The 67,240-nt window shown below is 45.7% G+C and overlaps 1 protein-coding gene across 2 annotated transcripts; it reads left to right on the top strand.

Moving 5' to 3' along the window:
* Nucleotides 1-6,780: 6,780 nt before the first annotated feature.
* RRM2B (ribonucleotide reductase regulatory TP53 inducible subunit M2B) lies at nt 6,781-24,860 on the top strand. Of its 2 annotated transcripts, none has more exons than XM_049824059.1 (9): nt 6,781-6,875; nt 11,612-11,767; nt 13,105-13,221; nt 14,170-14,303; nt 14,927-15,021; nt 17,417-17,550; nt 20,723-20,827; nt 21,924-22,037; nt 22,513-24,860. In XM_049824059.1, the coding sequence occupies exons 1-9, from the start codon at nt 6,822-6,824 to the stop codon at nt 22,663-22,665; spliced, it is 1,062 nt and encodes a 353-aa protein (XP_049680016.1). In that variant the 5' UTR covers nt 6,781-6,821; the 3' UTR covers nt 22,666-24,860. The 2 variants fall into 2 exon arrangements, with proteins under 2 accessions (XP_049680016.1, XP_049680007.1); XM_049824050.1 differs by lacking the exon at nt 6,781-6,875 and adding an exon at nt 10,942-11,177.
* Nucleotides 24,861-67,240: the final 42,380 nt, after the last annotated feature.

Raw genomic sequence — 67,240 nt, 5'->3', positions numbered from 1 at the left:
AATTCTCAAGCTGCATTGTAGTGGGTTCTACTGTATGTTCACTTTTGAAGCGGTTGGTTGCCTTTGGGGAGGGCAGTCTTTGACCATAACCTAGGACTTGTTTTCCCTAATGCTTGAGAGTTAGGAAGTGATTAATAAAGGAAGGAGCTACTTTTTCTGTGTCAAAACAGGTTTCTGAAAGCATAGCAGACTGAAGTATTGAAGGTTAAGAGCTTTTTTGTGGTGGTGTTCTCCCTCTTTCTTGCTTCCCCAACCCCATGAGTCCATGTTAGTGATTTTTTTTTTTTTTCCTAGGAAAGACCTAGACTAACGTTCCATCAAAATCTGAGTAGAATTCACCTTTGCCAGAGCTCCACTGGGTTTTCCTTTCTGCCAGCTAGTTGAGGATGACCAGAAGTTACCTACAGTTGTGATTTTTAAAAAGGCCTGTTTTCACCATTTATTTAGTTGCTAGAGGTATGGAGGACAGTTGAGATCAGAAATTCTGATCACCAGTTGCCAAATTGATGCTGAAAATCCTGTTTTCTAAATAAGGCTGGTTGTTTCAGGCTTGTGTAGTTAAACTGCAGGTGAATTAAGTAAACAGATGTAGAATTATTTCTGCATGTACTAATACTTCCTAAATCAATCGTCCTAAAAAATTATAGTTTCGAAGTATGAGGATTGGAGTCTATTCTAGATTTCCTATTGTGACCTCTAGTGTATCTCAAGTTCAAAACTATAAGATTTTACTATGCTAGTATCAATTAAAAATAAAGCAGTACAGCTACACAAGTCTAGATATAGGTGTATTAGGATAGAGAAAATTTGTACTGGTATGGCTGTTCTCATATACTAGGGAGGATAGTTACAAAGGTACAAAGCAACATATACATTATGCCTGGATTTCTAACTGGTGTAATTATTTCCATTACCAAAAATGCCTCTGAAATGTGTAAAGTTAGTAGAAAGCAACAAAAGAAACTGTTTAGAATAGGCATCAAACCTACAGTCTGTAAAATAAAGCTCCCTCCCTCACAAAGCTTTGTGAGACTTGATGTATTAAAAAGTATCCAAGGCCCTTGGATGAAAGGCCATATACAAATGTAAAGTACTGTGTATATATATATATATATATATGTATTGTGTGTATATGTATATAAGTGTATGTGTATGTATAACATATAAATATATGTTATATGTATATATATTTCTGTATATAGCTTAAACTTTTTTTAAGTCCTGTAATGTATAGCTAGACAAAAATTATGCAGATAACTCACAGTAGCTCACCATATATACACACACAAGGCATTCTGATAAGTGGAGAGGGAATCTAGAATGATTTATGCTGTCATCATTAACTTGAAATGTGTATGTAGCTTTATAAATAGCTTTTTTCCTCTGTATGGTATATTTAAACTATATCAAGATTTTAATAAGAAAAATGTTTATTAAAATCATACACCTCATCTCCCTTTGACTTAAGGCCTTCTGTTAGTTCACTTTTAAGATGTTGTAGAGAAACTAGTTAAAGGAAAATTCTATAATGTTAACATTTTTTTAATAGTCTAAATCCTTAGCTGTTTATAACTGCTGAAACAGGAGATAAAGGTAGCTACTGATAAAATGTTACCACCAACTACTAGACTAGTTCCTATCCTGAATCTAGGGAAAACTGACACCTTAGTGCTAATTTCCATGGCTAATTCTCAGTGTTGGTTTCTGTTCCTTAGCTAGCTGTATCTAACATAGAAAGTAAATTGCTCCAGCTTTGTTAGTTTTCCAGAAGTGAAAAATTGTATGGACTTGTCATCAAGCGGCCTTTCCCATCTGACTTTTCATTCCTGCAAGTTAGTCATTTGGTCGTTAAATAACACACAGTGAAAAAGCTGTAATCTGGCAAATTTGTGAATCAAAAGCAATACCCTTGGACAACAGCAGTCGTTCAGGGAGGCAGAGGAAAGGAAATTTTCCTAATCTCTTAACCTATGTTTATCTCTGTATAATTTGCACAATTGTATATAGACGTGCTGTTTTTCAAAAGTTTACTTCCATGTGCGCAACCAAAGAGAAGTGGGTAGAGAGCAGGGTGTGAACCTCTCCTCGGTAGTTGGCGTGCAGGTGGGAGAAGTGCCCCAGTCACCACCAACCGCCCTCCTTGCGGTTCTGCTTCTCCTAGGGAGCCCTCCCTCGTTCACCTCGCCTCTTCTCCATTCTTTATGCCATGTGAAAGATTGTCCAGTAGATTAGTAGTAATCTCCTTGGAGGAAGCTTACTGCTGTTCTCCTTTAACTCCCTTTCTATAGTGTCATTATAGCCTGTGGATCATGTCTCTGTGTGTGAATCTGTAAATGCCATTCTGAGCTTTTTCTGCATCTGTACTCTTCGCTTCATTGACACCTGTTTTTCTCTGGCTTCCTCTCTCTAGGGAGAACTACAGATACCTAGCTTAGTAGCTTTGATTCCCTTTCTCTTTTCAAGCTTTGTATGATTGGACCTTTTTTCTGAACTCTTCATTTTGGCTTTTTAATAGTGGGTCTGCCAGAATAGAATAGAAAATTCTGCAAGTCTGGATTAGCTGGATTTCAGTGTGTGTGTGGCATTTGCTTATCCCAAGGGTTGAACGTCCACACACAGATTGAAATGTGTATGTGAATTGATCGTGCGAAAGCTTCAGCAACTATCTTGAACTTGCAGTGCTAGAAGTTCCTGCATGGTCTGTGTGAGGAGGACACGAACAGGCTTCACAACCGGATCCTGGCCTCCATCGCATCGTAGTCATTGCCCGGCAGGACTTCCTAGCATCAGCAGGAGCACCGATGGGGCCTTTCCTGGTTGGAGATTGCTTTCATGGTTTTCATTTGCAGCTGTTTGACTATCTTACCGTTGAGCAGATTTGCTGAACTGAGAAGTGCAGGGGGCTTTTAATTTTTTATATATCTTTTAAGGATTTTCTGTGGAGTTGTCTTTAAGAGGATAACTTCATGTCTTGCTTGAAACACAAGCCTGTAAATGAGACTTCCCCCCCCCCCCCCCCCGCTTTGTCCATGACTTTCTTAATATAAAGGCATTTTTTTTTTGTCATTAAATATCACCACAAGTTACTATTATAGTAATATACCATTTAGTAGAGCAAGTAGCAGTCAGTTGCTCCCAAGTGTTTCAGGACTTTTTTCCATAACGGTGAAACTTTTCAGTATCCTTTGTCCAGTGATAATGGCAGCCAACATGAATGTGTGTGTTTGAATACTATAGTCATGCAAAACTATTGAAAAATAAGTTGCTGCAACAACTAGTGGTAAGGTTTCTCTGCATGGAGAATCTTTTAAGAAAATAGTTGTTTTGGACATACTGAAAATATTCACAAATTTATTTTCATACAGTGAACAGTTTCAAGCTGAAAAAGCAGATTTCACTTTAATTTCTAAGTGAAAATTCTTCAATTTAACTGAAATGGCATTCTTCATATAAGAAAAATGGTATTTATAAAGCATTTTTTAAAAGCTGCTAAGTATTCCCAAAGTAAGTAATATCTTCTGAGGGAGAGAGGGAAGAGGCATTATAGTTCAAGCTGTGCTGACTGCATTTTGGGTGCTTTAGTAGATAAAACTTCAGGACATACTTCGTACCAGTAACTTTGCCTTGCCATGAAAGAGTACTTTGCCCAAAAAGTTGAAATTGATGCTAGCACAGATTACACTTTTTTTGTTGCTTTTATTGTTTTCACAACTACTAAATACAGCATGAACTTGCTGATTGTTCTCATACATGTCTTCCCAAAGGAGAATGTGGACAGGCCTTTTTTTTTTTTTTTCTTTTCTTTTTAGTGGATGAAAATTACTCTGTTGGACAGAGCAAGCTTTGGGAATGCAAAGCTGTGCTAGTAGGCCCGTAAGGTCTGGGTCTGTGCAACAGTGTACTAAAGGCATGTGCTACTGCTGCACCTCCATTAATTGCAATTAGCAGAGTGAGAGAGCTGTTGTGAAGCCACAGGCCACCCTGTGGGAATGCCCGTTCTGGCGTGCTGCCTTGCTGCTGGTCTTCTCCCCTCCCTGCTGTGGAGTGTCCTGCACCTCCGGGAAGTGCCACCACGCTTTCAGGATGTGACAATGGATGTGATCCTGCAGATCAGAGTCCCTCCCCATGCAGAAACACCTCCACAACTCCTAGTGCGCGTGTGTGCGTTGTGAACGAGCGCAGGTAAGGGGCTGTGGGGACCGGGGCAGGACAGCTGCTGCACCACCCAGCAGTTAGGAGCTAAGGAATGACTACAGCTTCCACCACCTCCCGCTGGGGACCTTTTTCTAAATAGGACATTGCAGGTACAGCTGAGTTATCTGAAATCTTGCAAAATCATGCATAATGCTATATTTCATATGTATGTTTATTCTGTCTGTAAACTATTCTATAGTTCCATACGTGCTTTTTCCTATTTCAGTATCATGTACATGATGTAATTAATTTATATAAAACAAAGCTAACAAGTTGGTGGGTTTTTGTGGAGGTGCAAGAACAGCCAACTACTGTTTTGTTAATCCTTGTTGTACATTTTCTTTGCAGTATTTTTCCTTTTATGTATTAATGTTTAGGCACCATGTAAGTAGACATTTGCTGTGCATCTGTAAAAGGGCAGGTGTGACTTTTAAGAAGTTATCCCAAATACTTGGAACTCCTTTCTATTGCTAATTATATTAATTTGTGGTAGTTCTTAAGCTTTGTCAAATGCTCAGCAGGACAATCCCTTATTTGGGGAATTCTGAAACAGCAGCCAGGATAATCAGGTTAGGGGGCTAGGACAACTGATAGGCAGGTCAGTGTTACTTAATGTGGTCAGTATGCTTGAGTTTTGCAGCTTGTTGTTTCTGGCCCAGAAACTCATGTGTCTCCCTCTTAAACCATCAGCACACTCTGCAGTACATACAGCAATATAATTTGTCAGAGTTAATGTGTCCGTTGGGTTTGCTCTACATCAATCAGTGTTCCTCTAACGGTTTACTTCAGACAAAAACCTGGAATCCCTGGTACTCAGTATGCCAATGAATGGAGCTGTTATTGGATGTGAGTATTAAGCAACTTGTATGGGTATCTGGGTAATAAAATTTAAAGGCTGTAGTAGTCAGGTAACAGCAGATGTTGTTAGTGTAAAACTACCTTTTCTCATTTACTGTTTGTGTTTCTGGTGACTGTTTAGTAACTTGCTTCTTAGGCATGTGTTTCTGCTCCTCTGAAAACTCAATGAAAGAAAACCAGAGCAGTTCCAGTGCTTAGGAGCAGCATGGTCACCCATGCGGCACAGATCTCACCACTGAACTTTCCTTGCCCTCTGCCCCGGTGAGGCTTGAGCTCTTCTCACAAAGTGTAAAAAAAGCCACAGAGGCAGGTATAGTCTGGAGGAGCCCAGCTGGCCCGGCTTCCACTTCCTGTGCTTGGGAAACAGGTAGAGGGGAGGTCTCGGTCACTCTGTGGTGGCCAAGTCCCTTAAAAAAAAAAAAAAAAAAAAAAAATCTGAGATTCTTCATGACAGAGAACTTACAAGATTGAAGGTTACATTTGTGGAAAAGCATACCAGAATCTGTTGAAGCCCCTACCTGTGCACTATGTACCTTCCCTGGCTGTGGGGTGGTTGGGGACGTTTGGCCAGTGCTTGGACTGGGGAGCACCGGGCAGCGGTCACAGGGACGGTTCACAGTGTTGATGGACTCGTCTCCTCTGAGGAACACCGGGTCTCTGGATCCAGATCCTCCTCCTCCTCCTGAAGGGACCATCCTGGGCTCAGGGCATTTCTCTTTTGGCCTGCTTGTGTGCTGCCTGACTGTCTTGCTGCTTGTGAACTTTTAATTCTTGCTCGCTGGTGTTTGCTTTTAGGCGTGGCTTTGATTTTAGGTCTTTATGACAAACCAGGCGCTACCCATTGGGTGGGACTTTTCTTCTCTTTTTTCCTATGGACTGTTTGATTGTTTTGGTAAATGACCCATGTGTCTACAGGAAAGGGGCCCGAGGGCCTGGCCAGTTTTGGGATGAGGAAGGAAGAGGAAACCACTGAACTCCGACAGTTCCCAGCTCTGGCTGAAATCTCTCTGCTTGCAGGAAGTGACAGGAACAAATGTCAATAGTACTTTCACTCACGGTGTTTGCACTCACAGGCCTCCGCCAGCACCTCCCAGCACTACCACTCTGTCTGCCTGTTACACAACTGCTGGAGGGTGTTCCGAGGTCTGTATTAGCCGAGGATGGATTTAAAAATGACGACTTTCCTTACATCGGTTGCTCTTTCTTGTACATTTTGGGAGTGCCCCCCTGAACCCAGTAACAGGCACTTCAGGTTATGTCTCGGTGACAGCTACCACTACCCTCTTCAACTCTGAAGAATGCATCCAGTATTTGCAACAAAGCCGGTAACTCCCTCCACTAGTTATCACCTCCCGTTATCATCTTTCAGAGGCTTGCCTAGGCTCTTCTCCTACTTTGGGGGGGTGGGTGGTTGGTTGGTGTTGTTGCTGCCCTCGGTGCTCTGCCTCCCTCGCTGCTCGCTCTCCCTCCGGCCCGGCAGCCGCGGAGGCCTGCAGACCAGGGCAAGCCGGCACAAACCTGCGGGCGCTGGTTGCCCCCTCGGGCCAGAGACCGGTTCGAAGCGCCTGCTCCTTTCCCAGCTCTCGCTGGAGACCACCTGCCCCAGAGCCCTTCGCCGCCGTCGGCCCAGCGGGGCGGGGCGGCCCCTGCCCGGGGCCCGGGGCCGCCGTCCGCCCGCCCGCCCCGCCCCGGGGAGGAGGAGCGGCCGCGGCCGTGGCCGTTCCCCCTTCAACCGCTGCCGCCCGCTCGCGGCCCAGTCGCCGCCGGCCATGGGGGAGCGCCGGGGGCGAGCGGCCCCGCAGGAGGGGGCCGGGCCGGAGCGGGTAAGGCCGGGGCGGCGGGGCCCCGCGGCGGGTGTCCCGGGCGCGCAGCCGCTGCCGCCGGGCGGGAGGGGGGGTGGGACCCGCCCGGCCGCCGGGACGAGGTGCCGGGGGGGGCGTGCGGGCGTCTCCGGGGGGCGGCCGCGCAGCCCTGCTCCGCTCCGCCGCTGTCGCACCTCCGGCCTTGCAGGCGTCTGCCCGGCCGGGGCCCTGCCCGAGCCGCCGGCTCCAGCCGGGCGCCGCGGCCTCCTGTACCGCCGGGCTGCCGGCGGGCGGCTGCTGCTGCCGCCGGGCCGGGCCGGGCCGCCCCCGGGGAGTGCGGGGCTGGCACGGAGTGGCCGCGGTGGCTTCGCCCCCGCCCGCCCCGGGGGTCTGCTGACACGGCTCCGTGGCGGCGCGCTGGGTAGCCCTGAGAGGGCACGGGGCTGCCCTCGCGTCCTTGTCCCGCTCGGGCCCTCCGGGCGCCGAGACTGCGGGGAGCACCGAAAACGTGCGTGTGGCGAACAAATACGGTCAGCCGGGATTCGGGCCCCGGTCCCGGGCAGGCCCCGGAGGCCCTGGGTGGCCTGGCGCAGGACCCGGGCAGCGCAGGGCCCTGCGGGGGTCTGGGCTCGCAGAGCTGTGCCTGCCTGGGGCCGGGAAGGCAGAGCTTGTCCCCCCGGCCCCGAGCCGCCACGGGGAGGCGGGCCTGGGCGTCGTCGGGTGGTCCTGGCTTCCCAGCCCCTGTGGACTAGGGGAGCCTGTCCCCGGGAGGCGTCCGAGCTCCGTTCTGGGTTCTCCCCAGTACGACCCTGCCAAGCCAGGCTGAGGTGTGCGAGGGTGAAGGGTCTTTGTGGCAGAGGAACCCGCGTGGTCCTCCCAAACCTTCGCGTCTCGGTAGTAATCGAGTTTCCAAAAACTGGGGTGTGCGGTGTTAAATATAAACCTAAAAAAACCCTTAACGTCTCCCTCTGTGAACAGCGGCGTGCTGTACCCGCAATGAAGAGGAGCCCGCTCTGGCCTGCCAGGGGCAAGCTGTAGTCCTGCGCATCCCATCGGGCGTGCAGAACCAGCAGGCGTCGTGCTCCTCGGCTGCTGTGCGGTGGAAGCCATCTCTCCTGGCAGTGCCGGTGATCTTCCCAGCCTCATGGGAAGGGCTCGTGGTCACATCCCATGTGCCACATCACACCGCTGGCTCTGCCAGCACCTTCAACTTTTTCCTTGGCTACAACTGATATAGGGCAAGTAACTGAGATACTTGTGCATGCAGCCCGACAGCTATTGCTGTGGGGTGGTGGTTGCACGTGTGTGTATATACGTTGTTTCCTAGTTTGCTGAATTTGAAATTAATGGAAAGAGCTTCAGTAGCACTAGGTGGTTTTTGTTGTCCATTGGGTTTACTGTCATCACCAGAAGAGATTCTGTCTAGTAGTTGCAGAGTAACGGGGATATGAGGTATCAGAGTGTGTCCAGCAAAGGGCTGATGATTTAAGAGACTGGAGCATCTGTCATATGAAGAGAGGCCGCGAGTGCTGGGGGCTGTTCAGCCTGGAGAAGAGAAGGCTCTGGGAGATCTCATCAGTGTGTGTGAATACCTGATGGAGGGAATGAAGGAGACGGAGCCAGGCTCTTCTCAGTGGTGCCCCGTGATGGGACCAGAGGCAAGGGGCATACGCTGAAACACAGGAGGTTCTATTTGCATGTAAAAAACCTCTCATTTATTGTGAAGTTGGTCAAATGCTGGCACAGGTTGCTCATAGAGGTTGTGTAGTCTCCATCCTTGGAGATACTGAAACCTCAGCTGGACACGGTCCTGGGTAGTCTGCTCTGGCTGACCTTGCTAGAGCAGGGGTTGGGCTGTGCCTGCCAGCTTTGGCTCTTTTACGTGTTTGGGTCAAGTTGTCTGAACAGAAAGTAGCGCATTCACATTATGAACTGGATGCTCTTCATTATTATGGTGAGTGTTGTCTGTTTTACGCACCATCATAGAATTAAGGAAAAGATCCAGGGTGCGGATGGAAAGCAGGAGGTGTATCAGCCTAGCGACTGTTACCTTTTCCAGCTCCACGTACCTCTGCCAGTGCCCCCCAGGGCCAGGAAGGCAGGGCTGGAAACGCATTGTGCTCCTTCGGCACAAGGTGGTGGCTGCTCTGAAGCCCCAGCAGTAATCAGAACATGCTGTGCATCCAAAATTGAATTAGAGAAGGATCTTCTGTGAATCTTCAGCTGAGTTATACCAAGACACATACTCCGTTAACAGACAGCCTAGGTAATGAGTGTTACTCTGATAAAACATTGGCTAAGAGGAATGAAAACCAAAATGAAGAGAGACAGGACTGTCTTGTACCCAAGAGCTTCCTGCCTGCCAGCTTGGAAATGGAGCCTGCCTGTGAAACTCCTGTCCATCCCAGAAGAGGTTAGGGGAGGTGGGTTGAGGGTGAGGTTCCAGTATGGTGTAGTCTCTGTGGGCTGACCCTTCCTTTTTTAAAACTAAAAAAACCCCAAAACTAAAACCCTAAAAAACGCACCAAAACTAAAACCAACAACAAAAAAAACTAAAAAAAAAAAAAGCCACTTATTTTTTAAAAAACTTGTACCATTTTCCAGTTCTGTGTGGTGGTCTTTCTCAAGGTCATGCCATCACTCTGAGTCTTTGGCTCCTGGAAGCCATCCTTCTGCTTTCCTGCCATCAGGGGTCTCCACAGCGTACATGCTATTTCATGGGCTTTTTCTTCTTCTCTCACCTGTCTTGCTGTGCACTAACAGTGTTTCTGGTGAGTTGACTCCTCTCTCTGTGGCTTGCAGCATGGCAGCCGTTAAAGGCCACTGGAAAAATGACAAGTGCACCTTGTCTCAGTGTTGGTGTCCGGTTTTCTAGCCATACTGGAACTTTGCTCCGCTTCACCTCTGTACACCAGACGTATTTTTCAAGTAACCTCCCTGGATTATGGGCCTTGCTTGCTGGCTTTTGAATGGCTCGGGAACATCGAGACTCAGGTTAGTAACTGCTAGTCCACCTTGTTAGGCTAAAATAAATACTTGGGGATAGTCCCCAGGCTGTATAGAAGGGTTTTGCTCAGGAAAATGCTGGGCTAACAAGGAGGACTTTTGCAGTGTTTCTGTTATCAAGGACGATGGCTGGTGCAGAAGCAGATGGAGATGCTAGCTGCGTGGCAGGCCCTGAGAAGGTGTGTGCTAAGGCAGGGTGCCGTCCCCACTGGGCCCAAGTTCTCCCCTGTGGCACTGCTAGTGGGTTACTGCAACCATCTCTGCGTCCTGGGAAATACAAAAGGTCTTGCACTCTCGTGGCCTTCAGCAGTGACTCTGCAAGATAATGCTGGGAAGTTTTTCTCATGTAATTGAGTAATATTTAAAAGTATAATAAAGTGGTAAAATTGTAACCCAGAACGTGTTTCCTGATGTGTTTTCTTTGGGAATCTGCAGTACGTATGCCAGCTGTGCAGTGTGCGCGTGTGTTTGGGTTTTGTTTGTTTTTTAAATGTGGGTAGAATTATTTGTTTGAGGTATTTTCCAAACTGAAGTAAAGGATTACTTCTTATTATGTGAGTGGTTACAAGCAGACTGGGTAGAGAAAGGACTTTGGCACTTCCTAGGAAGGTAGAAGCAACGGTATTAAAAACCTTTTGCTCCCCTTCTCTGCTGTATTATACATAATGCCTCGTATGCTGCCTGTGGTTAGTTATCCTCTACAGCAGTGTCACTGGGATCTCAGAACCGACCCAGAAAGGCATTTTGCTGGCTAAACTTCTGATCGGTGTGAGTCGCCAGCCCTTCTGGAGAGGTCGCAGCGTGCTGTCCTGACAGCTCTTCGCAGTGGTTGTCTTCAGTAGGTGCTTGGTGACGTGCCTGGCAGGGATGCTGCCTGGCGTTGATCCCAGGAGCAGCTGTGCCCAGCTGGAGGTGAGGTGAAGGCCCTGCTCCTGGAGTGCCCTGTCCGTGCTGCTCTTCACCGGCCCGTCTCCTGAACATCAGCCGTCCCCACCTCGGCTGGGCCGGTCGCTCTCTGAGGAAGAGCTGTGCACGGGCGTTCTCCGGGAGCCTGCGCAGGGGGAGCGAGGGGTGGGGATGGGTGACTCCAGGCAGGGATTTTCCTGCTGCCTGCTGTTGGAAAGAGGCACATAGCGGCCTGCCGCCTGTGCACTGCAGGATTGCGTACGCAGACCTCCGCGCAGAGACTCGCTGTGGCGCAGGGCTCTTCCTCTACCAAATGGGATTAGTTGCTGTGAACTCATGGTATTTTTAAGCAAGTCCGTCCAGGCCCGAGTAGCTCGATGTAAAGCGAACGATTTGGAGGAAACCTGGGCGGTGAGCCTTGCGGAGCAGTGCTCGATGGGGCTGGCGGCAGCGCGCGGTGACCTTGCACGTATTCCCCCCTGTGCGCGGCACCGCGGCGGCTGATGTCGTCTCGCGGGGCAGATTTCCTCCGCGCGCCGCAGAAAGGCTTTCTCTTTGGCACGCAGGCGTTGGGTGCTTCCCGGCACCGGCGCACCTGGGAGGGGTCGGTTGGCGTGAGCGGTGCCGGCGAGTGCCGGGCAGACAGGCAGCACTGCCGCCCCGGCAGCCCGAGCACGGATGGAGGGCGAGGGTGCAGGTACCCCGGGGATGGGTATTGCGTCCACCCGAGGGGGGCAGGTGAGTGTCTGCGTGACACGGGCGGCTTTTGAACCGCACCTGCGGGCTACGGGGAAGGGGAGGAACAAGTAACGGCAACCTTAACCAGAACTGTGCTTTATCTTCAGAGCTCCTCTCTGAGTGCTGCTGAAAATGGCTTGGATCCTGACGAGGAGCCTCTTCTCAGAAAAAATCCCCGCCGGTTCGTCATCTTCCCTGTCCAGTACCCAGACATATGGAAAATGTATAAACAGGCACAGGCCTCCTTTTGGACAGCAGAAGAGGTGAGCTCTGGGGCCAGTGGGTTGGTGCAAGGTGCTCAGACCAGGGTGCTGGCGCTTCCTCCCTAGCTCTGCTGCTGGCTTCTGCGTCGTAAGGGTTGGAGTTAATTGCATCGAAGGTGAGGTGCCTGCACCAGAGCAGGTGGAAAGCAAGCTGCTTCCGCAGGGTGATTCAGCGGAGCTGTTTTAGGTGTTTGGTTTGGGACGAGGTGGAATTGTATCCTGGGGTGCTTCTCTGGTTATATGAGGGGAGCCTAAGTCATATAGCTCTGATTTGTGGTCGCATAGCTCCTACCCTGCTGTGGTCTCTGTACCTACAACTAACTCCTTGCCTGTGTAAGATGTTCAGGGCAATTTCATGGGAATTCTGTTCTTTAATGTTAGGCACCTATTTTCCAGAATGGGTGATAATCAGGGACACTTGATCTTTTAGAAGCTAAAAATGCTTCTAATTGACTCCTGATTGTCCTGGTCAGATGCTTGCCAAATGTTATAATGTAAGCTGTTAAGTTTTTCCCCTGAGGTTGCTGGTTAGCCAGACCTGAGCAGTACTCAGCTTTGCTATGCTTGCAGCAGTGGAGGCTTCCGAACACTGCACTGATCTGGAGAGATTACCTGCCAGCTGAGCTGGTTGTTCCAACTCAAAGCTTCTGCAGCCTTTGCTAATTTGTGAGCAGCAATCTCTAATTGCAGAGGAGTGAGCTGAAAGCACTGGTAGGCTCTAAATAGGCCAGGAAACATCTTGAGATGGTGAGGAGCAGCTGTCCATAGAAGCACTATTCTACTGCCTGTCTGGGAGGCTTGCTGCCCTGTTGCAGTAGAGGTTGATTTAAGCCGTTAAAGAAAAAGCATTTAAACTCCTGCCTGATCAGCACTGCCCTTTTACCATATTACTGATTCCTTCTTACGCTGTCCTACCACCTGTCAGTGCATTTCAAAATGAACTGGGAAGTTAACTGTAAAATTGGTTTGCGTGTTTATATACACACAGACGCATATACACATATATAAGTTTTTAGGCCTTTTGTATTTTTCACATCTGGCCCTAGTTAACTGCTCCTGTGGTTCAGAAATCCCTCCCTCCAAACAAACAAACAAAAAAGGCCTGTGCGAAGGAAGTTGTGGTTTTCTACCGTGGCTAGAGTTCAGTCTGGTAGATGAGAGCAGTTGTACAGCATTCACCCCGTGCCATTCTTTGGCAGGATGGAGGCTGAACACCTGCTAAAGGCAAAAGAGCAAACACCAAAACTCTGCCTCAGTCATTTGACTAGGCTGCTTCTGTTCTTACAAAATGCCAAACTCAAAAAGGCAATAATGTTTTTCTTTTTTCTTTTCATTAGGTTGATTTGTCAAAGGACCTTCCTCACTGGAACAAGCTGAAAGCAGATGAAAAACACTTTGTCTCTCATGTTCTGGCATTTTTTGCAGCTAGTGATGGAATTGTAAATGAAAACCTGGTGAGAAAGCTTTACAGAGGGCTTGAATACTTATTTTATCGGCTTATTGGCTTTTCATTTAGGTTTTCTCACCTTAATGCATAAGTTTATTAAATGTGTACTTTTTTTTCCTTACCATCCTCTCACCTTTGCCAAGGGGAATAAGCAGCTTTTCTGCTGGGGCCAGTGTCTGTGTTAAATTGGGTCAGCTGTGGTCAGCAAGACTCCAAATCACATCACTCTTGGACACAGGTTTTAAGCTCAGCCTTCTGCCTGGCTGTGTTGATCTGCATTTCTCAATGAATTAATATAAATCCATGCTTCTCCCTATATTTCTGTTAGATGAGAAGTAGGGAGGGATTGTGCTGTGCCATGGTCTGTATTCTTCATTTTGGTAAAATCCATTTTGCTCTCACTGAACATGCATGCTAGAATCTTTTAGGGCTGCAGGCGGGTGCTGCTAAAAAGGTGGGGGAATCTCTCTGCTGAAATCAGTTCTGGGCTGCACAATGTCTTGCCACAGTGGTACCTGACTGCAAATGCCCAGTTTAGATCTCCAATTTCTGTAAAGCGTAGAAGATGTCATAGTATATGTGCATATATTGCAGGAACCTGTCTTATGTCATACTGCTGATTTTTTTCAATGATGAACAAGAAGTCTGAGGCTTTGTTCAATACAAAGTGTTTACTATTGCAGCATTTTGCTGTTCTCCTGTGCACGCGTGCCCTCATGCTTCACTGCAGTTCTCTATCCAATATGCACAGCAGATGTATTTACTTTTAGCTAGCCTGCTTTATTTTCTTCGGCACTACACCTATCCTATTGACATATCTGTGAATAAAGTAGGGCTGAACTGCTCCCATCCTTTCTCTGTGGTAGAGATCTATTGTCTCTCCCATTAAGTTTAGAGTACTGTCATGCGGGACTGGTTTTACTGTATTCATTGCTGTGCTTTCTGGTTTTGGTAGGTGGCACGTTTTAGTCAGGAGGTGCAGATCCCAGAAGCTCGTTGTTTCTATGGCTTTCAGATTCTTATTGAGAACGTTCACTCGGAGATGTACAGCTTGCTCATAGACACCTACATCAAAGATCCTGAGAAAAGGTAAACCTCTGGATGTGTTTAAACAGCGACATGGCTTCTTTGGAGAGCCCCATTACCTTCGTTGTCTGGAGAACTTCCTAGTCCAAATGGTAATACATTTGAAAAGCACTTTCCCTCAGAGACTCCACCATGGTGATGGTCAGGCAGAGCTTGGTTTCCCACAGCGGCATCCTGTGTGGTGACTATGGGAGGACTGCAAGGTTTCCTTTCAGGTGTTTAGCCTGGGAACAGAGCCCGTGCTCGTGGGAATTGTCCAGTTCCTTTTGTGGAGTTGGGCAAGAGGAGGTTTAGCTCGGTGGGTAGGAAGTGGCTGCCATCTGGCTTGAAGTCTGAGAGGCAGTGTGGTCTGGTGGGTGGGCACTCCTGGGATGGGACGTTTGAGTTCACTTCCCATCTCTGCAGCTCACCTCCTCTGAGACCTGGGTTTGTTGATTTCTGCACATCTGCCACCCTGTGCTCTTTTTATCAGAGAGCATCCCCCCCTAGGTGGGAACGGTCTCTTGCTTGGGTTAGTTCAGAGCCTAGCGTAATGGGTTCTGGTGGAGCCAGTAGTGACAATCAGGGCAGACTTACATAAATCACTTCTTACTATTTTGATGTTTTCTCTTTGTTTTCTTCTATAGGGATTTCTTGTTTAATGCTATTGAAACAATGCCTTGTGTCAAGAAGAAAGCAGACTGGGCTCTGAAGTGGATTGAAGACAGAGAATCCACTTTTGGTGTGTAGCTTCTTAAAAACTTGTTTCTGTTGCACATGTCACAAACTAATCCTCTGGGAGCAAGCTGCATCCCTGGAACGTGAAATGAAATTCTCCACAAATGATGTATTGGCTTGTTGGTGTCTGGCTTAACTAAAGAACTAGAAGTAACTTCTGCTGAGCATATATGTCTTTATCTTCAGCTAAAGCAATATAGTAATGGCAGTGCCCACTAGAATCATGTTGTGAAAAATGCTTGTGGGTTTCTCTGCCTTTTTTTGTCTTTATACCGAACAACCCTAGTTTTTTCAGTTTTCACTTGTAGACCTTGTTTTCTAGGAGTTCTGATTATTTCTTCCATTTGGCTCCTATTTTTTACTCCAGTGTTCAGAACTGGACAGCTGAAGTCTTGCACGTCCAGGCTTTTTCTCTGTTCATGTTCATACAGAGAAATTTGTGTGTGATGTTAGCCTTTTTTTTTTTTGTAACAGCATGACTGAGCCTGAGCAAAAAAGATTCAAGAATCATCTGTCTCTGGTGTTTCTGGTTTGCTGTTGAGACCAGGTTTCTAGTTTTTTAATCTCATTTGGGAGCTGGGACACTGGCTCAGTTTCCATCAGCATGGTGCAGGGCATCCTTTCCAGTGTTCTGCATTCAGCTTACAGTGTTGACTGTGAAGGATGTGTTGTAGCTGAAATGAATAATGGTCAGACTCTGGAGAATTTTCTAAACCAAACATTGTCTATACTTAGAGAAGGTGTAGGAGATGGAGAGGTTCAGCCAGATGAACAAAATAAATCTGAATATCACTCTTTTGCAGCATCTGTTGTTCACAGCTCTTGTTTGAGTGGGGTTCTTTTTGTGGCTGTAGATTGTCCCATCCTGGAGCGTCCTGCTGCCTCCCCAGTCTGGCTTTGCTTGCTGTGTGTGGAGTCCCTTCTTTATCTCCCTCATTCGGTTCCCAGCAGCTTGGGGTGTGCCAGGAATCAGAAGGTTTCTGAACTCAAAAAGCAATGTTCCCCCCACCCCCTGCTCCTAAACTTCATGCTTCCTATCCAAAGTTTTGTAAAGTACATTTCTAGTCTTCTGTTTTCTCATTTTATTGAGAAAACTTCCCAAGTTTAAAACATTTGGGGGCCCCGGATCTTGCAGTTATGCATTATGAGATACGGTATATGAAAGTGGCTGGCTGGCTGGCTTGCTTGGTGTTTCCTTCCAGTTTGGGGACCTGGCCTGCAACTGGGTCTCTGCAGCTTTGGTCGATTTCTTATGCTGAGGGTTCACTTGCTGTATCTGTTCTGTGGACTCTAAGCCTCCCAGCGTGCGCTCACGTTACGTGGTGCTACTGATGGGCAATTTTTGTTTCAGCATAACTCACTTGTATGATAGCTAGTCAGGTGGAATGTAGTAAAAACCATATCAACAGTGAGTCTTGTGCTTCATTAAACCTATATTGTGTGAGCAGCCTTCCTCCACTCCTCGCTAGAAGTAACCTAGGAGATTTTTAGTGTTGCTGGATAAATTCTTTCTGTAGTAACTTCTGTGATACTTTTAAGTTCATGTTGCTCTTCACGTTTTCCTAACTTGAATTTCTTCAGATCAGCCAGCAGATGGCATTTGCATCTCATAGAGGAAGTGGGACATCTGGCTATTTTGAGTTTATTTTATTTTTCAAACAAAAGTCTATGCAGTTCTCACTGGGAAAAGGCATCAGCACTTAATGCAGAAGCTCTTCATGTTAGAATATACCCAAGGATCTTGTGAAGTTTTTTAAAACAGAGTACATGGAATGATGTGTCATCACCAAGTAGTCATATGGTCTTGTAGTCTGAAGAGACATTCCAATAGAGAACAGGGAAAACTGAGATCAACAATGCTGTGCTTTCCTTGGATGAAAGGTGGCTTAACAGGTGGGATAACATAAATTGTTATTTGCGTCTTGATGAATTACATTCTGTGTTCTTCCACTCTTCTAAGAATATGGTGTTATGTGGATTCTCAACAAGCAGAAATTGAGGTGTAGGATTTTTTGTTTAGTTTACAGGAGATTGGCTCTTCTCTCAGTTTTGTCTATTAGTTAAACAGCCATTTTCCTGCCTTTTAGGAGAGAGGTAAAGGAGTACTAATGCTTGGCCACTTTGGGCAATTAATTATGTTCTTTCCCTTCTGACCTGTGGCAGTTTCAGTGGGTGCCCTGGTTCTTCTGTTCTGCTGGGGTTGCCTGTGGTTAAGTGCTGTTGTGGGTGTAGACCCTGTATGCCTCAGGATGTGCTGAAAGATGTGGTCAGATACAGCACCTGGTGCTGCAAAGGGGATTGCTCCACTCCAGCGTTGGTCTGTCTGATGCAAACAGTGCATCTTGCTGACGAGCAATACGCTGTTTTGTGTCTAACTGAAAATGTGTTATGTTAAACAGGTGAGAGAGTGGTTGCTTTTGCTGCAGTTGAAGGCATCTTCTTTTCGGGTTCCTTTGCTGCTATATTTTGGCTGAAGAAGAGGGGCCTGATGCCTGGACTGACTTTCTCCAATGAACTTATTAGCAGAGATGAGGTAATGTGTCATGTCCTACATACTGTCTGGGAAGGAGAGCGAGTTTCCAGGGGAAGGGCAGAATTATATTCATAAAGGTCCCATAGTCTCGCCAGAGCAGCCCACCTCTGGTGGCAGGGAGGGTTGGAGGGAAGGTTAAGAGAGCAGAAAGCAGTGTTTGGGTAGGAACCAGTGAAGAAGAGAATCCAGCAGTGAGCAGGGGATACATTTCTGGGTACGACGGAGCCTTTTTAATGTTGCCAGTGCTGGAGGCCAAGGAGATGGTAGAAGTCTGAGTAGGTTCTCTGCTAGCCAGTGTTAGTAGCAGGGTTTTCCAGGGAAGGTTTGCTGTCCTGGTAGGTAACTGCAGGTTATGCCAGATAACTGCAGGCCATGCTCCCTAGAGCTTCTCCCACAGTAAGCCTTCTGTGTCTGCTTTAACATCAACTCCTAGGCAGCACAGAGGAGAGACTTCTTTCCCCCAGAGAAGTGCCCGACCCTGTTTCTGCAGCCTGATGGAGGAGCTGTGACTGCTGACTTGTAGGGAGATTGGAGTCCTGCAAAGGAGCAGGCTATTCCCAGAATATTTGTAAAAAGGGGAAAGAAACAGACTTTTAGCTGTAAGTCACTAATGAACTTAAAGCCTAGGTGCTGCTATGTCCCTTGGCAGAAATACCTGGTTTTAAAGGGAGTAAACATAAATATTAGCAATACCCCAATGCATAGTATGATCAAAAAGGTGGACCTTTTGGATTAAAGGGAATGTTCGTTTTCCTGTGCCATGAAGCGAAGCAAAGGTGTGGCTGCTCAAGGGCTGTGTGGAATTGCATGGTCCCCCACTGCAGTGGGGGCTGGCCTGGGCAAGGACCTCTAGTTAGGATGTGACTTTGAGCCTTGCTCTGCCTTAACTGCTTCAGTCAGGTTCAGGTGGCCTCCTTGTACCGCTCCCCATCTGCCCCTAGTTGTGGGTCCCAGAGCTTGCAGACGGCCTTCTGCATCCGTTGCATGGCCAGCTGTGGCAGGTTGGTGCAGAAACAGCAGATATTGTTCCTCTCCGTGTTCTTGTGCTCCTGCACACCAATAGAATCTCCTGGGAGGGCGCAGCTACAGGTCTGCATTAGAAGGGAGCGCTTCTTGGCTTAAGAAGTGATGTGTCTGAGGGTCTGCATGTCAGCACACCAAATGCAGCAGGCCACGTGCTGACAAGTGCCCTTTCTTTTCGCTGCTTCCTGCACCGTTGCCTGCCAGTTGGCAGCAGTTGCTTATGGTTGGGGCCTGTCTTTAAGGCACTGCACAACTTATGGTGCTGTCAGCACTGAAAAAGCAGAAAGACCAGTTTTGTATGCAGTGTAAACGTGCTAGTGGTTTGAACTTACCAGAGCTGGTCTAAGAGAATATAGAGCGTTATCATAATGGAAGTAGTTTCCATGGATTAGATAAACTGATTTGAAAAGAGACATCTTACAAGACGCCTTTAATTTAAAAGACACTTTTGAAGAAAGTGATATGATCAGTAAGCAAAACCAAATACTTCAGCTTTGACCTTCCTTGTGTCTTCTGCTTCTGTAAGTCATCATGAACTGATCCATTTGAGTGAGGAAGTATTTGTTAGAAGGATCACTTGCAGATGCATGAGATATAAGTTCCTCTATACAGCAGTGTAACTGTACTTCTCTGCAGAGTTGAGCACCAAAAGACTGAATTTTTCTTGAGCTCTGCTGGCATAATTCCAACTGCAGAGCTGTTACGAAAGGGTAAGGCTTGGTGCGCACAGCACCTGCATCGAAAACCAGGAAATACTGTTACAAAAGCAGTGGCAGTAAAAAGAATCCACAGTGGAAAACTACTTGAACTGTTCTCTGATGTACCTGAAGAGATAAATGGTTAGTGCTCAATATGTTTTTTGAGCTCCAGGCTCTGTTCCCAGGCTGTTCTTTGAGCTGGTGCATCTCTGATTCTTAAAGGTGCAAAGCTGCTGGGAGCACCAGTCAGCGGAGCACACCAGTTCAGGTGAGAAGCCAAGCATGTCCTGCATCCTGCTGGTGATGTTGCCCTGGGCAAGACCACGGGAAGCCCTGCAGCAGGCAGCTAATGCTGTCCCTAGAGGGGGAATATTTCCCAGGTTACGTTGTTTCAGGGCTGTTTCATCACATGAAGCATGAGGGTTTTGTAGCCTTTCTGAAAAAGATTTTGCTTCTTGGTTTCGTCTTGACCCTTGTTAACAATAGCACTGTATTGTCTCATAGCCCATAGTCTGCCAAATTCTTTTGACTGGTTTTCACTCTGGATGTGCCCTCACGGTGTTCATAGGCTGTAATTACCACCTTGCTGTCGAGAGGAGAGATGGTAGCACGGTGCTCCTTTAGTCTAGCGGATGTGGGTATGGCTGAAGCCAGAGGCTCGAGCTGTAGCCAGGCAAGTTCAAATAGAAACTGAGGCACCTGTTGGAGCAGCTGTCTGGTACCTGCCTCAGACTGTGAGCGATTGCTCGTCTCCTGATGTCATCTTACACTGGCTGGAGGCTTTTCTGGAAATCTTGGGAATTAACACAATTTACTGGGCTCTGTGGAGGACAGCTGGGTGAAATGTGAAGGTGGGTTGAGTTGGGCACAGTAGCTTTAAGTATTACCAACCTATGAATGTTGTGGTAGCAAATTTCTCGCAGTAACTGTACGTTGTGTAGAGAGATGACTTGTTAGTCTTGGATTTGATGACTCTAATCTGAATCTTCCTTTCTGAAAATGCTGTGAGGAGAAGCAAGGGAGGAAATGCTACTAACAGAACTTAAAACAAGTATTTCTTTACAGGTATCTCGAAGTGGAGAGCAGGTAAACAGTCTATGTTAACTGGCAGGTAGTTTTGCAGGTCTTGATGTAGGAGTCTTTCTGCAAAAGCATCTCTGACCAGCAACAGGGACCCAGCAGGGCTGTGTGTAGGATCCCTCACAGTAGAGCAGCTCTCAAAAATATTTCCCTGAGAAACTTGTGTGCTGACTGTTATTTTGGCATAGGTGGCACGTGTTGGATTTCAGATCCAGGGTTGTAAAGTGCCTGCTACACATGGTAACATTAAGACTGTCAAAGAAGCAGGAGGCTAGGAAGCTTCAACCTGAATGAGGCTGCCTCAAAGTAAGAGAAAACTATGTGGAGGAGGGAAAAATGACTTTTTTTTTCATTGTTCTCTGTTATTTCAGGGTCTACACTGTGATTTTGCTTGTCTAATGTTCCATTATTTAGTGAACAGACCATCAGAGGAGCGGGTCCGTGAGATCATCGTTAATGCTGTTGAAATTGAGCAGGTGAGCCTGGCCATGACAGCATCATGGGCGGCGCAGGACCAGTCTTATGTGCAAAAGTAAACAAATGAACTTCTAACTTTTGGGATTCCATATTTGATACTTGGTTCAGGCCTGGATCCCTGATGCATTATACCATCCTTTCTCTCTTCCTTAATGGTGACAATGAGAGTCAGAGACTTTCTGATTCAGTTGTCAAGGAGCTGGGAGAAGCTGAAGCTGGCAGCTGGTTTCCTTTTTAACAACAGAAAGGAAGAAAGGCTGTCTTAGTATAGAAGAGAATAGTTCCAGTTGGAAAGGACCTGGTGATCATCTGGTCCAACTGCAACTCCTTTCTTAGAGGAGAGTTTGTTTACCACTGTCCTTTCAGGATCTTTGTCTCTCCCTACTGTATACACATCCCTGCTTGTCCTCAGAAGACAGGGTCTGTTCTGGCCATGGGTACCATGCTGGGCTCTGACTTTTTCTGAGGTTGCTTTCAGGTTCTTTCACATGAAGTGCTACCCATCTGTAACTACAAGTTTCTGCACTGCTGAGTGTTTGGCAGGATTGTAGTTTACTCTTTCTTTTCTGTTGTCATCTAACTACTGTGATGATGATGAATGCCCCAGCTTTGCCTCGCAACACTGACAGGTATTGCATCGGTGCCTAAACATATACGTGGCTGGGTTCAGCACTCATATATATCACTGTCCTGTCTGATCTGTCACTCTATAATGGCTGGAAGCCAAAGAAAACTGGAGATTTCTGGATCTATTCCTGCTCCCACTAGTATGGTCTGTAGGTTTTACTGAACGTGGAGCTCAAGCTTACGCTGAAGCTCGGGATCTTATGGGGGAGTGCAGAAAGGCAGATGAGAGGGGCAGTAATAAAAATTCTTGTGCCTTTTCCAGAAAAATATGCTAGAAATAAAGGAAGATACAAACAACTACTGAAAACAGAAGATACTTGTTGAGTTTAGTGACACAAGTTATTTATTCAGACGACTGGCTGTGGAGCCTGGAATATCACAAATTGTGTTACTGTGAAACACAGGTGTCTTTCCTTTTCTCTTCTTAAATTTCATTTCTCTAAATGTTGTCTGTATTTTAACTTACAGGAGTTTCTAACAGAGGCGTTACCTGTAGGTCTGATTGGAATGAATTGCACTTTGATGAAACAGTATATAGAATTTGTCGCAGACCGGTTACTAATGGAGCTTGGGTTCTCAAAGGTAAGAGATGCAATTGCCCAGAATGCCAGCCTGCCAGGACAGCCCAGGAAAGCTGTCAGCACAAAACACTCTCTTAATGTGCCTGGGAGCAGGTCATATTTAGCGCTTGCACTTTCTGTGAGTGACAGCCGAAACCACAGCATTAATATATGTGCTTCACTATTTAAAGAGCAAGAACAATTTAGGCCATTGTTTCCCTTCAGCTGCTCTGCAGGTTTGTAATGGGAAATTTATGCTATACTCAAGTGCTGCAGTCCTTGAAGGATAATAAGCACCTTGCGCGACTGAACTTCACCATGAACTGAACTCCTGGAGAGTGACAGTACTGAACTTGCTTAGACAGGTGTCCATAGACTCTACAGCATATTACAGCAAGGCTTGATCTAGTTTGAAAGGGTTTGACTGTTTTGTTTGTTGGGTTTTTTTAAAGCATTGTTACCCTATCAGAATCACCAGTGTAGTATCCCTTCCCCAGGTCTTTCATGCAGAAAATCCTTTTGATTTCATGGAGAATATTTCTCTGGAAGGGAAAACAAATTTCTTTGAGAAGCGAGTTTCAGAATATCAACGTTTTGCTGTTATGGCAGAAACAATGGACAACGTCTTCACTCTGGATGCAGATTTTTGATAACTTGGCAAATGAATGGTGACTGTTTCCCTCTGCCCATCTCACTTTCTGCTGTGAAGTTATCTTCACTTCCTCTCTTGGAATTGGAGTCTACTGGGATTTTTTTCCTGGGTTTTCATGTTGTTTGTCTGAGGAGTAAATGTATTTCTGTCTGTGTCATTTAAAAAAACCAAAAGGGGGGGTCCTTTTTAAAAAATTTATATGACTTTTTAAAAGGATGGCCTTTTTAAGATTCCCTTGACTCATCTGCTGTGATTGCTGTCTTTAAAAATGACCTGGATACTACTGCTTTTTAAGACTTTGGTAGTGTTTTAAGAAAGCAAACTGTGTATTTACCTCATGTTATGGTATTTTAATCTGAAAACCAGATGAGGTATCACTCTATGTATATATGTTGCTAAAAATTATTTTCATGGTTTCTATTTTCATGTTTATAGATTTGGTCTAGAGTAAAAGCTCTTCCCTTTTGTCCTGCTGCAGATAGAGTAACAAGTGAATGTGGGAAGACATTAATAAGGTATGAACTATAAAATCTTATTAAACCCAGGGATACAGTTTGATCTCCCCATTAACCTGGGTTCTGTCTGAAAACGTTTCTACTCTGGTTGCAAACCTGATGGCTGCTGGTAGGAGTTTAAATGAAATACATACGATTTTTGTCTTACAGCTGTTACTGAGCAGGTCAGTGGATTTTGAAAGGTCCGTGAAAAGGCAAGCCTGTTCACAGTGGAGGAAAAAATACATCCTGTAGTTCTTTGGCTTGTGCTGCCTGTTTTTCCCTGCTTCTCTGAACAAGTGCCTTATTAAGTAGTCTGTAGTTGTGCCGAGTTGCAATCAGCATCTGACACTGGAACAGCCAGCTCTGGGTGTTGTCTGTCTTCCCTCTGTTGTGCTGGGTATTTTGATATTCTCCCCTTCTTGGTTTCACTCTTGAGTTGATGGGGTGAGAAGGCATATCATTCCAAGGGATTATCCCTTGAAGTGCTACAAACATACTACTTGGGCTGTAAGGAAGCCCATTACCAATAATGTACGAAGGTACTTCAAGTTGCATGTTTAATGTAAACCATTGAAACCATTGTCGCAGAAGAGCTTCTGGAGGAAGGTATTAAACCTTTCAAAAACAAATCTTGAAGTAGTATGGATTAGCAGCATCTTACAAAGGACTGCTGTTTGGTTTTTGGTGTGTTCCAGTATGTGCCTGAAAACTTTTTTTAATTTCTTGATGTCACATGCAGAGAACAGAGCAATTGAAGAATGGCTAACATACTGCAGTGGTACTTGGGATGGAAGGGATACTTACTATTCAGTTGTAGGTGGATTATTTACAAATAGATATGGTCATTTTTTTTCAAAGGTGAAGTGACTGTACATGAGCTAGACAAAGGGTTCTACTTTATTAAACGCAAACATTTTTTCATAATGTTCAGCAATTTGTTTAAGAGCTTTTATAAGCCTGTCTTACTTTTACAAACATCTTTTGCTGCTTTTGATTCGCCTGGCATGAGATGAGCTGACAGCCCAGGGTTATCAGTGATGGGGTGATGTAAGTAAGTGTTATTTCCCTGCCAGCCCAGATCATCCATAGCCCTCGGTACCTGGGTTCCATGAAATAGGTCCATTGCCTTAGCATAGTTCCTAGTGAACAATTGTCCCTGGTGTAAAAATAAGCAGCAAAACTATTTTTGTTTGGTCTCAGTAAAAGATCATGAGTATGTAATGAACTTGGAAACAGGACAGCTTCTTTTCCTAGAGAAGAGCCTGCATCATTTGACATAAGGTACTTGAGGAAGGCAGAGGGGGACCTGGAGAATACAGAGAAAAGCTGGAACAGGTGTCCTTCACTAACATCCTGCAATTGCAAGAGAACTATGGACTCAAAGAGAAAATCCAGCGCCTTTTGGAAATACTGTGTTGATGGGGGAGAAAGATAAAGTGTTGTAAGTGGGTCTGTTGTTGGAAGAATGGAACCTATTTTTGTGTCACTAAAAGCACTTAAAAGTATTTGTTTTGAGTGTTGTGAATTAAGATGAGTATACAGAATGTGAGAGTATACAGAATATTCAAATATGAAACTGCTATGTGCTCAGGTTCTGTAAATGCCTACGAGATACCAAAGTCTGGTACAACAGCTCCCACTCCATTTGTGTGTAAAATATGTGCATAGTTTCAATAAAACTTGAACGTGGAGACAAGCATGTCTTTCTTTGCTACTTACATGCTTTCTTGTGAAATCCAAAATGATAAAATTGGGCCATGCCAGAGTAAGTCGGTGTTCACAGCTTTTGGGTTGTGGGAGAAAATTAAAAGTGCTTCATATGCTGTCTTGTGCTTTGTGAGCTCTCAACTTGCTGTTTCTGCTTCCTGGGAATGGGGTTTGCAGTCTAGGGAGCAAACAATTTTTATCTTTTTTTTTTTTCCTGGAATTTTCTGGCTCAAGGAGAAATCTCTTGGGAGTCCCTTAGATTCAAAGAAGAAGCACTCCAGAAATGTAATTTGGGTGGGTGGTAGCTGATATCTGATATATCAAGGGCATCGTGCCCTTGGGTCGGGCACCGTGACTGTGCCGGGGCACAGCAGCTTGGGGTTCAGCCCCCTGAGCTGGGTCCAGCCAGGCCAGCCTGCAGCCAAGCACCGGGCAGCTGGGTCTGAGCCGGCAGAGGTTCGCACCTGATGGCATCTGCGCCCTCAGGGGTGTTGAGTCAAAAGTCTGCTGCCCCTTGATGCCTCCTTGAGACAGGCACGAAGGGCACAAGGTGCCTCCTTCTCCCACCAGCGCTGGGTCTTGGGCAGAAACCACGTGCCTCGTCCAGCTCTGGTGGGCAAGCTGGGTCTGGCTCTGCGCGTCTCGCACTGTGGCCATCACACTGATGGGGGTGGGGGGGTGGGAGAGAAGTTGTGATGCATCCCTTCAATATTATAGTCCGTGTGCTCTGGGTTGGAGTCCAAGGCTGGTGCATGACTCCCGTTACAGCCAGTGGGACAGAGAAGGTGCTTCTGGAGGGGTTCGTCTCATGGTGAAGGACATGTCTGCAATGGTCAGGTGAACAGAAACCTGTCCTGGGGGGCTGCAAGGAGAGCTGAGGCTCACGTGTAGAATCCCACCTTTTAACATCCAAACCGGCCTCTGTAGCTCCCGCTGTTCTCGTTCAAGCAGACACGAGGGTCCTAGCAAAACCCATGACTTGATCAGCAATGGCCACAAGCGGACAGCGTGCTCCCGCTGGTCATGAAACCACTGCGGAGTGCAGTAGGTCAGTGACTATTCCCAGCTGTTGCTGGGGAAGAAAAGAATGTGGGTGAAGACAGGGCAATTAGCAAACTCTTTCTTAGTGTTTTTTGTCAGCCCGGAGGCCGTGTTGCTGGACTGCTAAGATTTTTGCAGGGGACGAGGGTGCCGCATGCGTGGCCGCACACCCGGAGCTGCGGCCAGCCCCTGGCCGACTGACACTGCGCTAGTCCAGTTCTGCCAATTCTGTTTCTCGTCCTTGCCTTTGAATGTTGTTAAACCGCAAGTCTGGCCCCCCTGCCAGTCACTCCCCAGCCTGCCAGAGGAGTGCCTTCCTTCTAGCCCTTCCGAGGGGCTGATGCGGGCTGGTTTTCCTCCTGGTGGAGCCCTTGAGTCAGCAAATATTAATGTTTCTGTTGCTATATTCTCTAGAGTTCCTTCTGGGAGTGAAACAGTCACCGGACATGCTGATGTGTTAATACTGCGTGTAGCCGCTTATGTGTTTGCCGGGAAGATGCTTCTGTGACTGGGGACCGCTCCCCGCACTGCGCTCTGCAGGAATACACACGTGCATGTATAAACTTTATATCTGTGCATAGTGATGTACACGTCTGGTACGCATAGACATACGCACTACACGTGCAAAAGCAGAGCTGAGGGGAGAAGCCTTTGAACATCAGGCTTTAGCAAACCCTCTCCCTGGAGCAGAAGGGTAAGATGGACACTGATATTGCTGTTAAGAGATGCTATTCCTGGTTTGCCGGCAGCTGCCTGCCTGATGGGCACAGATGGGCCGGCAGCAGCACAGCCGGAGGCTTCTCCCATCCCATCGTATGTACTCTGGCTCTAAGAACCAAGGCTGCCAAAGCCATGAGGCTGTGCTCTGCTAACCAAAATCTTAAACTAAGTTTTTTTCCAGCTTAAAATACAGGTAAATCTCAGGAATGGCTGTGTTTGGCCAGCGTGGAGCAGACGTGCCTGCTTTGAAGAATAGTAACTTTGGTCTTTGGCTGGTTGAGTGTAGTCACATGGACAGGCTCAGGAATTCCCTGTTGCATTTTGACCCTTCTAATGAAATAAAAGGGGATTTGTGAGTGACAGACATGAGATTTCTATGACAGGCAGCAGTGCTGCCAATATCGCAGCTTCCCGCAGAGTTTGCTGACCGGTGAGTCCTGCACTGCAGGTCCTTCTTCCCAAATCTGCTGGAAGGGCTTGCCTGGGAAACATCCTTCTGCTGGGACTGCTGTCGCTTTGCCTGCACCATTCAACTCTGCATTGGCTCTAGTGTGGCTGCTGGCGGGTTCGCGGGGACATACCCGTACCATCAGTCCCTTTCTTTTACTGTAGTACATAGTTTGGTTAATGTTAGCCTGGGAATGGCCCCAGGTAACTGCTGCAGCATCTCTAGTAAGCTTGTTGTCCTGGTTTTGGCTGGGATAGAGTTAATTTTCTTCCTAGTGGCTGGTACAGTGCTGTGCTTTGGATTTAGTGTGAGAATAATGTTGATAACACACTGATGTTTTAGTTGTTGCTACGTAGCATGTATCCCAGGTTAAGGATTTTTAGTTTCTCGTGCTCTGCCAACAAGCAGATGTACAAGGAGCTGGGAGGGAGCATGGCCAGGACAGCTGACTCAAGCTAGCCAAAGGGGTATTCCATACCATAGAACATCATACTCAGTATATAAACTGGGGGGAGTTGGCCGGGAGGAATGGATCACTGCTCATGCATCAGTCAGCGGGCGGTGAGCAACTGCATTGTGCATCACTTGTCTTTTCTTGGGATTTATTTCTCTCTCTTTTTGTTATATTCCTTTTCATTACAATTATCATTATTATTGTATTTTATTAGTATTATTTTTATTATTATATTTAATTTTAGTTATTAAACTGTTCTTATCTGAACCCACGAGCTTTACCTTTTTTTTCTGATTCTCCTCCCCATCCCACTGGGAGTGAGGAGGAGTGAGCGAGCGGCTGTGTGGTGCCTCGTTGCTGGCTGGGGTTGAACCACGACACTCGTAGTACAAGGAGGACAGCTGCCACAGCGAGCTGCGTGGACCAGCCTGGCATCAAGGGTGAGCTGTTGACTCCTGCCATAGGGACAGGCCACCTTTGGGCCTTGGAGGTTCCTGTTCCTTTAGTGAGTGCGTGTTGCTGCAGAGGCAGGAGGAAGTCATCACCAAGAGATGATGAAAAGGGATCAAGGGACTGATGAAAAGAAGGTATTTTGGATTCTTCCATGACTTCACCAGCGGGGACTGACTTTGGCTCCTGTCCCTCTGGTGCCCAGTGAATGTCAGAAAAAATCTGTGCCGGGCACAGTGACTGCTGGATGGCTTGCTGTGAGATCTGATCAAAGCCTGTCCCTGCAAGCCCCTCCTAAACATCATGCTACGACTCCTACTCGGTGGCTACACAGAGAAATGAAGCTGCTGGGAGAAGCACGGTTGTCATCCATGGTTGCTTCTCTGCCCGCTCTGTATGATGGCTGGCATGGTGATGCCGTGACCTTTCAGCTGTGGCTCAGGCTGAAGTCCTGCCTGGCTTGGACTCGGCTCTCGCCAAGCCCTGCCGGGAGCCCTGCACACAGTGCCAGCGCCAGCCGAAGGGTCTGCGGAGAAGCACGGGGCTGGCAAACCGGGGGCAGATGCTGACAAGAACCGTGTTTGCTCACTCCAACCTGGGCTCAGAGCAGGCTGTGCGCTCATGTGGCCGGTGTGCTTTTGGGGGGCTTTTTTTCAAGGCCCCCAAACACGATCCTGTCTCAGGTCGTCCATAAGTTACTCCTTTTAGTGAGGAAGCTCCCAAAATCACACTGCAGGCAATGGGTGAATGACAGAGTAGCTGGTGGGATTTTTATTTTTTTTCTTGTCAGCTGGCAGATCCAGGGGAAGTGTTAAGAACAAGTCCCAATGTGCAAATAGTTTTTACTCATCTGATGAAAGCCTCTGACACCACAAGCTAACTTGAACTTGAGAACTGTAGGAAAAGTTTGGCTGCCCATCACTCTTTCTTAGCCCACAGTCGTGGTTCAGAAAAGATTGCACTCAGGTTGTTTTACAAGGAAATGCAAGAGTCCTTCCCACAGCCGGTGACCTTACAACGAGGAGGTTGTTCGGGCTCTCCACCCGTGCCGTGTCTGCAGGCCTGTTACCAAAGGGCCTGTCCGGGGCCCATCGCCTGCTGATGGTGGTCACCTTCGCTGGCCCCTGCCGTGGGGGATCTCCGGAGCGGGATGGGCTGTTTTGCTGCTTGCGCAGGCAGTTTTGAACAATTAATTGAAGGCAGACTGAGGTGCCGTGTCTGCCACCTCCTAGGAGACTGGGACCGCCCAGGGACGGGCTGGGGGCTCCTGAAGGCAGTGACATGCCTTGGGTAGGAGAAGTGTGACAGGCAAAAGATGTGCGGGTGACAGCCGGTTCACTCCTCGTTGCATTAGATGCCAGCAGTTGTGCGACAATAGTGATCATCATACACAGACTCGTGCGGTCCCTCGTGTCCTGCACTCGCTTTCCTGGTGGCTCCATTACCCCAACTCTGGAGAACTGAACCTGATGGTACACAGCAGAAATAGCACAAATATTGACTAATAAATATTCAATAATAGTACCGAATAATAATACTGGTGCTACCACCTGCTCTATTGGAAGTCATGGCAGAAGCAGCTCTGGGGGCCTGGAAAATCAGGAGTACTGGGAAAATTTACTGCCAGTGTTAAACCCGAGGACCCCAGAGCAGACCTTGGGGACGCCTGAGCCCCGAGAGTTTCAGCCCCACTGTGGCTGTTGCCACTCTGAATTTGGCAGTGTCAATAGCGAAGGACCGAGATCCCTCTGCTCTGAGCCACAGGCCCCCTCGGTGGAGAGACCCTCGTTCCTCCAAGCAGGGCCAGTGCACGCAGGCAAGCCCAGGCAGACGCAGGACACAAAAGGCTTTCAGATCCTGTCGCTGAGATCATTTACAGATTTAGAAAAAAATACGATAGTCTACCAAACTGAGTGTTTCATTACTAGGTCTCTAGAATTTAAAAGCATTTCAGTGGGACTTTACTGGTTTGTTTGCTGCTGGGTTAACTTTTTCTGAGCATAGGCTTGCTTTGAAGCGACCTGCTCCTCATGGCACGGAGAGGGACTTGGGGTCTCCCTTGGGAGAGTGGCAGCTGTGGGGCAGCTCCTCCACACCAGAGGTGGGTCCAAGGACACCTCAGTCACCTTTCAATGCATGGGAACTCCCCAACACCTGCCTTTCTCTTGGACATCTCTGCTCTGCAGGTAGGAGGAAATTTGGGTTGCCGGGGCTGTAGGGCAGAATGGGCTTTAAATGAGGCTCCAGGAGAGCAGGGGGGGTTCTTTGAAATGTATCTCAGCTGGCGAGTTCCTTCTGTCTAGCAAGCTATGGAGAAGAGTTTCCATTGATGAATTTAATCCAAGTTAGGTCAGGTCTTGGTTGCGGGGTCCCAGGGCAGCACAACGTGATAAAACCCGTGGTGCAAGGGAGTACTGGTTTGGAGCTATAACAGCGAGCCTTTCTGTCACATGAGAGGCCTGCCTATCTGTTATTGATTTCTTTTTTCTTTCAATTTGAAGGGAAATAGAGTTAAATTACAGCCTATTAGGCTGACTGGAGAACTGAATGTGTTTATTGAATGACTTCATTCACAGCGTGTGTAATTGCCTGCTTCAGAGATGAGTGTTAGGATAAGCCCTGGCAGAGCTGCCTCGCTCCTTGCGGTGCCTTCCATCTCCTGTTTACTCTTCCTTCCACAGACTAATAGGACCATGTGTGGAGGGGTGCTGCAGCTACTCCATCCTACAGCCGCTACTGTATGTGCCACATTTTTGGATGAACACCTTGGAAAAAGCATTTCTATGTTCTTTTCTCCAAGACTCCCGTTGTTAAAAGCACATTCCATGCCATTGGACCAGCCTGCTTAACTCCTCTTGTTAGCTGAACAGGGCGTAGGGGACCAAAATGTTTCCCCAGCTTCTCCCATGCCGAGCAGGGTTTGAGGGCGAAGCAAGGATGCCTCCTGCCTTTGGAGCCACCTTTGAAAGGACGGCTGCCGGCCAACGCTGCAAGCCCTGTGGCTGGGCGGAGGTGTGAGCTGCTGAGCATTCTTCCTTGTCCCCCCGGCCCTCCTGAGCTACAAGGCAGCAGTCACATCCATGGGATGCACATCCTGCATCCAGCGCACGTGGGATGTTTTATGGCTCCCAATAGGCTGCTGAGGCCAGACAAAACTCATGGGGAAACACTGCGTGCAGCTGCCGAGATAAATGCAGATGTTTTCACGCTAGGACATGGCCTATTGCAATGTCTGTTGGCAACAGAAAATCACTGGATAGGAATTCCTCTGTATAATTAAAAAATAATTGTATTTTTAACTCTGTCTAGATTTTTGCCATTTTTTTTTCTGCTGTCTGGTTTTATTCACCTTGGGCCCATTAGATGTACATGCTTTAAAAACAAGAGGATCTTGACGGGTGTGTTAAAATTCTTCTGTCACTTATAATACTAATCTACATGTATTGTTGGTGCTGCTGTACTTTGTGGTATGATACCTGTATAAGCGAATCTCTTTCTCACCCACATCCATTAGATATAAGTGGCAGCATTAGCACATGCTGATTGTATTTTAAGCTCAAATGGTCTTAGCAAAGCCTGTAAAACAGAGAGCAATTGCTGCCATTTCTGTTTCCTTTGTGTTGTGGCTGCTAATTTATTTCCCTGTTACTGCTGAGCATAGGTCCGAAGTAATAGGGCCGCGTTATTCTCACATCAACCACACAAAAAGGCCAATTTTTGCCCAGAAGTAGGAGGGGGAATTTTTTTCCAGACATTTGTTCTTGCTCGTGGGGCTGAAAAACTGAAGTTTACCACAATTGCACGTGCATTAGTGATGTTCAGCATGAATGCTGCACGTGCAGAAGGGTGGCTGTGGTTGGGGTGAGAAGCACTTTCTGTAAACCTCACAGATGGGAGGGCAGATCCTCACCCAGGACACTAGTGATTATCTTGCAGAGCCACTGGAAACATTTAAGCCAGTCAGCGCCTGGTGGATGTGCAGCTGGAAATGTGGCTTTGGTGTGATAAGAAGCTATGAAGTCCCATTCTTTGCCCTTCTGCACAAAGTAATACTTACACACAGGTAAGGTGGAGAATAAGTTAGGATGAAGGTGGGGTTTGTACCATGCTGGGCAGGTATTTACCTTTCCTGAGGGCCACCAGTGTTTCAGACTACACCAGAAAAAACCACCCATTTAAAAAAAAAACAAACCAAACCAGAAACCCATGAAGTTGCATGGGCAGCGCTGTGCTGTGCTGTGCTGTGCTGTGCTGTGCTGGTGGGGATCCAGCCCTGCGAGCAGAGCCCAGCGGCACCCCTTCCTCGACAGCCTGGTGCCTGCTAGCAGGGTGAGAGTGGCAGAGATTGCCAGGGGAGCTTTACAGTGCTGGCTTAAACAGCATTAATTTATTTCCCACCCTGAAGACCTTATCTGAAGCTAATTAATTGTCAGCAGCAGCTGTCCGAATTTTTTCACAACTGCCTAGTTCTTGCAATGAAAGGCAAGAACATAAGACCATGAGAGAGTGAGAGATTTTGGTTCAGGGGCAGCAAATGCCTCCAGGGACATGTCCATCTCTGTGGGGCAGGCCAGCTGCCAGCTCCTCTGGCCCACGGCAGGCTTGGGCTGGAGGCAGCTGGTGATGTTTGTCGGAAGGAGCTCAGCTTCCCTGTGCTCGCAGCTACCCTTCCCTACAGCCCCCTCGGAGCAGCCTGCTCCATAGCCCAGTGCTCCTTCAGTTCAAAGGCTTGTGGTAAATCTCACGCACGTTATTCTCGGCTCCTGGGGCCGTTTCACGGCAGGGAGCATTTACAGGCTCATAAACTGTATTTGAGAGTTCTTGTAGATTAGCCAATAAACTTTCCAGGGGTGGAACGTGATTCCACCTGAGGAGGGTTTTTGCATCGAGAGGTTTTCCTCCGTGGCCGAACACGTGTGGTCTGGGACTGTGTGTTCAATTAACAGGGCGCTGCTGAGTGAGCGTGGCTGCCTGCACAGACCTGTAAGCAGAGGCAAGCAGCACAGGCTGGAAAGTGCCTGTGGGACTAGCCATTACTCGCACTTACCCTGGTGTGTTTTTAGAGGGGTGTAAGGAAAAGGAAGATGTCTCTGGGAAGCGCAGGCGCGTCTGTGAGACAGCTACAGCAGGCACTGAGATTTGCAGCAGCTCCGTACTGTGGCTTAGTCTGCTGGGACCTCTGTGAGCCATTTACTGTCTTTCTACTTACATGTGCTGTGAGAGGAAGAAAGAGAGGATTATGCGGAAGGCAAATTTATTTTACAAAATTAAAAATAAACCCCAGCCCCCTGCTCAGCTGTTCTCTGGCATCCACTCCTACATAGTAGGAGCATCTCCTGTGACTCTCCGTTAGTGATTGACGGGTTATTTTTCCCGGGGACGCTGGCCTGCACAAAGCGGCACCCTCCTGCACGGAGGTGGCCGCCAGCTGCTCCTGGGTGCTGGCGGCTCCTCCTGCTCAGGGGCTGGCGCAGCCAGCGATGAGTTGTGCCCACAGGAGGGAAATGCCACCGAGAAACCTGGCGTCTCCTTCCCCTGCTTCACCCCTCCATCAGGGCTCCCTGCTCCTGCCCTGGATGGAAACCAGCGCCTCATCCTGATGGCCTCTGGGGCGGGTGTTGTCCATCCCCTTCTTTCTTTGGGGTCACCAAATTATTTCCTTGAAAAAAAGCGCTTACTTTCTGCCCAGTGACAGTCCTCTGAGGAAGCAGATGGGTGCTGGTGCCATTGCACTGGGTGTTTTTTATGCACCACTTTTCACTTTGCTGGGACACTGGGCTATAGGGTAGTATGGACCATCTCTGATGGGCAGAGTCATACGGTAATGAACTCAAACTACATTTGTATTTCTACTGACTTCTTAACATGAATCTTGTATTAGGAGCCTAATTAGTGTAAGTTATGGGCTGGGGTGCTTGAGGCAGAAGCTGCAGTGGAAGCCAACTCTGGAAGCACCGGAAGAGGTAAATTAGAATAATCTTGATGTGACCTACTTTAATTTACACCTTCCTCACATCCATACAGGTTTCTTCCAAACACACAGAGTGTCACCCACATGAATTTAGGCTCTTGCTGTAAATTACATCCGCTGATGAATAAAATTCATGGAACTTGTAATGTGAAGAAATCAGGGGAAGGTTGCACTTACGTTCCCTTGGGATACACAATATCCTTCTCCTGGACTTCTGGGTAACATCCAGACTGCAGCCCCAGATGATATGCAGCGTACAGAACTCTAGCCCCAAGCTAAGGAGTCCTCCAAAAATGTGATGGAGATTGGGACATTGGTGGATGCACAGCCGGTTTGACCCTATAAAACTCTTGGGTTTGCTGAAAGACCCGTGTTGTTGAGCACTGAAGCCAGAAGAAAGAAGAAGCTGTTGCATTTTTGGGTCTTTCAGAGTCCTTGGGGTCCCCTGGGTGAACTTCTGCCATTCCTGAAAGTGGTATGAAGGAGCAGTTCAGTCATTCACTTTTTGTGTTAAAAGCTCCAGAAGTGAATCACGGAAGGTTTCCCAAGCACACTGTCGAGTAGGAGCCGTAGATATGAAGTACAGCAGATAACTACAGTCATGGTTGCTCTGTAGCCACTGCATTGCCATCATTTGTTTAGCATGTTCATTCTCCTTCTATTCTTCTGTGGGCATGAGACAACATGGCTTGTGCCCATATGGCTACAGTCTTCTCTCATCCACCCCCACAAACTGTGGTGGTAGGGTTTGTCTGTCTCTGCTGGGAGCAGGCTCTGGTCCATGCTGGTCCCTGGGATGTACCAGAGCACTAGCTGGGAAGGGGCTGGTGTGGCTAGCAGGGGCTGTATCAATGTCGGGGAGCATGCCGGTGGTTGAACACTGCAGGTGGCTGCAGGACAGTGCCTGAAGTTATTTCATCCCCTATATACATAGGGATACACATCCCATATGTCTGGCATTGGTTTAGCACCAAATCTTGTCTTTAAGCCTGTGAGAGTGGCTTCCTGAGGAACAACTCAGGTTTAACCACAAGATAATGGACTTGACTTGAGACCTCCTGGGTGCAGTTTTGGTCCTAAGTCATACTGGAAATCAGAGCAAATGATGAACATCTGGCATCAAAATGTATCACTTCATGATGAAGAACCTCCAGAAACAGAAATGGTTCATGATGACGATTCCAAGGCTGTCACAGTTGAGCAACCACTTGATAGATCCCCAGCTGCAGGTCACTTCTGAGGAGCACCAGGTCTTGAATGCAGTCTCATGTCTCTCAGGGAGTTGTACCTGGAGGAAATCTCTTTCTACTATCTGTATCTCATGGCTTTGCTTAGGAGGTAGATAATTGTTCAGGAGATGGCTTTGTCCTCTCTGCCACACAAAGCAAAGGACACTTTCCAAGAAAGAAAAAAAGAAAAAGTGGCATGAAATCTCTTTTTGCAGTACAACCCTAACTTGGGTCATTCAAGGCTATGTGTCTCTCCCCAGTTACTTGCTGCACATTTCAATTCATTAGCTCTGTCATATCTGCCTTTTCTGGTCTGTTAGACCCTCTGCTTGGGAAAGATTTGCCTCTGCACAGCAAAAAGTGCTCAGGGAACTTATCTTTAGGTTTCACGGACTTCAGCACCAGGAAGCCCACTATGTACCTGATCTTTTCACATGCCTATTGTGTATCACACTGTGGTGTTAGGAACAGCTCTTCTTGATCTTCTTTCCTACATTTTAGCACAGTGGCTTCAGTGCTCCTGCGTTCTGGTTTCCTCCTTTGGGGCTGGGAGGGAGCTGGCACATCCTTTGCCTGCAGTGGGTTAGCTATCCCTATTTCAAAGTCATGCCCATCCAAGGAAAAAAAGCTCCACATACTCCCACCCCCTTGGAAAGCGGAGATGTTAGTATGCTATAGAAGGAGAAAAAAATGCATATGAGTGACATCAGCTAGGATCTGACTACCTTTTGCTGCACCAGTTTAAGCTGGGGGAGAAGGCCATGGATGCTGGGACTGTTACTCAAGGGCTTTATTTCTTCCATGCGGAGCTTCTATTCAATTATCAAATTTCAATCCAAGGCTTTTTTAAAAGATCACATGCATTACTACAGGGTCATATTATAAAACTATAATGTTGTAGGTATGTATTTGAATTCTCAGAGGATTGGTATTACAGTCTCTGCATGCTTTGTTTTCCTCTAAAATATCCTTTTTCCAAACAGTGTCCTTCCTATTGCTGCATGTCCCTTTTCCTTCCCAGTCTCACGCGCTCCTCCTAAAATTGCTACCTAGTAAAGCAAGCACTAGGAAGACACCATGGGCATGCACAGAGGTTCTGACCTTGTTGGGACGCTTACAGGAGTGTATTTACTTTGGTATATTGAAAAGGGTCTTAGGTAAGTGGAAATTGTTGACCAACAGAGGAAACTCTAACGGTGAGGAATTGGCTGCCTCAGCTGGTCATTTCCTCACTGCCTTTAGGCTGGGGACAAGACAGTTTAGTTCTGCTTTTAAGGTCATCCTCATTACCATTTACATAGACCAAGCCATGTGAAAATATATTATGGTAAAAGAAAATAAAAAGTGCATCAAAGGGCTATAGTTCTTTTCATGGAAGGCTTTAAGGTAGCAAAGCCACTGTAACTTAAAGCAAATCTCAATTTAGCTGTTAATAAATAACATCTATTTTTAAAAATTCAATACCTGTGTTTGATTAAGTTTCGAAGAACTGTTTGTACTGTATAACAAGATAGAATTGCATTAACATCCATAATTTAATTTTTCATCAGACTTCAAATAAATTTTCTACTCATGTGAAACAAATTTCAAAGTTGTTATGGTTCATCTTCCAAGAGCTCCTTCCTTTTGAGGTTAGCATGAAAATATATTGCACAAACCATGGGACAAGCAAAGTATGAAGTAATTCCCTTCAGCATCTTTCTCAAAAAGCAAAATTTTTACTTATTTGTAAAAGAACATATGCCAAAATGAAAATCTTTTAGTTAACCTGAGCAAAAATGTTTATTTATATTATTCCTTTCCACTAAGTTGTTTCTGAAATATCTTACCAACAGACTAAAAAAAGGTATTTTTAAGTAAACTGTGTTAGTTGGAATGTAACCTCTTGGGTGAAATATGGCAAAGATATCCAGGTTCTTTAGAAGTGTCCAGAAAAGCAATTCAAGAGTTTAGCGTTGGTCTGAACGCGAGCCCCCTGAGGGAAATTTACAGAGGTTCAGTAAGGAAGGTCTTAGACACAATTTCATAGGATTAAATCTGAACTTCCCTGTTTTTGTCAAGTTTCCACTGGGTCTGTAACAACCTTACTGGATAAGAACATGTCATTGTTAATGCTGTCTTGCCCCAAACTAATAATTCTGTGGTTGTATTAAAGCTATTCTCTGTCAATTACTATCTGGCAAAAAAAATGGGGTTTGTTTTCAGCAGTCTTCTGAGGTGCAAAGAGATGAAAGGAAAGATAAACAGTCTTGGACCAGAATAATATACTGTGAAAGAGGAGAGAAAATTACACCTTGTATTTTGAAGGAAATAACATGGTAGGAAAGAAATACATAAAAGGAAATAATTTTGAACACAGTTGTAGGGTTATCACTGCAATTTGCTAATAAAATATTCAATAGCTTAGTCTGAAGGCAATGTCCAAACCCATAAAGTCTGTAATTGGAATTTGTGGGTTGATTGAGACCTATTTTGGTCTGTAAGTGTGAACTGCTCTTGTTGTATAGACAAGATAAGATTATTCGAGAACTCCTAACGAGGACTCATTAAGATAATTCTAACTGGCTCTAAATAACTGAGAGGACTCATTAAGATAATTCTAGCTGGCTTTAAATAACCAAGGTTGTACCTGTTACTTTGCTAATAAATGTCAGCACCATAAAGATGTCTATAAACTTCAATGGAATTGTGAGTCACAGAACATTAAATTTGCATTAAGAGCAGGTTTGTACCTTGTCATGCTTTAACCCCAGCCAGCAACTAAGCACCACACAGCTGCTCACTCACTTCCACCCCCACCCAGCAGGATGGGGGAAAGACTCGGAAGGAAAAAGGTAAAAGTCATGGCTTGAGGTAAGAACAGTTGAATAGGACAGAAAGGAAGAAACTAATAATGAATATAATAACAATAGTAAAATGACAATAATAATAAAAGAATTGGAATATACAAAACAAGTGATGCACAATGCAATTGCTCACCACCTGCCGACTGACTCCCAGTTAGTTCCTGAGCAGCGATCCCCACCCCGGGCCAACTCTATAGTTTATATACTGGGCATGACATCACATGGTATGTTGGCCAGTTTGGGTCGGCTGCCCTGTGTGGGAGCATAATAATGGACTCAACGACAGATTAACATGATCATAGTTGAAGACCCTTTACTAGAGCATCAGACATCTTTTTTATACATTGGTTACATCCGCACATGCGTCCAGCTATTTTACTATTGGTTACACACATTATTCACACGCTGTCCATGCGCCTAGTTACACCTAGTGATTGGTTATATCAACTCTGTACACATGCATAAACATAGGACATAATTGGTTATACCAACTAAAACATGCGAAACTTGTCTCAGTCTAATTGGTCAAGATAAACTGCTGAACTGAGGTTCTTTGTGCCAAGTTCCCTTTATCGTGGAATGCGCACCTGGCATCTTTGGTTTTTTGTCTTCTTGTTTATTCTGTTCAAGGTCTTCTAAAGGCGTCTGGAATGCTCTTGCAACCGTTAGCTAAATATGTGTCCACAATTCCCCCTTTTTTGTTTTTCATCAATTAATACCTGCTGTATTGCCCTTTGTAAAGATCTATGAACACAGTTAATTAAACACAGTAAAAGGAACATTATACATGATAAAATACATAAGAATAAAAGAAATCCGGATTTTTAACAAAGATACAAACCAACTCCTAAGTCCCCATCCCGCAGCTAAATGCTCTAAGCCGAAATGACAGCTTTCTTAATTGCATTAAATCTCTTGCAGCTCCTTCTTGCCTCCGCAGTTCTGTTATCTGTTTATTAATTGCTCCACTGTCCAAGTTCCTCATGTCCATTGTTTTTCTGGTGGTTCAAAGTCCGTTCATACTGCAGCTGTCACGTACTCCGGCCCACTCATGCTAACTGCGGCCTACTTATGCTAACTCTAAATAATCAGGCTCAAAGAAATGTCCCCCATTTTCCATTAAATCTCCCACAGCCCTGGCTGTGTCCCCTCCCAACTCTTGTGCCCCTTCAGCCTTCTCGCTGGCTGGGCATGAGAAGCTGAAAAATCCTTGACATTAGACTAAACATTACTTAGCAACAACTGAAAACATCAGTGTGTTATCAACATTCTACTCATACTGAATGCAAGACATAACACTATACCAGCTACTAGGAAGAAAATTAACTCTATCCCAGCCAAAACCAGGACATATCTCCTAAAGAAATTATACAGTGAGTCAAATTTTAGTTTTGGCTACATCACCAGCTTGTGTGTGTATAACCCAGGCCAGTCATTGATGCTGCACGGTGGCTGTGTGAAGCTGGAGCTGTTTAGCTGAGAGCCAAGGTACACTTCTACCACATAGAGTCTGGTAACAGTCCTTTCCAGCTGCCATGGGGAAGCTCTTCAAATGCATCAGCACAAAGAAAATAATTTGCACGCCAGGTCTTTGTGGCAAAAAGAACATGTTTTTTGAAGCCTTTAAGGTTTGCTTTGCATGATATCCCACAAAACCTGCTTATCGCCCGAATTCTTTTGTCTTGAAAGCCATATTTGATTTTCAGGAAACATGCTGTGATTAACTACTCAGGATAAATAAACACAGAAATTCCCACCTTTCTCATCACCGTGATTAACATTTTTCACTGTGTTGCTGTGTAAGTCCTGTTGTCTTTGTGAAGCTCACCCACTCCAACTTAGACTTTCAGGCCACATCTACACTAGTAAATTGAACATGCCCATGGCAGTTATCTGCTCCGAGATCAAGTGGCATGGGGCAGCCCGGCCATGCACTGTTAGCATCTCACCCCTGGTGTGGGGCTGCATCCGCAGCGCCTGCCAGAACAGCACTAAATCCCAACTTGTGGGGCTTGTTTGGGAGAGCGTTGCTTGGTTTGCCCAAGACCCTGCCAGGGAATCTTAAAACAATTTAAGATCCCAGACAATGAGCACAAGCCATTCCTCAGGAAAGTGCCTTGGTGCTCTTTTGATTTCTGAGTAAAGCTGTAGCTTGTTGGTCTGAGAGAGAGGAGTCTGGAGCAAGGTAAAGGCCAAACCCATCTGAGGAAAACCGAGGCCCAACTCTTGCAGTGTTGCATCAACGGTGTTTTCAGTTACTGCTTAATGAAAGTCAGTTTTGAAAGTTATTTAAGGCTTCCCCCCCCTCCCCCCCCCCCATATTGTATGCATTTGCATATGTGTTTGTGCCTTTTTTGTTTAATTTGCAGCCTATCAGATGTTTTCTGGTGTCTTCCATATGACCAAGATAAGAACAAGTATTTATGGTGTTTTCTCTTTGATCTTGTTAAATCTTCATCACCACACATCTTCCCCAGAAGTTTTGATTGGTTTAGCACCTTACTTAGACTTAACAAAAAATTATGTCTCATTAATAAGACATGAGAAATGAGAGCTCAGCTGGACACGGTGCAGGGCAGCCTGTTCTGGGTGGCCCAGGTTGAGCAGGGAGCTTGGACCAGATGACTTCCAGAGGTCCCTTCCCACCTCGACCATTCTGTGAGTCTGTGAGGGCATGCGGGAGGATGCCAAAATGCATTACTGGCTCCCCCAGATTTGCCATGGCTGATAAAGGTCATGGATCAACATGTTTTGGGGAGAGGATCATGGGAATTGTTGAAAGTATCTCTGTTCCAACCAGGCTTGTCCCATGCTGACCCCAGGCTCCTTTGTGGGTCAAATCCTGCCTTCTTGGTAGGGATGCATGGCATTGCTGCCTACTGATTGCCAAAACCAAAAAAGGGTTTAGCCTCATTTGACAGCCTTGTGGGTGATTATGCTATAGGATATGTGAATAAAGACTATTTCTGCGTGTTTTGTTTTACTCTGGACTGCAATCTGTTTCCAGTGCGTAACAATATTCTTTTACATATGGACTGCCTATAAATATCTTGCTGCGTCTTTTCTGCAGTAGAAATACAACATAAATCAGTACAGAGTCATCAAGTCCCACTGGTATGCTGGCAAATTTGTGATCAGCAGAGGCTTGATTTTAGTGCAGATACAGCATGGAGAAATATAGCAGCTTAAGGTGAACAGTGATGAGCAGGATTGTTATTATTTTAATTGGGCAAAAGGGGCAGAAGGAAATAACAATTGTGAGGCATGGAAGAATAGGACTGCGAAGGGCCTCGGAAGATCACCCCAGTCATTCCTGTTGGCAAAGGCAGGATGAGTCATACTTCTGTCAATCCTGACACGATAGTCAAGCCTGTTTCTGGCAGGATAATCCAGCCTTCAGTGCTGGATCCCACCGTCACCTCGGGCAATGAAGTCCAGTGCCTCACTGTTAGCCGGTCCAGTGCAATCCTTCCTTCATACCATTTTAAAATCCCTTTACTTTCTTCTCACCAGGTATGCAAAAAACCACATTAAGAAGTCAACTCCTTGCCACTGTGTTTTTTATGTTTGAAGAATATTCTGAATAAGCTGACCAGCCTTGGCTCTCTTGCCTTTCCCCACGGGTTGTGGTGGAAAACCCAGTTGCCTCAGCAGTCCCTCCCAGCCCTCTGGCCATACCTGTCAGTAGTTGGTACATCACAAGCCACGAGTCTTAGGGACAAAAGTCAAAGATGGCATTGCTCAAGACAGCTGGCTGCTCCCATCAGCACTGGCAGCGCTCTGCACCATGTGCTCCACACCATGTGCTCCAGCCACAGCGGTTGAGATTTAAGCTCTGTCGGCCACTTCCAGAAGAAGCCTTGGCACAAGAGAAAAGGATGGGGCACTTCCCCCCAAAACAATGAAACCCACAAAAATTTAATGGGGAGAGAGGACAAAAAAGCATCTGAAATTCAAATCTCCCAGAACAAGTTTCTCTATAATTACAAGTGTCCTAACATGGGGGCTGGGCCTAGGGAGCACCTGGTACCTTGGGCTGGTTTTCTCCAAAACCTGTGATTTTCTGGGGAGGGAAGGTAGCTTCCAGTGCCCTCTGTTGAGAACCTGTTTGGGGGTTGAAGGCATTTAGGCTGCTTCAGAGAGAAATTACCACCCTGCTGCTATCAGCTACTCACCACTAACTCATTCTCTAAAGCTGGTTCAGCCATTGGTTCCTCACAAACAGAACCAGATTTTAAAAAAAAAACCACCATAATTTCAGACATTTTTCTGGAGGGATTTCTGAAGGAATCCACCCAAAGGCCTTTCTTTGTTCCCATCTCTGCAGCTGATCACCTCTTTTAGCATATGAACACACTCCTATTTTCTGAGAACAATATATCGTTCCAGCTCAGTGCACTAAAATAGGCTTGTTTAGCTCACCTTTTCACATTCTTCCTTAGTACATGCTGCAGATATTTAATTTACTAAACTTGTAAAGTGGTTGTTGTGGATAGTGCAATGCACTCCCGGTGTGCAGGGCTGCCACAGCCAGGTACGAGCTGTTGGGGACCAGCCTCTGGTCAGGTTTGGCAGCAAGAATCACCACCTGAAAGTAGGTTTCGGAACCATCCTGTTATATTATTGTTTATTTTCAGGCAACTAGATTATTCACGGCATTCATGGTACCTTGCTTCTTGATTTTTAAAACCTTACTGACTCTTAGATCCTAAGGAAATCTGTGCGTTAGAGATATTCAAATGAGCCATGAAACAGCTCAGAAAAGTTTATGTAATTTCTGTAAGGGCAAATCATTTCCTTGTCCTTGCCCTAAGTTTTCATGCAAGATAAACTTTTGAGACTGGTGTGGCCCTAAAGTACAGTCTAGAATGTTGACATTTCAGAAAGCAAAGCGTGACTGGAAAACAAGCGCTCACAGGAGGACACTCAGGTAACCTTAACTGCTGTCCCCTGCCACTTTTACCAAACCTCCTCTGATTACAAGACTGGATTCCCACTGACATGCAGATATCCTTGCTGAATTCAACTGGAGCTGCAAGGCATCCCCAGATTATTTTCCCTTTCTTCCTCTTTTGCTTCATCCAGTTTCTCTTGCAAAACAGCACTGGTGTGACAATTGCCACCATGCAGCGGTGAGGCTCAGGGGTGCTGCTCCAGGAGGCCACGCTGGACTTGGTTGGCCAGCAGCTTCAGGAGAAGTCTCTCAGGGAAACCACCGTGTGAACACACGTGGTGGTGCTCCGTGGGGTGTGCCCCTCACAGCCACTTTGTTTTGTCATTTCTAGGGACACTATTGGAAATGACATTCATTGTAATGTGTTCATCCGACTGGATTTAATTAGAAACACTCACCTTTAATTAAGTGTTTGTTTTGCAGTGCCAGTAATTATATTTTGATAACACTTTGTCATGTAAATCCTAAGTGAAGCTGAAGAAGCAGATTACTGCATGTCATAGCTCCTGAGTGATGATTAAAGACAATACAATGTGAGTTACAGTTGCTGAGAGTGGGAGGTAACCCTGTGCTTTGCATTAAGTATTTACCTCCTGCTTTCCAGGATTTTCCTGTACTAAGTTATCCGTATCCTCAGACTCATTCTTTGCTTTCCAGCATCCTCCTCCCATGACTTCTTCAGGGTCTGACAGAGGTGCGGCAGGGACAGGGGCTGAAGGGCAACACAGGTTGCGCAGTGCCACCAACCCCTCTGTCCCTCCACCCAGAGGACGCCCAGCAACCGAGGAGAGGGGAAAAAATGGGCCTCCACCCAAAATCTGTAGGCCTCGTCTTCTCTCGCTTTTTCTCAGTGAACCTGCAATTTTTCCTTTTCCTTTTCGTGCACAGTTTGGGTGCTTATGCTGCAACTGCGTGACTTGCCTGCCCATGGCTCACTCCATATATAAAAAAAAAAGCTGAATATTCTATAGCTCCTGGCTCTGCTAATGGTTTTCTCTACTTACCTACAAACCTTTATTGCTTGAAGTGTAACTTGAAGCTTAGCAGAGAAATGAGTTTCAGTTATAATTAATGCATAGGGAACAGACCTAAGTGAGAGTTTTCCCATAAAGTCATACTAACGCATGAACTCTTGCTACGGGGTCTACAGATGAAAGCTCTCTCAGAAATGTCCCAAGCCTCTGGCTCAAGATGGATTTTTATATTTTTAAAACAAGCCAAAGCTAAGGCTAATGAAGAAGGCTTAGGATTGACCTGGAGGGCCAGGGTGCTGCTGTTGCAGCCTAACAGCTAACACAGCTTGCCTGCTACCAGACCGGTCCTGGGTGCGGTGTGCTCAGCACGTCTCCGGAGTCACCATTGCTTGCAGCACTGACCTTTAGCCAGAGAGCATTTTTCACATCAAAGAGCATAAATACTCATTTTCTCCTTTTTTTGGAGGGTGTTGGCAATGAACAGTATAAAAAATTGCAAGCCTCAGACCCAGGAACATAAATCAGCTCTAGACTGATGGCAGTAGGTGCAATTTCAGCCTGTGTAGGGCCCATGGCCCTGGGGCACTTTGTGACCACATCCTTTCTTTCCCTTGAATAGGGAAATCATCAAGATTAATGACCCTTTATTGTTAGCCTGGTGTGTCCTCTCCTGGAAGTCCAGTCCTAAAAGGAGGTAGGATAATGAAGACAGACAAATCCCCACTCAAAAAGTTTTGCAGTCAGCCTAATCGTAAGCAGATGAAGCAGTTTTGTGCAGAGGTTCTGAACCTCTGGAGGTTGCTTCCCTGGGGAGACAGAGCATGTTGAGCACCCAGAGCAAGACCCCCTCCCCAGTACAGTGCCCCACTGGTACAGCTTGCCCTTCCCTTCGAAGTGTCTCTGTCTCTGGGTAGGTGCAGAAGCAGAACATGATTTGCCTTCTCTGCTCTCTCTTTTCTGTGCTACGAGCCTCTCCTGCAGCCTCCCTACTTTCCTCTCCTACTCTCACCCTGTCCTTGAATCTTTTCATTTTGCTCTTGGAAGTTTTGTACTCTCCTTCTGTCCCCACCCTTCTTCCAGCTTGATTTTCCCAAGGTGATCTACCTTCAGTAAGCAGCTGCTGAGCTCAAGGACCTGCTATTGTTCCTGGCAGAGACATCCCATACAACCTACAGACAGGCACTCCCCAGCCCAGCAATTTCCACAGTAAGAACTTCATGACATGGGTCAGAACGCGATCTCCAAGTGCTTAGACATGCACAACAAAAACTCGAGCTTAATAGGGGAAGTGTTAATAATATTTACATTTTATGCCACAGCATTTTGAGAAACGCAAATTGCCTTCCTTGAATTTATGATATTATCTGGCCTCCAAGAAGCTGGCATGAGAAGCAGGCATGACAAACAGCCACAGAAGTTCCCATGGTGGTTTGAAGTCTGCTGAATACACCGTACGCAGCAGCAAAAGCCCTTAGAAGTCAGCTTTGGCTCCACATTTAAAGTGTTCCTCGCTTACATCACTCTCTGCAGTACTGCTGGCAGGTCTCCCCAGCCCCACTGGAAAGCTGCCTCATATGGGTTACACAGAGGAGCGAAAGGAGCCAAGCGGTAGCTCGTCCTGTGGCAGAACACGGAGGGCACGGAGGGTCTCCATGCATGGGGTGTTGGGACAGACACATGGGCTGTGGGCCATGCCCACCTCTCCAGAATTCATGCTGGGAATGGGGCAGATTGCTCGCCTTGGCTGTGGCTTCCCTCCTCACAGGGTCTCATTGAGAAACCAGCCACGCTTCAGCTCTAAGGTAGAAAGAAAAAGTGAGGGAGAATCTTTAGAAAGGTGCGAAGTGAGGACTACCACACAGCAGCTCTGCCAGCTCAAAAATAATTCAGCGCTATGATAGCAACACCCTTACAGGTGAAGCCTTTCCCTGCTGGAGCCTGAAACAACTGTGCAGCAGGGTTGGGGGAATGGAGGAAGAGTGTGGGTATGGGCATGGGCACGGGCAGGAGGACCTCCTTCCTCCTCACAGCAAATGTGATGCTGCAAACCCCCCTGATGGATGTGTCAAAGCTTTACGAGGATGCACCTTGGTGTGCTCGCAGGGGTTGCAAATAACAGGTGACACGCAGGAGGAGACCTTTGCTGCAAGGCAGATCAGACCCCCTGCTACTGAAAGCAATGAAACTGGTAGGGGACCTGTGCGGGGGCTGTTGCACAGGTAAAGCGTGTGCCACCTGAATTGGGTGGAGCAGTCATTCATTCCTCCCCCTTCCACTAGTTTGGGGAATGAGGGCTTTGGCAGCACTCTTAGCAGATGCATGGGCTGTGTGACACTCTTGTCCCAGGATCTGAAGCCCTCAACTTAATAGTGAGGGCTAGTAAGACCTTTCTAAACAATATTTGTTTTCTGGAGCTGGCACGTGATCTGAAAAAACACCCAAGCCTTATATAACTCCGTCTGAGTAGGTGAAAGTTTTCTCCTAACTCCAGCCTACTGCAAATTATTTGCAATTTACTTCCCTTTCGGCTTGACAGAGTAGCTGTCATTAAAAGCAGACCTTAACCCTGAAGCAGAGCCCTTTGCAGCACTGTCTCCTCCTTCCTGTGCTGCAGAAGCCGGGATGGGATTTCACCAGCACGTTTGGGGATTCTGGGGCGCTGGCGGCGTTAGCCCATCTCTACCCCCCTGCGCTGCCTTCTTCGGTTTGTCTGTGTGATAGGCTTTCCATAGCACTTCTTCCCACACGCTTCAGATTCACTGTCCCAGCATTGTAGCAATGACTATTCGTGTTTCTGTGCTAGCAGCCTACCACCGTGTAGCGGTAGGATTACATAAAGTGGAGTGACAGAGAGAAGTCTTAATCACTACACGAAAAAAACATTTAACTGTTACCTGTCTCGCAACGAGGAGCAGTGCTTTTAAAGCCCTTATGACATTTCCACGCTTCAAACTCAAAATCTTATTTTAAATCTCCTGTCATCACATATAAGCCTTGATATTCGGTACAGGAATTAAAAATATTTATGTATCAGCTTTCAGCTAAAGAACATGCAGAGCGTTAATGGCCTTTCAAGTTGAGGTTTTGGCTCCCAGTCTCAGTTCCTATTCTATCTGGATGTCCCAGGTCAATAAAGAAGTCTCATTCTTCTTTCATATACACATAGATATACACAGACACTGACAGGCAGCTTGCAGAAGTGAACTGACATGCTCCCTATTTATGAATAACCATTTCTCAAGGCTTTCTGGAATAACGCCGCCTGTTAACTTTTATTCCAAAATAGTGTTTATACCAGTGGGTTATAACAGAGCAGCTAAAATATAGCAGGGCAGTCTTTCCCCTCATCACAAGACTGAAATACGCTTCCTTTCTATTCCCAGTGTGATTTATTACCTGTCTAAACGTATAGGTCCCCCCCCCCCCCCCCCAAGGCAGACACCTCATCTTCTTTTGTGTCTTGAACACACAACAGATGTTTAGGAAGTAACAAACTAATAGTGTAACAGTAATAGCTAGAATATAAAGATATGTGGCTGTAATAAAAGTTGTGGTAGGGATATTGGATTTTTGTGGTTTACAGTTCCAACTTTGACTTTCAGAAAGTGACATTTATATGTGCTCTGGGAATGTGATAATAATCTTGGTACTCCAAAGTAGTTTTCCAGTTTGAAGGATAATATAAAATAAATTAATTTCAGTTCTTAGATTAAGCATCTCCCCTTCCCTAGATGGTAACGACTCAAAGCTACTCTAATAAAATTTAATGACTGCTGTACTCTATGTGAGTTTTTTTCTTTAGCTCATATGGATTTGGTTGCTAGAAAAGATGGAGTGGAACTTGGAAAAGTAAATCCAGAACTGTTGATTAAAGGCCTTTCCATACAAAACTAGCTCCTAATTTTGACTGTTCTGTGCACTTACAAATTAATTATAATTGTAGTGTTTAAGCAAAAAAAAGACTTTATCGGTCCACATCTCTGTTTGCACAGACTCTACTTTTTCCCTTTTAAAATATTTACAGGGACATTTTCTGTTCAGTATTTTCAGTGGAACACTTCCCAAGAAGTGGTTGCAGAACCCAGTGGGTGTCGACTGCAGATGCTACTGAATTTGCTGAAGGTGAAAGGCAGGATAAATGCAAAGAAGACTGATAGGTGCATTACCGGCTGAAAATAGCAGGTCCATTTGAAACACTAATGTTTTTTAGCCTCTGACCAGACAATCCAAGTGCAGAGCAGCAGAATGCTGTTAAAGGTGACAGAAATGCCCTAATGAATTACCCAGCTGACTGTGTTAATAATCTGATGTTGGTTTCCACGGAAGCCTTTTTTGTCTCATTCAGTACAATATGCTATCAGAAAAGGCATCACAAAATCGCAGTTCTGTTCAGGAATGAAACAGAGGTGTTCTGCCCTGCGGAGAAATTCAGAGGTGATGAACCTGGCCTGAGAACTCTGTGGGGAAAGGATTGCTCCCAGAGGTGTGTAGAAACTGAGCTCCTACCAAGAGAATCACAAATACCAAATTGCACGTTTGAATGACTCCTCTCCATGCTTTGGTTAGTCAGCTTGAGGCTCTTCCTGAGGTTATGACATATCCACACAGTAGCCCTGGAATATTCAGCTGTTGAACATGTAAATAACATGCAGATGCACTACATCTTACTGAGTAAGCATCTGGACATAAACTGGCTTCCCCTCTCTGTAGGTATGTTGTTCATCATAAAAGTCAGCCAGATTTTGATGATATTTTAGGAGGATCCTGTATGTAGCTGCAGTAGTTATCATAGTTTGGAGGCTGGCAGGAGCTCACGTGAACAAACATGGATCTGTCGCTGATGGCCTTGTTATGATCTTGTCCATGGATACACAGAGAGATGCGCAGAGAGGCATCTTTAAAAAATGTTTGTGATGTACCCATTTCTGCAACTCTGTCAGATTATATTGAACTGTTGTCATTTCATGTCTTTTAATGATAAGTTTTACAACTAACGGGGCACTGGATTTTGTATTCCAAGATCATAGAAACCTCCACAATTAATATAATCAAGCTTTTAACATTTAGTATCTTTACTACAAAGAGCAGTAGAGAGGTGTCCCACAGGTTCCCTACAGAGAACAGATGTGCCAGAGTGGTGGGGTGTTTTTCAGAAGGACTCTGCAATGTGGTAGATGTGGAGGCTGAGCAGATGAAACAGCTGCAGACATCCTACAGTATTCAAGGATGTTTCACACAACTTCTGATCCTTTTCAGACATCAGCTTGTCTACACAGCCCGAGTGACCACAGCTGAAGGAGTGCAGGGTGGCTGCATGGGCAGGGAGCTGTGGGGCTCAGGACGGTGCTGCACAGTTTGGGATGCACCAGCCTGAAACCAGGAACTTTCCTCCCCTGAAAACCCAAACGTGTTCCTTGCCATCACAGGCAGAGGCTGCACTTCTCTCAGAGAGCGGAGCAAAACCATCAGCCTGGTCCAGATGGGGACTTTGCTCTGACACAGTCTGTGATACTCAGCATCCCGTTCCATGCGACAGGGTAACTGGGGCAAAGCCATGGTTTCCACTTACGCTTGGATTTAGGGTAGTTTGATGAAGCAGATCAAGCCTGATGTAGGTTTCTTGATTTTGTTAGTTGTCTGCAGACACTGGTCACTGCATAGCAATGTTGCTACTTGCAACATTGATTGACCACAATAGCTATTGGAGCAACCAGGGTATTGGCAGGGTCTGGGGAATGAAAGAAGAACACACGTAAGCTTTCAAACTCTGCTTTTAAGACAGATCCCCTGTTGTGCAAGTCTTTCTGGAATGTGGATGGGGGGTTATAAATCAAGAGTCATCATCTCAGTTTGGTAAGACATATTGTGTCCTTTCAGGCACAATCCGTGCCAACTTCAGAATTACATGGGGTTGATTTTTGGCATAGGAATGAATGGAAATAATGCAAAAATGGTAAGAAACTTAAGGAATATTGCAAAAGACGCTACTTTGGAGTGGAGGTTTTTTTTGCCATTGTCTTTCTGTTGTGCTTCCCAGTACAAAAAAAGAAGTGTTCATCAGCAGAAAGATGAGTATTGAGGGTATTTTATAGTCATAAAGCAGAAGTTTAGCTACATTCATAAACACAGTTATCCTAGCCAAGGCAAACAGGGAAAGCCTAGTGTTTTGTTCACAGAGATAGCTGCCCTTCAAATATTTACAAAGAATGAAGGTAAATTCAAGAGCAGTTGGCAGAAGGATTGGAAGCAGTAATGAGTATCTTCATGTAAGCTTATTATTCTTGGGGTGAAAAAAAGACTTTGCAAGAATAGTTAATTCTGAAATTATGAATGTAACTATGAAGAAAAAACGTATTTAAACACAACAGATGCCAAACAAGTTCTGGATCTGCAGTCATATTATTCGACATTACCCTTTCAGTTTCTTTGATTTAGGACGATTATGTGCCCGAGGGAGAAGTCCTTGTGTTAGTAAATGCGAGTGACAAACAGGTTAGGAATGTTCACACCTATCTGTGGACGTCGTGTACTACACGTTTTATTAAAAAATGCATGGCAGGGCAGCAGAGAGGAGTGTCTATTTACCACAGTCTGGCTGAACAGGTCAGGTTTCCATGCCTGGGGATGGGAAGAGGTGGCTCAGCTGGGAGAAGCGTGGGGACTTTAGGATAGGGCAGAAAGGAGGGGGGAGAGCCAGCGAACAGGGAACCTGCAGCGTGTGGATGGACCGGGGGACTTCGGGGAAGAGCAGACCCATGGTTCAGCCTCTGAGATGATGGAGAGGAGGGGACCTTCTTAGGGGACCACGTGGACTAAAGAGCTGATGGACAGAAAAGAGGATACTTCCTCCACAAGGCCAGAATGTGCTGGGGGAGATTTGTTTTCTGGTCTTACTTATTCAACATTTTGCTTCCAGCAATTCTGTTTTTTTGTTTGCTGTTGTTTTGTGTTTACAGACAGCAACTGTTTGCCTGGTTCTAGTTTATTATTTTGCCTCGTGGTGAGTCATCCCCCCAGATGTCAGAGGCATTTCGGTGTGCCTCTTTTAAAGCACAGGTGAGGCAGGTCTGTCCTGAGGCTTTGGCCGACACAGGGGCTCATCGCAGCGATGTGGCCATGCTCTGCTAACCTGTGTGCAACTTGGCAAACCATGGCCATGTCTGCCAGTCTTATTGTGGGTGTGTCACAGCTGTTTTCTGTTTCAGAGACTTTGCACTGTGAATAAAGGGACTGAGAGTTACCTGCTTTCCACTTCACGTGCAGATTTTTCAGAGGTGTTTCTGTTCTGCTTTGAATGTGAGTAGGAGGTGCCTGACTGTCTCATGTGGCTCAGGCTGGGTTTTTTTGTACAGCAGTGCCCACTGGGGAAACGTCTGCATCTCATGCCTCTTCATGCTCCCATGGGCATGAAGAGCAGATGGTCACAGCCTCCTTCAGTTCTGCTTTGTGACAGAGGAGTTGTCAGTGCATGCCATTTGTCAGAGATTAGTTTCATTTATATTGGTTGAAGACTGTTGGTTTTTTCCCCAAGTGACTTAGAGGGAGAGCTTCATCTTCCCCCTCCTGATTTCCTTGAACTTAAATTGTTGGGATGAATTAAGGACAGAAGGGGTATTCCTAACCATGCAGGCTGTGAGATTAGGTGTTTTGCCTCATTTCACTGCTCGCAGTCTTGGTCCCAGATCCTCATTGCTCTAGTGGTTAAATTCCCAATTTCCTAGTCTTAGATCTGGTTTTGGCCAATTTATAACCTTTTGTTCTTGTGCCAAAGCTGTCTTCCAGTTTGAATAGCTCTTTTCACTCCCTGGTATTCCCCTTCCTCCAGGGATATATATAAAAAGCTGTCCTATCACCTACCAGCTTTTGCTCAGTTAGGCTAAGCAAGGACATCTCTCTTAATCTCCCCTGACAATTCTGGTAGCCCTTTTCTTGCACCTCTTCCCATTTGAACTCTTCTTTTTGGATATCACTGATCGGACTGATCATCAGCAGCTTACCACCTGAGCTGCTGCAGATTGAGGAGAGCTAGATTTAGGCTATGTCCGCTAGAGCTGTCTATTCACTTCGGACCCTGTTGTGCATGTAACAACAAGAGTCCTGTGGGAAAAAACAGCCCTACTCACTGCTCTGAGGCAGATACATCCATCCCGGGGATTGGATAGGGAAAAGAAGAAAAAAAGGCGTAGTACAGCTGACACAAGCAGAACTTCACATAAATATCTTGGAGCCATCGGATCTTGCAAAAACATTATCTGAAATCCACACCCTGATGAGCAACCCTTGGGTAATGCACTTGATAAGCACACAAGATGTGCAGGCCTGTCTCATCCATTTGGAAGACCCAGAGCTCTGAAAATACAACTCCTGACACAGGGCGACTTCAGCATACCTGCCTCTGTGGGGGTCAGCAGTGAGAGGTAGCCTTCCTAGGCCAATAACTGGTATAGCAGAGATCTGTCACAGAGCAATAACCAGACTCATTTCCCACTTACACCACTGCAAATGCCAGAACTCCTGTCGGCGTTATCGGGCTCTGCCCTTGTACAGTGGCCCACTGTGCCCTCAGTCAAAGGGAGAGCTGCGAAGATCAAGCAAGACCAAACCATCCTCTGTGATAGACACATGTTTTTGGAAAGCCCTATTCGCATGTGACGTACTGGGCTCCGAAGGTGCAGTGCCATGGCCAGATGCTCGCCACTGCCCCACAGCCCGTGCCCCGACATCCCCCTTCCTGCTGTCCAGTCCTGCTGCTTGGCCCTGCTGTCCCATGCCCGGCTACCTGTCCTTGCCATTAAACCTCAGCTTCATACCTACCACTTGGTCATGCAACTGCGGACCCCTTCCATCCACTGCGTGGAAGACGTGTTTGATGTTGATGAACAAGTGTGATATGGACCAAGGTGGAGAGTGATGGCAAAGACCCTTGCCTACATGTTGCACTTGCAACCTCCTGCTTGGCTTTCTGGTCCTCACTTGTCATCTTGGGATGCCATTGTGCTCGGTCTAATATATGGTACCAACATTTTTCAAGGTTCTCTTGTGCCCACAAAACCTTTCTACTACGACAGATTTTCATGCCATGGAAGAGATACTAAACTCTAGCTGTTTTGAGGAGCTGCCAAACACTGCAACTTAACTGCTGGATTAGTCCCCAAATTCAGGGGACCTGGACTGTAATTTCTGTTCAGCTGGTACTACATTTCCTCAACCCTCTCTGTGGAAAAGATTATGCTTGCTGGAGGTTTGATGCTGCTGGGTAACTGAAAAACAGCAGTTAATGAAGTCAGGGTGTTTTGCACTGCACTGGCCCATATGGATGCAGTCCCTGTTTTCATCGGGATCTAAAGTACCAGAGGAGCGCAGATGTTAAACAGGCTGATGTCTACTCAGGTAAGCTGCTTATTGTACTGCCTGGCTTACAGCATGTGTCATGGTTTTGTAAATGTAAGTTATTCCTCTCCTACACGCCACACAATTTTTTCTTGGAAATACTTCTCAAGGCTACAATGCCACGAGATAGAGTAAGATGGACTTGCCTCTATTATACATTTTTTCTTTCCCTTCTGCCCCCCTCCCCCCATACAAGACAGCTTGTCTGGTCTCTGGGAGACCTGAGATTATCCCAGCTGGAGCACCAGTCCTCACATCGTTCTGGTCCTTGGTTACTGTGTTCAGGCTATTTTCTCTTTGTACCACGCACTCGCCCACTCATTACTTTCTCCTACATTCTTCCTTCCTCCCTGTCTTTACATCTTATGTCTTTCCTCTCTTTTCTGTTCTGTCCCTGACAATTTGTGCTGTCGATCTCCTCTTCCAGTTATGCATTGTCTCCTCTTTTTCTCCTTACCTTCCTCTAGCAAATTAACATTAATTTTGTTTGCCTTGGTGTCTTTCATTTCACGCAATTTCTCAGTGTTCTCTTTCCTTCGTCTGCTTGTTCTATTTTTTTGGTTGTTTTTGTCCTGTTTTTCACACATGGAGTGATCTGTTGCTGGCTGCCCCTGCCACGCTTGCTTACCAGTTCCCATGCTCATCTCCTCTGGTGCTTTTTTACAGAACTGGCCATTGACCACTGGTTTTATAGAATCCTACTACTCCAACAGAATGAAAGCTCTGCCTGTCTCGGTGCAGTGTGGTAGCTTGTGGATGGTCAGTCATTTCCCCCACTGCAGGGGCTGCTCAGGGCACCATATCAGAAAGTCAGAAATGGGGGGAACAAAGCACCCTGTGCCCCCGCCAGTACACAGCAGCACCACTTATTCCAGCATCTCCGCTGCTGTCTGCAGGAGGTGATGGCACTAATTAGCACTTTCCAGCATGACAGTACTGCCAGCTCTGCTCACTCTTTACAAGGCAGTTTCACAGATTGACACAGTGAATGATTTATTGCCAAGAGGCAGACTGAGAGGAGAGAAGAGGCTGTGGAAGGCAAATGGAGGGTGCAAGGGGGAAGGATGGTGGAGGATGGTTGGGGGATGGGGGGGGGGGTTCCTTCCTGCAGAAGAGAATAGGCTGCTCTGGACTCTTACTTCAGACAAGCAGAAAAATGAGAGCATAACTCTCGGTTGTTTACATAAAAACCCCAGTAAGGCACAGTTTTACTGGACAACATATAGGATACCTTTGGAGTGGGAACTCAAGCAGTAAGATATTGCTACTGCAGATGTGCAGAAGTATTCAGTAGCATAGTTAGGGGCTCATGAAGTTTGCCTTGGAGATATGTGTCCCTCCAAGGAAGACACCTGAAAACTGGTCTGCCTGCTGTGCAGGGTAGCTTCTTCCTCCTGTTCCTGGTTTTCTTGATTTTTTCCCTACCTTGACCTCAGCTCTTCCTTGTACCTTATCCTGATGGCTAAAGATGAAATACTGTTTCATGTAAGTCCATGCAAGTGCCTTGTAGTCTTTTCCCTTCTGGTTGTTGTTTCAGATGGAGTGGACATGGAGCCTCGGTGGGAATTTCAGTAGAATTGAAGTGCTGATAGAAAACTGCAGAGCTCACCAGAAAATGTTCATTGGCTTCTAGGCAAGTCTAGAAACAGGACCTACTGGAAGATTTCAATCTGCTCATGACTTTGGCCTGCCACTAAAATGGGGATTCTTGTTTCTGCACCACAGAGAAGGTGACTGGTGATGGTGAAGACAGGGAAACGGGTATTTTTGGCATGCGGTAGCAGCTCTTATTAAAACCTGTGGATAGACTGGGGTTAAACTTGAAATGGTCATCTAAATCAAAGCTAGGGGATGTTGTCTTCATCAGTATTTCAGCCCAGATCCTAGCAGCCTGTAGCTAATCCAGACTGATGTATGCATCTGATTTTTTAACATCTTAGCAGAGGCAGGTGGTTTTTAGATTTTTTTTTCTCTGATTATAGCTATCTGCTACTTGAAATTGTGTTTTTAGATCTGTTTGTTCTGAAAAAATAATGGTAGATTTGAATATGAGATTTTTACCTGTTTCCACTGTTTCTCATTAAATCTTTGATTGAACTCTTGTTAAAGTCAATATAGGAACTGCCTTTGGTATTGCTTCAGCTGTTTTTTATGAAACTGCTTTGTGTTTCCAGGCTAAAGTATGAAGCGATCCCGAGTCATGCTAAGAAGTCTAAACTGCCATCATTTTAATAAGATTTCAAGGCATTCAACACTTTACTGAGATTACTCAATGACATAAGAAATATTTACAGTTTTACTGCAAAATTTCATAAAACTGCAATAATTCCTTCCAGTGATTTCATAACAAAAACACACTGGAGCTTGTTCAATGTCATCCTGACATTTCAATATTCCTGATGTTGTAAGTCTTGTCTGCCCCAATTTATATGTAGGAAAAGTTTCAAATTTTACCTTGACAGCTTGGATCTTCTAAGTACAGTCTCTCAAGGAAGGTAAAGCACTTTAGGGTTTCTACAAGGCTTATAGCTCTGTCAACTCCCCCCTCCCAGAAGTAGTTGCAGAAAGCCAATTGCAGAGATTACTAAACTCCCAGACACATGGGATTAGTTTCTGACATATGCAAATGGGACACCAAGTCTTCCTCTTGCTGATCTCTCAATCTCACTGATTATTCTGGAGCAGGCTTAGGCCCTTGGTAATTAGTGGGCACTTTATAGCACCAAAAATTATCTGCAAGTCCCATCAAAACATCAGTTAAGCAAAAAAGTTGTTAAAGAGAAATATCTATTAATTTTGATGATTTAGTGTAAACTTGCCTGTATCTGTAAAGATCATCATGCAATTGTGATGTTTTGTATTCTAAACTCTGGCAAATTGAGAAATAAAGTATTTGAAGGTTATTTTGATTTTCAGCTTCTAGCAACTTTTTAACAGAAGAAAAGAAAAATTATATACTTTCTGAATGGTTATAAAGCAGGGTTGTAATGCATTTTTCATGTATCTTCCCTATTGCTCAAAAGCCTTTATTAGTATAGATAGGTTTTTTAAAAAATTGTAACTTTGAAAGCAATTTCATTTCAGTGCTCTTAACTTGAAGAATTTGCAATGTCTTTCAACATGAAACTTCTCCCTCCAGTGTGCACATGAACGGCAATGCAGAAAAAACACTCTTAATCTTAGTAGAAATGCTTTTGTCATGCTGTGCATTCAGCAGTTGGTTTAGGAGTCTCTCTATTAATAATAGAAATTTCTATAATTTCTTGTTCGGAAATAATAATTTTTGGGTTTTTTTTCTGAGGTGCCCATCGCTGTAGTGTCTTAACACCATAAAAAAAGAGCATGGGATGATAAAGTCCATACAAGGAGTATATTTCCTTACATAATTTCTTAAGCAGAAGCAGCTGCAAGAGGCAGTGAAAGAGGCTGCACTCCAAATGTGATTTGTTTTGTGTTTTGAAGGTAGCAGAAACTGTCTATCAATCATTTGTGGTGCTGAGTTTACCATTTTTGTACTCAGGTTTTGGGTGGTCATGGCTGATCATGTTGTTCTGCTGAAAGGAGAAGGTACAGCCAATACATGTAGGCATGTACAACTTTTTCTGGGAGGAAGGACAATCTGACAGTCTGATTGTCCCAAAAGGATTATTGCAGCTTCTTATCTCCACTCCGTCTTAGCAATAATAATCATGAAGGCACAGGCAACAGTGCGCCAGCTTAGGCTTTGGATAGGTGGAATACCGCTGTCCCAGAAGTTACTAACCATGAGGTGGGCACACACATATGTAGGACTGCGCATCAGTAGGAATTATCAAGTCACCTCTGTAGTTTATAAATACTCCCACTAATAGGACTGAATCCGATCCAGCTCTTAATGAAATAAATAAATAAATTAAAAAGTAAGCAAAACGCTGGGCTAAAGAGTGAAGAAAAATCCCCAGATCATCATACTACCCCATAAATTCATGGGAGACCTTCATCTGGAATACTTCTTTCAGTTCTGGTAGTCCTAACGAAAAAACCATACCAAAAACTTTCAGGTATTTGCAATGGAGATGGTGAAAATAATTTAAAAGGCTGGAGAAATTTCTGTTGAAACAAATGGGACTTTTCAAATGCGAGTTGCACAAGAAGGACATAGTAAGGGTTCATGGAAGGATGTGTCACAAAGAGAGGCAAACTGCATCCAACCTTCATGAAAAAGAATGTGACAATGCATCTTATATGCAAAAAAATTGATGAGAAATACAGGTCCCAATCTGGTTGTGTATTTGTAGCATTGCATTGTTGATGAAAAGTGTCTGTAGTTGGTTTATAGAGGTTTATATAAAGTGTTCACAGTCTATGGACAATAAAGCAGGAGGCAAGTGTGAAGGAGGAACAAAGCCGCAGCGTATCCCTTTGCTCTCTTGTTTTTTTTTTTTTTTTTTTCCCAAATGAAGCTTTCTTGAATAGCTGTTATGAAATCATAGCAAACGCTGTCCTGTTTTGACACGTGTGCATGAATGTACCTGTATGCAATTCATTCTGAGCTCTTGCATGTCTTGTCCTTGTACCAGCTGCTGCAGCACTGGAAGTGCCCCTTTCGGCAGGGTGTCCCTAACTGCCCCTTTGAGAGATCATATCTGATGTTGACCTCTTGCTGGAGAAAGGCTAATGGACTAGATGGAACAGTGGCCGGATCTGTGTGATGACATGATGAAAAAAGAAGTGGAGATATGTTAAAACTGAAAGCCTTTAATCAAAAGAAATACATTTCAAACAAACTCGCTCCCGTTCCTAATTGCAGCTAAGCCTGGGTTCCCAACAAGCTCTTCTGGGTGCATGTGTGCTTGTGCACGCAAGCGTGTAACATTCACTCTGCGTCAAGCAAATTGCCTTGGCAGCATCCTGACAGCTGCGGTCCTCATGCCTCTGAGGCTAGGTAAGAAGAGTGTTCTGGGCTCTAACATCAAGGGTAGACTTTCATTAGTTACTACTAAAAATATCAATGGCTGCCTATAGGTAGTGATTGTATCCAGTCACACATGAATTCTGTATTCAGCTGTTTTTTCCTGGCTGGATTTTAAAATGGTTCTGTTGCATATTATCTAAGTGTGTATGGATCTCTGAGCTGTAACTTACTGCTTTCTAAAGTGTGATTCTTTCTTTCTTTCTTTCCAATGATGAGAAAGCTTCTGTACAAAAATGATAAATAAAAAACTTTTTGAAGCCACCTTGAAAAATAATTTTTCTTTCCTAACTTCTATATTTCCATGTTCAGCCTCTGCACCTGCCAATGCATGAATATGTAAAAGCAGCATAGTATTAACAGCTGTAGGCAGGAATGCAAAAAGCAGAACTAACAGCGGAGCGCAGCTACTCACTTGCTGACCCAGAGCTCTGACAAATTCTTTGTTTTCCTGTGGAATATATTTCTAAAAAAGAAGGACCAGCTCCCCCCATGCTAAATACTAAATAAACCAAGAAAGCGTCTCTTGCAGCCTCCGGTCTGGCACCGTACACATGTACATCCCTGAGTATAACAGAAGCCAGAGTCCAGGCAGCTGTGGGCCAGGCAGTGCTCAGCGCCACGAACCTCTCTGCCTTCACGCCAAACGTCTCCCTCTTTTCTTCTGCTCCCCAGCTACACCTTCCCACCCACTTAGTTTTCCTCATTTCCCTTTTTCTTGACAACTTAACTTCACCGAGGTCTCCGAGGTGTTTGCTCCCACGGCACTTCTGCTTCCCCACTCCTGTTTGAGAAGAACGTACGTGGAGAAGGGAGAAATTCAGTCATCAGTGTCTTTGTCCTCCTTCCCATCTTTCTCCTGCCTCCCACTCCCTCCTGCTTTTCCCCCATCACAAGAGCAGCGGATTGAGAAGCATCCACGGCTTTGATCTCTGCCCTGGTGCCTCCCAGTGTCCCACAGCAGGATGGAGCGAGAGGCGAGATGTGCTCTGCCTGTTGGGAACTCGCCTTCGCTCTGGCACTCCTGGGCGCTCGCAGGCAGCTTGCTTCCTTGCCTGCAGTCCCCAGGGCCAGGCAGGGAGCTGTCCTCAGCTGACAATGACAAAGCAGTGCCTGCAAGGTAGTATCTTTTTTGAAAAGTTAATTAACATCTTCCTATATGGGGTATTTTAAGCTACAGTAGCTGCCAAGTGACTCTCAAAGCAGTTTAACCTTCAGTACTGATGGGGATTGGGGCTTTCAATACAAAGGGCCCAAAACACTGTTTTCTGCCTATTTGCTGTCACAGAGTTCCGCTGCCCCGCACATACAGTCATTGTTTTGACACTGCTGAACACAAAGGAAAAAAAGGAAAATTATTATTTCTGGATGTTTTTTGAAGGCTTTTAGTGCAAAAGAGGAAACACAAGGGAAAGCTTCTTTTTGCTGTTTGGTAGCGTGCCCTTATGGCAAAGAATAAAGATGTCCTGTTACCAGGCTTTTGCAAAGCATATGTACGTGATCGTGGGGTAGAGAGGATGAGAGGAAAATATTACTAATAGACATGGGAAAAATCTCAAGCCACAGTTCCTTACTTAAGTGTAAGAAAAGAAATTAGAGCAGGAGCCTGATGAATATCTTACCTAAGTTGAGAATCTGGTCAGATTTATACCTGTCTGAATACACAGTTCAAGCAGAAGAAAATTAAATTCCAAGAAGCCAAACGGCAGAGTACATGTCTGCCTGGGTATGTGTTATTTTTAAGCAGCAGAAGACGCTACAGGTACTAAGTAGTTTATTCTCTACAGCCACTTCGTAGGGCATGTTGTCCAGCTGTGAGGAAATGTGAAAAGTGTTTTTGGGAAGAGCAGAGCATCTTGCCTGACTGTCAGGGTCAGTCCCTCAGAGCAGGGACCGGGGGAGTCTCTGCACAGAGAGGCCATGTGCTGCCCCCCCCCCTTGCCCTGTGACACTGAGACAAGCTAGGCTGGAGCCGAGCTCCATTTATACCCCAGCGGGAAGCCTGCCCAGCAGCCGTCCCTTTCTCTTCTGTACAACAGAATCAATTTGATGCATGGACTGAACAATCTGATTTAGATTATGAACGTTAGGGATGCTGTCTTCTGTGCGACGCTTGATCAGAACTGAAAGATGATGGGAAGGAGTGAATGGCAATGCGTTCAATAGCTTATTGCACTTCTCCTTTGGGTGACTGTCTTGTTAACCCACATAAGTGTCACTCCATCATTCAGCTCTGCTTCCTAAGGCACCTACCCAAACCATTTAGTTCTCCTATTAAATCAATAAAGACTTGTGAAAACTGTAGTCTGGGGTTTTTTTGTTCCCCGATGATGGGCAGGAGTTCATAAGAATCAGAGTGCTGCAGTCAGAAAGGGTTTGTATATATCAAATCTGCAGCTGTTCTTAGAGCCAAAGACCTATAAATTGTCTCATCAGCTTTTAACCGCAGAAATTTAGTGTGTAGTGAGAAATAAACTCTTTCCCTTTCACGGTCCAGGTTTTAACCCTGGCTGAAGTGACACTTGGTGACACACCTGTACCGTGCAGTGGTATATGCAGAGGTGATTTAAGCTGTGAAAAGGAGCAGAAGCGCCTTCTCAAATTCCCTGCACTCAGAACGCTGCTTGCAGTTCAAGATACCAGAACGTGAATACTGCTGGACTTCTCAGGGTCTGTCTGCTGTGCGTTCCCCTCTCACCGACTGGGCTAGATTAAACCCTTGGTGTGACAGGCTGCCTGCCTATGGCCTTGTCTACATAAATGATATGCCATCAACAGCTACACTTTTGTGTTGGCATGCATGTGTGTAGCAGCAGCTGTTTGTTCTTATGGGCCTCAAACATCTTCACAGGCTGGGGTTTTGCTTTTCTCTGATGTAATAAGCTTGAGAACCCCATCTTGGGTAACTACCTGCTGGTGGAACAGGCCAAGCCTCTACTGACAACTACCGTGGGACAGAGCTGGAGGTGTGGCAGAAAACGTTACCCTTCCTCTGACACAGATGCTCCCCACACCCCTGTCTCCTTTCTGGATTTTCAGCTCCAAGTATCTGATAACACACTGTGGTTCTCTCTCTCAAACGTCATCTATTTTTGACACCAGTATGATAGCTTGCTCCCTTTGTGTTTCATCTGGTGACCGTTAATGAAATAGTTAACGATGATTACTCTTGGCAGTACTCAGTGCCCTGCTGGCATGAATGGCTTCATGTCACAGAGCTGTGGTGTTAGTTATCTCCATCTGTGCTTTTATATCTATCTTTAAGAATCCGTTCGAGAAACCTTATTTTTTTATACAATAGTTACTACATGGAGCACAGAACGTTTTTTACTTGAGCACAGCTCATAGAGAAAATCCTATATGTAAACAAGCCATTGATGGGCTCGGATGGAATGGAATCAGATTTTTTCAGACAATGTTTGGAAAAAGCACTCTGATTTGATTAAAGGCCCAAATTCCCAATTTCACATGGAGTGTTCTGCAGCAGACTAATGTTATAGTGCTAGAACAGGGCAATATATTCAGAACATCATCTGGTGTGTATGGGACACCACTAGCTGGGACACCAGCTAACACATCAGGTTTGTCTATTTAAGTATTTATTTCATGGTTTATTACATTCTTAAAGGGAGACGCTGAACTTCCATGGATCCAGTTGAATATAGTGCAAATTACAGACACTCAACATTTCACAAGGTTGATCCTTATGACTGGTAGATATATAACGCAGTTTTGTCTTCACACTGTTGATACGTTATTCTCTTTTTGAGTGCCAAAGCATATGGCGGGCCAGTAAGTGCAGAGAGCAGTAAGCATTTTGCTAGTCTGTGATGTGAAACAGGTTGGTAGCATAGATAAGGCACTGCTGAGAGGTCTAGCCTCTGTTCCCAGCTATACCTTACTTTAGCTGTGTGATTTTGAGTAGTAATCTTCCTTTGTGTCTGCTGACATGAGACAGAGGATGAGGTTCACTTGTGCAGCCCCCAGCAGCAGGAGTAGGGGCTGCTCTCCAGTCTGTGCTCCCCGCTCCATGCTCTTTGGTCAGCAGACATGCCTGGGCTCTTTCTCTTACTGCTAACAAGGCATTTGCATCATTCTTCTGTATGTTTTTGTGTGAACTGTGATTGCCAATGCTTATGGCTGGATGAAATGTAACAGGGCCAAACCACCACACACATAATTTTGAACCTGACTGTGACAGAGGGCAGAGAGTGTTTCCTTGCAATGGGTGGACAACTTGCGTTAAGTGAAGTATTGGAACAGTTATTGGAAACTTTTATTTTCTGGCCAGGCAGTGGCTCCATCTTGGCATGCTCCAGAGAGAGTAATATCTGAAGATAGGTGGAGGCTGCCAATAAGAAGAATTTAAACTAGGTAATTCTGATGTTGTGTTGAGTTGTTGCATCACAGGAAATTCTCAGGGGAGTGGGAAAGGCTTGAACCTGGCCAGAAACTCAGGGAGAAAACTCGTATGTCAGGATGTGTCCTGAAGCCATGATCACTCTAAGATGAGGGTCTTGCCTAAAGACTGAAAGCTATGTAGGTTTTGGGGAAAGCAAGGAGGAAATCCTGGAGCTGAATACATGTGTCTCTAACCCTAGAAAATGTTTTGTGAGTCTTCAGACTGAGGTAGGTAAATTAATTCTTTACTTTCCCATAACATTATTCTACTGCTAAGAGACATTTTCAGGGAAGGTGACAACATAGGATTTTGTATCCAAGAGAGTAGTTGAAGCATAGGTAGAAGAACAAGTCTAGTTTCATGTTGCCCACCACTCTTGTACAAGGTCAATGGTATTTCAGAGTGAGAAGAGTTTTCCTCTAACCACCAGCACAGGTCAGTGTGGAAGCTAATAATGTATAGCGTCACTTCTGAAGAGATGTTTTCCAGTGACAAGCATGAACTAGACTCTTTCTGACATTTAGCAAAACAGTGAGAACTGTTCCTGACCTCTGAATCTCCTTACCAGTTTGTGGATGAAAGCCATCAAAGTATGCTGTAGTTAATAAAATCAATGGCTTATTCATAACAACATTAAGAAGTTCTCTTGAGCCTGCAAAATTTTGAAAATCTAAATATGTTTTGTCAGTAATTATAGTCATGTTTCGTTTTAGTAAATGACATAACTGACCTGTTAAAATATGTATGTACACAGTTACGTAGTAAGGTGATAATATTTTACTAGAGCCTAGGGTTTGTTGATATAAGTAAAATCTAATTTTTGAGACTAGTCTTAAAAATAACTGTGTAAAATATATTTTCAGAATATTATTGTCTTACAATATCAAAAGTGGATGAGGTGCTTTCCAGAGTAGACTGAATGTTTTTTCCAGGCAATTTATGAGATCACATGTCACAGTGGATTATTAATGTGATGTACAGATGAAAGTTACGGTATAGATAATCTCCCAGATCACATGTACACCTTGGTACATTAGCTGAAGGAAACTTGTTCTCCTTTTATAGTTCTTGTGGGCCTCAAGGACAAATTTTTTAAGTTTTATTGAAGATAGAGAGGCTGCTAGTGTGTTAAACAGACATGCACATCTAAAGCTGGAAGTCGCACTATTTCTCATATTTTTTAACTGGTGCAACAACGTGTGGGACTGAAGGTACCAGATGAGGAAGGTGTCTCTGGATCAGAGCTCCACAGCACTCAACTGCAAACGGTGCGCTCCTGTGAGACTGGAGAACTCACTGCCAAGATAGCGGTTCAGTTAATGTAAATTTAGGGAGGCAGTTGTCTTGCTGATTGTTTTGATTTTGTCAGCTCTTGTTGTAAGCAACATCTCTAATGTATGGGATAGTCCCTTCCAAAGACTGCGACTGGCTGCTCTGGTGTGATCTGATGAAGAGGACGGCAGTGCTTGGCAGACGAGTCAGATTCCTCGTACGCATGCATATGCTTTGCGCTTTCTTTGAGCAGCATTAGTATTGTAAGTGTGCACGGTAGCCCCGTCATGACACATTTTTCCCTTTGCAAAGGGAGTGCCTCAGGCTGTTCCTACGAGACAGTAAATCTGTGCTAGTTTTAAAGCATCTTTTTGAACACTGCCAAAGCTTGCATGGCCTTCTCAGCATGAAGTTCCTATCACTCAAGAGCTGTCGGGGGTGGGGACTGCCTTTGCAGCTGGAACTAATTTAAACAAGCAAACAGGAGATGTGTGCCTGGGCCTCGTAGAAACTTTATTTCTATTTTTAAATGACAGCTATTTCTCTCTTTCTGACAGGGCAAGTTCAGAAGTGAGGCCCCCCCCGTGAACGCATCTTCAGGGGTCTCCAGCAGGGCCTGGGAAGTGCTCTCAGGCTGCTGGTGGGCTCCTGTGGGGCTTTGGGCACTCCAGGCCAGGCTCAGCTGGAGTGCAAGGAAGAGCATCCCTCACTGAGATCAAAGGAGCAGCGTCTACTTACAGCCTGGCTCAACGTGGCCCACCAGCCAGGAGCCCGCAGGGTGGCCTGGCTTGCCCAGAGCTGTCTCCTTTGAGTGCAGAGAGCTCTCTGAAAAGTGACTGCCTCTGCTGTAGTTTTGAAAACGGGCTTTTTATCCTCATAAGTCTTTATTCCGCATTGTACATTAGGGAGGAAACCAACTGCATTAGCGACAGTGGGCATAAAGTAAATTGCTGAAAGAAGGAGACCTCAGCAGAGCGCTCCTTCTCCCCTTCCACCCCTGCCTCCCCCAGCCTGCAGCACGGAAGAGTATTGAAAAGCATTTGTGCCTCCTGGGAGAAGCTCACGGATGCACCAGCCACCCCCAAATCCCACACAATTCTGTGGGTGTTCAGAGCCCTGCACGTCCTGTAAATACAGGGTGGGCACGGAGAGGTCTCCACGCTTCTGCGTGCAGCGGGCTGAGAGGCAGGTGGGCGAAGGCCGGCTCCCCATCTGGCAGCGAAGGGCTCTGAGGTTTTTCCATCCTGCAAGGGGAGGAACGTGGGTGACAGCTGTATTTTTCTTTTGTTCGGAGCCTGTTATTCCTGCATGTTAATTTGTTTTCTTCACAATGAAGGGAAGACAAAGCTCTGATGAAATGCCAGAGTACCCCTGCAAACAAAATAGTTTTGTCAAATAATCCCGACCCCTGCTTGTGCTGGTGGAGGTGGCTCTCATTTAGCAACATAAAGTTGAACATTGTCTTTGCAATAGAGACACAGCAGTGAAAGATGGGAGGCAAAGCTTGCGGAGCGGGGCAACATCATATGCTTCTGGATGTGTGAGATGGCCATGGTATGGTGTGGATGCCCAGGATGGTGTGAGAGCCCATGTCCTGCTAGTGGCCAGAAACCTTATTTGGAGTCTTGGTAGACACCATCAATCTCCAAGCAGTGTGGAAAAACTCCAGCAGGATGTTACGTTGATGACACATGCACAAAGGAGACCAATAGAGAGGCTCTTGCCACCCTTTGCTGTGGAGCTGTGCCACAGATTTCCCACATTTTGATGTGGCTGTTGACTTGGTGGACAGCTTTGCTCGTTACGCCTGTGGCACATGAAGGTATCATCTCACAGGCTGGGATGCAACATGGTATTTGCCAAGTGCATGCAATGTGCAAGACCTGGTAGTACATATGCCTTGTTTGTCTGGAATACAGGATGTGAAAAAGCCTGCAAAAAAGTCTCACAGGTTATTTGGAGAGCCTAATAATAATTTCCTTTACTCTCAGAAATCCTACATTTCTTCCTCCTGGGTCATTTTCATTATCCATATGTCACTAGCTGTGGGAAGAGGGGGTGGGAACCATCTGAGGTGCCAGCATTAAGCAGGAGGGGAAGTGCAAGGTGACCCAAGTGGTACTTACAGAGAGCGCTGGCCATGGCCATGTGGGTGGAGATGGTCTATGCTGACTGGGAGCCTTCTCCAGCCCATCCCATGGCAATGGGACCTAGCAGAGTAGAAATCTTTCCCTTAAAGACTAGGCTTTTTCCTTCCCAACTCCCTCACTGAAAAAACAGATGGAAAAATGTTCAGATCCTGATCCTGACATGATGTCCCAGTCATGATGAGGGACCTCTGCTGTGCCTTCTCCTTACACAGAGGGGCTCGAGCCACCCACTTTTGCATGCATTTTAAACATCCTTGTTTCTTTGAGATTTTTGCCTTGCTATCTTTTCTGACTTTCCAGCTTTGAATAAGAAGTTGTGAAGAAATCATTCAAAGGAGGGTTGCCAGAAATGCCCAACACATTCGTATACAGAGTCACTTCAGACCAGACCCTTCTGAATAACTGGTAAATAGAGTGGGTTTCCTCCTGAACAGCCCTGTATTCATGCTGATATTTTAGCCCAGGCTTTGTATAAATACATATCCAGTGGAGGGTTCTCTAATGAATTATGTTTATTTCCAAATGAGGAATCTGTCTCAAGAACTGATTTCTACTGTGACTAGCTGAAAGCCTATTAAATAGTGCAATAACGGCCTTTAAATTACAGTATGTGTTGAAGCAGACCTGCTAATAAGGTGGATTTTCTGTGGATTGAAATGTCCCTTTTTAGCAGGTTTGTGCTGTGCCCGTGTCCTTGCCTGTCTCGAGCAGCAGGCTCCGGGGGTGTTCTGAAAGCTTCATTAAAAAATGCTTTATGAAAACCCTCTGATCTTGGCAGCAGGCAGGAGAGACCGTGTCTGTATAACCTTGACGTTTGTACAGAGCAGGGGGTGAGCACCTCTCCCTAATGTCCACTCCTTTTAATACTTTAAATAGCTCTCCTTGACACATGGCAATGAAAATGGCTTACTGACAAGTTTCTCTTAGCCCTGTGGCTATAAAGTCTGTTCTCTAAAGAAAAATAGATGTGGAGACCATTTGGCTTAAACCCCCTTAAGCAAGTGAATAAAATTAATCAGCTGTCTTTTAACTCTGATTCATTTTCCCTTTAATTCAATTTACAAAAATGTGCGGGCAGAGTCTGAGCCTCTGGGTATATTAACATTAATAAAACACA

The sequence above is a fragment of the Accipiter gentilis genome, chromosome 2 (assembly GCF_929443795.1).
Source record: "Accipiter gentilis chromosome 2, bAccGen1.1, whole genome shotgun sequence".
NCBI lineage: Eukaryota > Metazoa > Chordata > Aves > Accipitriformes > Accipitridae > Astur > Astur gentilis.
This window is presented reverse-complemented; position numbering and strand designations above follow the sequence as displayed.

What these genes read in the sequence shown, in the direction of transcription:
- RRM2B (XM_049824050.1), top strand. Translation starts at nt 11,103, where the DNA reads ATGGTATTTTTAAGCAAGTCCGTCCAGGCCCGAGTAGCTCGATGTAAA. An exon ending in AACTTATTAGCAGAGATGAG is followed by an intron (nt 17,551 to 20,722) that starts GTAATGTGTCAT and finishes CTGTTATTTCAG; the next exon opens with GGTCTACACTGTGATTTTGC. An exon ending in TGGAGCTTGGGTTCTCAAAG is followed by an intron (nt 22,038 to 22,512) that starts GTAAGAGATGCA and finishes TCCCTTCCCCAG; the next exon opens with GTCTTTCATGCAGAAAATCC.